The 72,089-nt window shown below is 42.7% G+C and overlaps 1 long non-coding RNA gene and 2 pseudogenes across 1 annotated transcript; all 3 read right to left on the reverse strand.

Annotated features, from left to right (window-relative positions):
• Nucleotides 1–6,749: 6,749 nt before the first annotated feature.
• LOC117749753 lies at nucleotides 6,750–44,287 on the reverse strand. The gene is made up of 3 exons (XR_004611735.1): nucleotides 44,014–44,287; nucleotides 9,371–9,446; nucleotides 6,750–7,574 (listed from the first exon to the last, which is right to left on the reverse strand). It is a non-coding gene; the product is annotated as an uncharacterized LOC117749753 (long non-coding RNA).
• A 22,786-nt stretch (nucleotides 44,288–67,073) lies between these two features.
• LOC117749928 lies at nucleotides 67,074–67,811 on the reverse strand (annotated as a pseudogene).
• Nucleotides 67,812–68,257: 446 nt separating this feature from the next.
• LOC117749929 lies at nucleotides 68,258–68,992 on the reverse strand (annotated as a pseudogene).
• Between the last annotated feature and the right edge of the window lie 3,097 nt (nucleotides 68,993–72,089).

Genomic DNA, 72,089 nt, shown 5'->3' on the forward strand with positions numbered 1-72,089 from the left:
GTCGGAAGGTAAAAATTAAACTAAACACCAGAACTTACAAATTAACTTTTTGAGTCAGTCTTAAAACTCTTTTTATGGATTTAACAAATCTAACATGTTAATTATTGTTGAGCTAAAGGAGCTGGGAGGCATTGAAAGCCAGACACATGCCACTTTTCTACTCCACATGCTGGGCTAAGCAAACCAGCTGCTGGCTGTAGCCTTTTATTTACTGCACAGATATAGGTGTCTTTATATCTAACTCTCAATTGGCCTCTAAAGCTTACCACAAAATTGCGCAGATTTTTTTGAACAGGTCATCCCGAGGTTAAAATGCATCTGGACTAACCTAACAATCCCTCACCTTTTTAAATGACATACTGAGATACATTCCGGAGTTTGCTTTCAATTGAAATGTAGAATATGCAGCTGAGATTAAAAAAAAGTAAACAAATTGAAATATATCTTCCAATTTTAAAGTTACTTTTAAGGCAAGATGTCCAAGATGATTGGGGTTGGGCAAAACTGGTTAAGTAATGGTGAAAGCATGATGCAACAGAAAAATAGTCCAGGCTCACACATAAGTAAAGCTTCTCATGTGTTCAGTCAGTGAAGTGGATGGGATGGGGTCAAACAGTTAATCCACATATCCCTGCGGACTAAGTATTGTTACAGGATGTAGCTGTACCCCTGTGCATAATCTAAATGTTTTAAACTGTCTTGAACTGCAATGACTAATAATCATGAGGGACATAAACATTCTGACCTCTGCTCTCACATGTCTGCTGGTCAATCACAGTCTGAATATACGTTTCAGCCTCCATTATGGCTACCATCTGGAAACACAAGTCGCATATTTGTGATTTATGTTTCCTACCGTCTTCGGCTTTAAACCTCATGCACAAATTGTTGTGGACTTGGCAACAGAAAAGGAACATCATCAGTGGACTATTAAACAGTGTTCTACCAACAAGAAGTGCTGCGAAAGAAACAAAGGCTTGTCTTAAGGCAAGCTAGTAGGAAATGTTTTCTTTTTCAAAGTGTGTTATACCCCCTGGTGATATAAAAAGGGGACCAGAAAGAAAGAGGGAGATTTGTTGAAAGGGATGAAAAAGGTTTACCGAGCCCCAGGTGCAGGGTGTCCCCCTGCTGATGTCTTTTCACAAACACTTTGTTCATTTGTCTGGTTGATGGGGTGGCTGGACAGCTTACTGGACGGCTGCCTGGTCACTGGGCCAGCTCCTGAGTGGAACGTCAAACTAACATGAACTACACACCCAGCCAGTTACTCTGTCCCTCTATTCCCACATGTAGTATATGGAGTCTATTCGTCACCGTCGTCTGCCATTGTCCTAGTAGGTGCCACAACTTCTTTGCCTCAATAAAAAGATGGACGCCTTCCTCCGCTGTGCTTCCCAAATGTCTGCTAACCAGTAAATGGATGCCACCTCTGGGCAATGTGTTTGTCTGGCCAAAGCCCCCAGGGCTCAGTGGGTTACTGCATCTCACCGCTGGCACAGACACACCATTCCCCGCTTGATCCTTCAGTTTCAAAGAGCTTTGTCGGGTGTAAGCCTTCTCCTCTCATTGTTTGGCGATGTTGCAGCGGGGTAGGGTGTTTGCGGAAGTGTGTTACCAGCCCGTCCCCATCATCCAGTCACGATTGCAGCTGACAACAGCTCCAGCAGTGAGGCTGCTGCCATCTTCATTTACATTTGGCTTTCGTGCATGTGAATGTTGCATAGTTAACAGCCCTGTTGACTGTTCTGTTCAGCGCAGATCAGCAGGGGTCAATTAATGAGCGCCCCCTGACCATCGGATCCCAATTATGGCTTTCAGAGCACTCCCCTGTGTGCCCCTCAAATACCCAGCTCCATTTGCCTCATAATTGTGTAATTAGAGTTTGAATCAATAATTGAAGCACCAAGGGGGCGTGTAGGCTATTATTCTACTGTTTGCCTCATTTGCTAAATCGCAGCAACAATGTTACTAATGATGGGCTGATGCATGCACCTATCTGCATTATTTATTAGAATAACAATTACATTTGTAATTACATTCTTCAGGTGGCCAGAAACACGACAAAATTAATGCTACTATGGCTCCCAGGCAGCAAACTCCGGGTCTGCAAAGGGAAGCCTATGCAGAAGTGCCTTAATGCATTATATCTAACTCCTGTGGTTCCAAAAAAATAATCAGATCGTATAGAAGTCTATGAGAAAATGACTCTACTTCTCTCTAAATGTATTACCTCAGTACACATTGTAAACATGAGTTTATGATTGCTAGTTTCAAATCTTTCTCAATACAGCGTGATGTTAATTTAGTGAATTCTGAGAATAAAATAGACCATAAAGCAGGGTATGCTACCTGGTGATTTACAGGTCATTATTGCAGCATTGTCTGGTCTGTTTTCATCTTACAATCCTTTTAATAGTCATATCAATAATATTCCAGCATTTGAAATTTGCCTGCAGGCAATGCATGAATGGGCGTCTATTTTTCTTTTTCCAAAATTAGGGAAATCTGGAATTGGCTTTAAGTTCCTGTGTTTCAGATTTTCCGGTAACAGATATGGGTTATAGCTTTCATACAAGCACAAATCAAAACACATAACCCCGTGAAACATAGCCTGTTTCTCTTCTGAAAAGGCCTCTGGGCAATTCACCGATAAGCACTTCCTCCAAACACAATCCCTGATTTTTTCTTTTTTGGTACTCTCCCTAACCTGTATCCTGTGACAGCCTTCCCCAATCATGATGTCAATAAACGTACACCTCTGCTCTTGTTTGCTGTCTGTCCCATAAATGTTTGACATGACAGCCTTATTAAGAAAGAGGAATGTTATTTTTCACTTTTCAGACTTCCTCAGGTACAATGTCTGTCACTGATCCTTCAATAAATAATGGGTTGTAGCACAGTTTCCCATACAGTGCAGCCTCATGACATAAATATGAATACCCCTTTGACTTGACATGGGGTAACGAGACAATTGACAGCTATGACAGTCATAAAGCTGATGGAGCTCCACTCTGCCTATATAGTTTGGTACAGTACGCTACGCAATCAAAATCTTGCCAGGAGAGTGAATTCTTTTGCCACAACTGTCCATAACAAATTGCATATAGCCCACTTACCTTATCTTGGACGTACATAGAAATCAAGCCAAATCCTGGTTAGAGAGAGATAATAATTTATTCTAATTGGGGAATGCATGAGTATATTCTACTCTGGAGCAGTGTTTTCAATGGCCAGAGCCCCATATGCTGTACTCGGGAGCACATCTGTGCCTGGTGCCCACAGAGAAATTCCCCGGTGGAAAACACTTCGATACTGCAAAGAGGCAAGGGAGAGAAAGTAAGACACAGCGTGCATTATTATGCCAGCCGGCAACAAATATCCATCCTAATTGCTCCACAATTGTATTAAAACTAGCTATTATGTAGGAATTTAATTTGTTTAAGCCTCGGCTCCAGTTACAGTTTTCAGTGTGACTAATTAAAAACAAGGGAGCAGGAGAACCCTAGGAAGAAGCTTCCCCTAAGCTGGAGCTCCAGCTCCCCCGCCATGACTGTATGTAGAGTGTCAATCACAGGCAGAGTCAGAGGCAAGTCATTCAGGCAGCCTTTTTGATTCAACCTATTCACTCCGAAAAGCCCTTTATCTAGACTGTCTCTGTATTGTTCCAACTACCCCAACATTCCATGCATTTGCGTTCAATGGAGAAAAAAAGAAAAAGAGGCCTGTCTTTCCCACTCCTAAGTTTTGTCTCCATATATATATATATATATATATATATATATATATACACACATATTCATACTATATTTACCCTGCTCAAAAAGTTCCAACTTCATACAACATTAAGAATCTAGCAATCTATATGTTTCCCATTGCACCATCTGCAGTAGTGCCCTTAGACTGTCCTTTAATGAATGTCCATTTAGTGGGCTTTGCTTTGGCCAAAGTCCAGCAACGCTGAGGCCGTTTCTGCCTTCCCGCTCAGGTCATTAGAGGTGGGATGCAAACTGATGAACACACAGAGTGCAATAATGAGCCGGGAAATGAAAGGGAAATTAATTGGAAGAAAAGATTAACAGAGATGGATGAACCAGTCTGTTTGACTGTTTTTAGCAGCTTTTAAATTGTTTTGGGGGTTTTTGCACTGAAATTAGCATTACTTATGGCAACAGCTGCTAAAACTGCCACAAAATCACACTATGCACAATGTTCTACGCACTCTAAACAATACTGTCGTGACAGTTCAAGTTACTTAGGTTACTTATTAGCCTACTTAACAGGCCACATAATTAGTCACATAACTTGGAACATTACTTTTGCAACTAACTTGACTGACTGTCCTGACTTTTAGCTCTGTGTTTGGACTCTAACAAACTCCTGAAGGAAATATTGGGCTTTAGAGCTTTTCCAGCAAAATCAGGTACATGCCGTGCTAAAAAATGATGCTATGGGAGCCCTGAGAGTCAACCAAAACAGAAAGGTTGTGGACGGAAAGCTGAACAATGAGCTGAAACTCACTATAGCTCTGTTAAGCTGAGGGGAACTGTTCTCTGCCAGTTCATGACTACAAGTGACCCCTTTCATTTTGCCTTCATTTTCATTGTCACAGTACTCATGATATCCCATCCTTGCATTAAAGACTATACATACCCTCCAACTCTGAACAAACCCCATAATTCCTGAATGTAGTGTAGATTAATGTGTTGCTGATGCTAGCCAGCCAGCTAAGAAAACACACAATATAAATAGCTTACGTACGGTGTATTTGGTCTCTTTTGTAACTGCTTCCTCAAACCTTTAGCTTCAAGCTAACGCATCCTGAACCATCCGGATTCCACAGACGCAACAGTAACCGTAATGTTACTCTCAAGTTTTTAATGAAAGTATGCAACCATACCGTACTGTGGCTCAGTCCTGTGGAGTGAGTTACCGTAGCCATGTGCAGGCTGTCAGGGCTCATCTCTCACGGACACACTCCTGGCCTTTGAGGCAAACTAGTGTGGGTGATCTCAGGCAGACCATGACACAGGCACAGAGGAACTCTAGTACATTCTTTCTCCAACGGATGTATTTGGACATGGTTGTACTGTACAGTGCAGCTTTAATGACAGTAAAAACACAACAATCCGCTTAAACTCAAACAGTTTTCAGCTCAATCATATCATACAAAAGGCTTCAGGGAACGTGTTTGCCCTGCCACCGCAGGTCACCAGTGGCATAATTCTAAGTAATTAAAGATTGGAAGCGTATAATGGTCATTCATGAAGGCCCTAAATATCTCAAATCTACTGTAGACAGCAGTTCCAGCTATCACACAATCAGCACAGTTTTCTGTTTACAAAGAAGGAATAATGAGTTAAAATCTGACTCATAAAACCTCCATTGTTTCAAGGGGCTTGGGCTGCTCCATGTGGGGTTAAGGAGTATGCGCAGAGTGTTTCGTTCCGTGTGGACTGCAGTCTGTCTGCCAGAACTAATAACACAAGTGATTATGTCTCATTACGCCAACCACAGACCCTTGTCTACTTTCTTCCCATTGTCCTTGAGTGGTTTGGCACCCAATTACTAGATTTATTTTGGGGGGATATGCTAGAAATTCCCCCTCAATCTTTAGAAAACCACACTCTGTCTGTAGCGTCGAGTGAGAGTGACAGTGAGGAAGTGCCAGAATGGAAAGGAATTTGTTAGGGAGAAGGAGACGTCAATCACAAATGTTAAACACAACAATCTCACGCTGCCCGAAAAAAAAAGGAAAAAGAATTTCAAGTGGATTTTGTAACATGCACTATTTGCAGGCCAGTTTGGAATCAAAACATCATGTTTAAAACATAATTGTAATCACTAAAATGGTAATTGAGCTGCATAATGTCTGTTCTGATTTTATTTCAGTCGATGCAGCCAGGAAGTACAACGCAGGCTCCCAGAATGTTAACTTTGGGAATGTGTTCCGTTAAAAACAAATTTTTATTACCATATTATTCATGCCCAGGAATCAGGTGTCGAAACACAGCGGTGGCAGGATGACAACATATTAGCTCCTAAAGATCGATGATGCTCTGCATGGATTTAACTCCTCAAAGGGATGATTGAGCTTTGCCAAAGTTTCATGTCGAGACGAGAAACTCACACCAGGATTAGAAGTGAATACTTGATTGACTGCTGCTGACGGACATAGCCGGGGAAGTTTAGATGCCTTCCCCTCTCTCTTCCTCTCCCCGTCTCCGTCTCTCTCGGTCTCTCTCTCCCTCTCTCTCCCTCCCATTTCATTTCTGTGTTTGGTATTGATTGCCTGCTGTTTCTTGAATTATGCATTCCGTGGCTCGGTTTGGAGGGCTCCCAGGTGGGTTTGTCAAAGGCAGAAGACACATGTAGTCGGGCAGTGTGCCTGGGAGCATCAGAAATCCATACAGGTCACAATCATGTCACCCCATCAGTTTTAATCAGCCAAAGCTGAATACAAGCTGGTGACAGGGCTTAGCGGTACAGGGGGATGTGCCTCTGCCTCGGCTGCTCCCCCGACACACAGGATCTAGTTCAATACTGCTGGATGCCACTGACAGAGACTCATTATCATCTGTGTGTGGCTTGCGGATGGGCTGGATGATGAGATGTGTGCTGGTCTGGGCCTGTGTTCGACAGCGTGTTCCCATGCCACAGTGCAATTTGGGCTTGATTGCTTTATCAGAGTGTTCATCACCTTCTGCAGGTTTTATGCTGGATGTAGTGATGTAGTGTGTTATTGCACCGTGGCTTACTCGCATGAGCAAGATTGTTTCAAAGCTTCCCGAAACGTGTGCGTGAATAGATTGTTGATTAAATCATCTATCTGGACAAGTCATGTACTGCACTCTTTAGGGTGTGGAGCAGTTAAAGCTTGACATTTTACCTTGATGAAATCACCAGTGATATTGTGATGAGTGTACTTGATTCATGAACATACCAGGAAATCATAACTTCGATTCTACAGCTACGCTAGTGGCTGTACTCAAATGCTAACGTGCTGATGTTTAGCGGTGTCATGTGGTGTAATGTTCACCATTTTAGGTTAGCATGTGAACATTTGCTCATTGGCACTAAACACAAAGTACATTAAAGAGTAAACCTTTTTGACCTGATGATAGCACTAGATGAAAAGTTAATCGATTCAATTTTAATTTTAATGGAATCCAATTGAGACAAAACTGCCAATGTCAACCTCATGGTGGCGCTGTAGGGAAAGTCGGGATCGCCTAAACCAATCGGACACATCAATGAATATGTGAACAAAATTCCATGGCAATCCATCTTGTGAATTAGAAAAGCAAATACCTGGCCCAAATTTATTTTCAAAGATAAATACATTTGAAGTATTATAATTTTCCTTATCAGATGTATTGCGCCAACAAGACAAATTCCTTGCACACGTGCAAACGCTATGATACTTGTGTACATGTGACATTGAAATCGATGGATGCGCAGCGGATCGTGTTGCGGTTGTGTCTCGCCGCGGATCTTCCCACGGAAGGGCGAGTCTCCAAAGGAGGGAAGTGTTCCTCTTTGATGAAAACAGTCACGGAGCTCGGAGTGTTGCAAACCTAAAGAGTGAAAACACAACAGGGTCAAAAGAGAAAATCCGGCCTTCTGTTCTCGCTGCCTTCATTGTGAGGTTTGCACAAGGCACGGTGTGATTTCCTTAACACTGCCAATGAAAAGAGGCTTGATTTTCACAGGCCAGCTGACCTGCTAAGAGCAGGTGTGTCCCAGATACTGTTTCAGACTTCTTTTCTTTCTCTCTTTCCAGTACACCTCCCAGCTGACAATACTGCCGCTTGATCCAAGTGCTTATCAGGATTTATATAAAGGCTAATCAAGAGTTCGGCTGAATTCTTTTATAAAGGATCTCACCGTCTTTCAAGGAAGAAATAGTTATGGGAACATCACCTGAAAACTGACATCAATCACTCAGCTGTGCTTTTTCTGAGTGATCAGCAAAAAGCCTTCTCATGTTTTCCCCCTTGGGCTTTTGAAGGGAAATACCCAATCTCTTCCTGTAAAGGGATATCAGGCGAGGAAAGAACCATTTAAAGTGTTTTGTCAAGCAAAATGAGGGTCTGTTTTCAGGCCTAAAGGATTATTGTACGTAAAGAAAGGGTCTCTAAACACGTGAATTTGTTTTATGGCGCATCCAAATGCAGGAAGGGAATAAGTGCTCCTGCTGGGAAGGCAGCATGTTGCGGTTTAAGTGGGATCGCTGGTTACATCCACATCACTTTGTCATCGTTTCCTGCCTGTTGTGACACTTTATGTAAGCAGAAACAAGCCTGGGAAGGAGCCAGAGACACAACATCCTCTGCCATGGGGCGGCTCTCTCTCTCTGACCCGACACACCAAGTGCTCGGAATAAACCGACACACGAGCAAAGAAAAACTGGAATGTTTGTTCAGACTCTTATCTCGAGCTGTACATTTCCTTTGTGGTTGTGCAATGTGCGCCGGGCGGTGTTTGGGCCTGCAGGATGCATTATGGAGGCTTCAGGAGGACGTGCACAGCTCACTTCCCTCGACAGACTGCCAAGACGGCTCAGGCGATAAAGTATAACCAGACTGTTACTTTAACCTGATTGTAAAATAATGGCTCAGAACCGCAGTGTTTTGGAGTGTGAATAGCTCCACTGAAACTATTGCTCACCTTGACAACTTATTTAACGTGGTCTAGTTGCCAATTATTCTTTAAAAATGAAAACACTCATTTGATTTATTTCCTGTGCGAATTAACCTCTTTCACAGCTTTTAGTACATTGTGTCTTTTTCCAGAGAATCAGATTTTAAAAAATGCACTCTGGAAAATACATTTGTCAGCAGGAATATGATCCATGCTAGACACTGCAGAGTAATAACAGTTTTATGGAAATTAAGATGCATAATCACATAATAATATGTCTGTGCAACAATCTTTTCAAAGCATAGTAGTTTATGCTTTTTTCTCACCTTCTATGCAGCCATATATTTATTGAAACAGGTAGGGGACTCAAAAGTACTTTTTGTCATGCACTGCTTCTGATTTTGGTAAGAGCATCTTTCCAGCACGATCATTTGTTAATTTGTTATCTGCTAAAATGTCATTTAAAGTTGTTTTGTTCAGTATAATTTGTGTGAAATAATAATATTTTCAGTGTGAAAATAACAACAATTAAATATTCTTAAAATATATGAAGTTGGGAATACAAAATGTGAAATAAGATGAGCTAGAACACACACCCCATTTACAAGTGCTGACAATAAAGATGCATGGAAAGTGATTGCAAACACGTATGAATATCACCCATTAATTCAACATTGATTCTGGACACAATTTGTTGTGAAAAAGGGGAAGTATGAGTGTTTTTCTGTACCCGAGTAGTGCTCCTCGCCTTCTTCAATGGTGGAGGGGGTCGAATAGGCAGCATCATGTGCCCATACAGATCCACACTAGAAAGGATTATGTAAATTAAACAAGGTTATAGTCGAGTCTGTGAGGGGATTATTTTAAGGAAGGAAGTGTTCTGGGAATAAGTAAGTACACGACTAAATGCCACTATTTTACATACAGACATTACACATTGGCGACATGGAAAAATAAGTGATAATGGGATATGTAACCTTTTGAAGAGATTAGGACAGAAATAAATTGGGATATTTCTGGTACTACATGATTATTACACAGGCCTCAGGCTGTCTGACAATGCTGGTGAACTGGATGGTAAAGGTTAACATCTGCCATAAACACTAATTCTCCTCCTACTATTCAATCACTGCAAACTGCGTACGTCGGTTAACTTTGTGAATAAGAGTAAAAGCGCAGCACTTACCGGTAAGTACAAAGCTTGTAACAGTTTGATAAATACAGGCCAGGTCCTTAATGTCTTTAGCAGACATTACGGCATGTGCGCGCACACACACACACACACACAAGTCCACAAAGAGAAGCAGCCAAGGGACAATAACCTGTGGAGCCGCTCCGTGTCCCAGTCCCCATCTACCCACGTCTCGCATGACTGCTATGACCTCATTCCACCTGAGCCGAGCTCCCAGCTGCGTCTCAGAGAGCCTCCGGGCCAGGGGCGAGAGGTGCCAACCATAATCTTCCACGTCGTCAACCTCGTCTGCTGTGCCCATTGACATCACGTCGCCTCCTTTACCAAACCAAACACGGCAAGCTGAGGCTGAGAATGCTAAACAACCTAAAACCTACATGAAAGAGTTCCTCGGGTGCAGTTCTACAGCACCGACTCGCTGACAGCTAATGTAGGAACAGAAAAGGGTTAGTTTGAAATCAAACTCCATGCCGGAGAATATTCATGATCAGGAACCGTCGGCGCCAGCTGTTATTGAGTTCAAACTGAGTAAACACTTACGTTACTGCTTTGGAGACCTTCAGGCTTCTGGGATCGACAATCTCCCAGGACCAGGACTAATTGTACAGCACTACAAATGTTTCCCAGCATTTAGAAAACAGAGTTCTACTTGTGCAACCGATATTAGTTTGAAACTGTTAACAGGAAGAATACACGGAAATGTGGGTGTTTTTTTAACTTTGTCAGTATACAACCTAGCTTTGCCTGCCCCCAATTATTCTTTATCGAAGAGTAGAACTTTTAATGGCTGTACAAGACAAGAATGCTCAGTTAGATTAACTTCAGCGTTCCCAGTTAATGTTTTCTAAGTAAACATTTCCAGTTTGCAACAGCAGTAACGTCATTGTTAGCTTTTAGCTGAAATTAGCCATGAATTACACATAACTGTCAAATTAGAGGATTCATAAATATTTACAGTCAGGGCAAAACGCCTGGTTGGAAAGACTTGGAAAGGAGCGCGGCCATTCTTCTGTCCACATCATGTTTCAGGTAGTGAGTAATCCTTCTGTCTCACCACTCGGTCTGGTGCAGCCACTTCAGTGAAATCACCCTTACTTGGCGAGTCTACCTGCTGTAGAACAAGCCTCTCTCCTATTACAAAAGGCTGGTCTTAATAAGCGTCCAGGCTATATCAGCGCTGTGTTCAGTTTCCTCAGATCTTGAAAACACCACCGTAAAAGTAGTTGAAATTTACTGCGTTGCCCCCTCAGGTTTTCTTAAAGGGAGATTCCCTAGTGTTGGTTATTTTACTCCTGCCAGAAATATTGCCTTGCACTCTTCATTGGGCCTGTGGGAGAATTATGGAAATTGTACAGTAAGAAGTTTAGAAGCAGTGTAATTGGAGTTGGGCCAGGGTGAGACGCCCCCACCTCCCCCGTGTCCTGCAGCATTAGAGGCCCCCGAGCCACTTTCAGATCTGCGTGCTGCTGTACATGCAAGCTCTCTTAATTGGAGCAGGCTTCAGTCCAAAACCTTTTTTAACTCCATAAGAGTGAAAATGCATGTGCTATTGTGCAGTGCAGGCACATTCCAGAGGTCTCATACTAAATTGTACATTTCTAAATTTAATTTAGTCTACCGTTTTCACTTTCAGTGGTGGTGAACAATCGCACCTCCTAATCTATTTAGGAAGTGTTCTGATGCGTTCCATCATATCACATCAAATGTTATTTTTTTCCTGAGCTCTTCGGACTTTTTTGCTTAAGATCTATCCATTCAATATGAAGCCACAACCAGCAGCGAGTTCGCAAGCGAACTACCGGATGTATAAATAGAACTGGAAACAGCGTTGAAGGCGGGGTCCTGTTCATTCTCATGTTGCTCAGTGGCACAAGAAGCCAAAATGGTTCGACTGCCTAGTGCACTAGCGTTTCCTTTAACCCCGCCCCTCCCAATTGCTTATTCTCGCGGTCCTTAACACAAGATTGGAAGCATTTCTATTGTCTCCAGACGGCTCTAACAGACGGCACTCTAACTGAGCTAAAGCTCCCGTTCTTTATGCTAACCTAACTGGGTTCTGGCTGGAGCTTCATATATAAGTCATGTTTTAAAAATGTATTTCTGATCTTTGAAACAGTCGTAATAGTTAGTCAGGTCAAGGTCCTAAGTAGCTGTTCTGGAGCTTTTGAGTGTATCAAATGTATCACATCTATATATATATTTATATATATTAGGTTTTTAAATCTTGTGCTGCAGTTAAAACTTATTAGGAAGCTTAGCCCAATCACTGCATCATATATTTGTAAAAGCCTAATAACCAAGCTCCTCATATTTGCATCACATCATTGTTCAGCACATTGCACTGAAATAGAAGATAAATGTTTCACTGATGTGTAATGAGTTTCGAGGTCATGACAGCTGTGTGTTCGCCTTTCTACATTCGTGGCTGGAGCCTTTCCGCGATAAAGCAAAATGACATGAAGCTGAGAATGCAGGAGCTAAATGCCCCTCTGGCTGTCTGTCATGATTCATGCTATCGCTGATCATGATGCAATAGCCTGCAAAGTGAACTCCTGCAGCAGATCATTACAGCGGTAGAGTACAGTGGAGTACATTCTCATGTCCTGCAGGATTCTGTCCATGTGAGTTTGGCTCTACAGAAGATGATAGCTGCTTCATTTCCCACCCATCGCTGTGACTGGAGCTACAGTTTGACATTGAAAAGCTCTCACTCTACTCTACGGCTTCACTCAACTCACTCAAAGAATTAGCTCGGCCAGCCAATAAGCCACAGCAAAGGTGGAATGAAGGTTGATGATTGTCGGAGGGGCGTGTCGTGCGCGTAAAGATAACATCAAGGCCATTTTGGCCAAGGAAATGGGAACATTAGACGAGTGTCATCACAGCCTGTCAGTCAGGGACTGTTTCTCAGGTGAGTCTAGTGAAGTGGTGATGGTGTCTCTGGGAGTGCTGTGTTACAGGACAGTGCTCGGTGTAGACACACATCAGTACCGATGATGATGATGATGATGATGATGATGATGATGATGGTGACCATGTCCATATACACACTTAAATTGGGTTAAACTGGCCATAAAAAGCGATACAAGTCTCATAGACACATCAGTTCTCCCAAAAACGTGCATTGGCTCTTGTTACCTTCGCAAAATACTTTTGCGGAGGTTATGTTTTGATCGCTGTGTATTTATTTGTAAATATGTCTGTTTGTTATTCGCATAACTCAAAAAGTATTAAACCGAATCGCATGAAATTTGGTGGGATGATTGGCTGTTATCCGGGGACCATTTGATTAGATTTTGGGAGCGATCGGGTCAAAGGTCAAGGTCAAGGTCATGAAAAGGTCAAAATCGTATTTTTATCATAACGCGGTAAATTTTTATCCAATTGGCATGCAACTAATGCCAAAATGTTCAGAATTCAATGCCCGATCTTGTGATATACGACATGATACAATGACGTCATAACCCTTCTTAGCGGTTGAGGGTCGAAGGTCAGGGGGGGTCACGACCTTGCAAAATGTGCAGGGTTTGTCATAACACAGTCAATTCTTATCCGATTTGCATGAAAACAGCACCAAAATGTTCACTGTTCTGTTCCCCACCCTCTCATGCAACATCAATTTACTGTTCCCCACACTCTCATGCCAAGTACCAAAAAGTGGCTGCGGCGAAGGTATGCGCTCTACCGAGTGCCCGTTCTAGTTGATTATGATATTATAGTCAGAATCAAGCAAACCAGAGTGCCAAGAATATATATACCCGATGATATCTCCTAGAGAGTCGTGGTTGGGTTTAGGTCACAAAAGCATTTTGAGTCAGGCTGCGGGGAAGAGTTTGAGTTAAATATAAAAACCCTGTCTGTTGCTTCACGTACTGCAATATTAAACCAAGACCACAACCTTTCCCTGACCTTGAAGGAGCTGTTGGTAACTAAATGAGTCGTCGACATAGGCCAGAAAGATCTCTTTTCAAGCTTCCCTTTTGTCCTTGGTTTCTTCCGTTTACTCGTTTTTGGTGTCATTCTTAGTGGCTGATTTTCTTCTATAACGACCTAACACTGACATCAGGACAGGGCAAAGTTTCTACAGCTTCCGCCGCAAACTAAAAACACATCTTTTCCGACTATATCTTGATTTAAATTTTTTTTAGAAATAAATAAAAAATAGCACTTTAGTAGCACCTAAATGGCATTTACTTATAGCACTTTGTAGTTTGGCGTTCTTGAAGATATTGTTCTTTCTTGATTCTTTGTATTCTTTGAGTTTGTACTCATGGATGAATGCACACATTTTGGATAAAAGCGTCAGCTAAATGACATGTATTGCAGCACTAGAAGAAGCCACCTAGACAGAGTATTGACTTGTGGATACTGGTCAGGATATGATACACATTTTAAATTATATAAATGTATTTAAAAGGCATTGTGAGTATCCAAACATCTTACAGAACAAGGTTTATCGTGCGGATATTGTTGTTGGGTATGAATGATTTTTCAGCCCAGGTCGGTGCTAACCATCTTCACTGTAGCCTGTGAAGGCAATCTGCTCCTTGCCATTCACTGTTACTTAGCGAGCAATCCCAAAACATTTCTTTGTCTACACCCAGTAACATTTCCATCTCCAGAGAAACGTTTGTATAACTGAAGCTACAAATATTTAATTACAGGACTTTGGCACAAACAATTAGTGATGCAAACATTACGGATGTTACTGCGGAAAAAGAATTCAAAGCTGAGTTTCGGGAAGTGACTCAGGTAGTGAGGTCACTTATTCTGACGTTTACTTTTAGAATTAAAATAAGTGAATACAATAGAAAACAAATCCATTGTAACAAATCTGTTTCACTCTCATATGCTTATAAAATAATTTTGAAAATCCTACCGAGGGGAGTGAAAGCAAAATAAAGCACCATCAGTCGTGTTAACTGCCCCTGTACAGCATTCAAACCCCCGGACTTAATGTGAAAGGATGAATAGATGTCAGAGCTTCTTTTTTTAACCAGCTGAACTTTTGCTTCTGGAGAAACGGGATATTGGAGCCAGGGCGAGGGCCCCCCCGTCCATGATGGATCCACAGTTGTATAGAAACCCCTCACTACCAATCACACACGCGCGCCACTGGGCGCTCGGTAAAGGATGTCGGTGCTCTTTGTTCCTCGCAGCACGGGCAAACAACCGACCTGTGTCTCTTTTACGACAGCCTCCCTTCCAGGGAGCAGTTACTCCAGCAAGTGACTTTTCTTTCCGGTCGTTTGCGGGAATAACGGCACACAGAGGCCAAAACTCGGCAGTGACCGGAGGGGGGTGGGGGGTGGGGCTGTTATTCCTAGCAACCGCCTGAGCTGCTCAGGGCATTAGTCAGAGATTTGGATGCTGGTGAAGCCCAGAGTGGGATAGCTCAGCCTTTGCTTCGAGGCATTCAATACATATTACGGTGATTTATTCCCTCAATACCACTTGATTTGTAATGAGCGACATTTCAAGGCCATGATTAAAACAAACCAAGCCCTATTGATTGGTTGCGAAAGCTTTTTTACTGCCGTCAATACGTTCTTATATATAATGTACACGGGCAGCGATCAGGTATTATCAGACATAGCGCTTTCATTACATCCAAAAAAACTGATATTTCTCTCAGCACACCTTCTTTTTCGACGGAGTATTGACTTTCGCGAAAAGCACAATCATTTGCAGGCTGCTGGTAAAACATGCGGAGCCGTCGTTAGCCTTTCAACAGCACTTCAAGTCAGCGGACTAGCACAATGCCGAGCGTCTAACGTTATAACTTATTAACGCACGCTGTCTACGGTAGCAAGTGCTACTGACAATAAGAATCAGCCCTTTTTTTTAAACGATGGTTGTTGAACGTATTTTAGGAAACGTATGTCCGCCATAGTAATGAATCACAATCTTATGGATTTTTGAGATTAGATTTGTCGTGGTTGTGTGGCTTTATTGGCTACATAATGAATAAATGAATAAAACAATGTTTCTAAAGCATCAAAATACAAATGGTTCATCCCCAACAGAATTTGGACCAGAGGACATGAGTATGTGTAAAATGTTGAGGAAACTACCGTGAGTTATGAAAGAGGCCATGAACGCCATCCATCATACTCGTCCTGAGCACTGATAAGCAGTGCGACGGCGCACCCTCTGCGACATTCATCATCATAGAGTCCGTAACATTTGTACTTTAAAATTCCTCCACAGCAATTTCAGTGACAGCGTAACTTGATACACATGTTATATGCTGTAGCTGCTGGTGTGCAGGGAAGTGGCGGAGCCTGTCCTTCGGCAGTAAGCTCTGGAGAGAAGGCTTTACCATTGATTTACAGTCTGTTTGACCCCATTAGGCCCATGGGCACCTTTGTATTCACAGCTCTGGGGAACGTGTGTGTGTGTGTGTGTGTGTCAGGGTATATATGTGTGTTTATGTATTGCAGAAAGATGGAAAGAATGAAAGAAAGAGTGGGGGGGGGGTGGATGTGGTGATACGGGAGGCTTCCAAGGCCACTGCAGAGCAGGGTTCTGAGCATTGCATCAGGCCCATGTTTATTTCATAAACATTCTCCCCAGCTGTCAGTCTGAGAGACATAGAGTGCGCTCCCCCCCCCCCCGCCCCCCCACCTCAGCTACCCATCGGGGTAAATGAGCAGCAACACACCTGCACAACTGGTGTCCTTGCATGAGATGGGAAAGCCTGCCTAATATTAAACAGCCGCTTTGAGCTGAAGCTGGTGTTAGAATTTGGTTTCAGATAAAGATTTCCCGTCTTCTCTCAATTTCTAGGGCATAGCCGTGAAATCACAATTTTCCATATTTGAAATGCAGCCGAAGATGTATTATTAGAGGCAAAGAGGTGAGCGCTCATGTCCAGGTCAAAGGGGCGCGTTAGCCCTAATATAACAGCTAAACATCAATCAACAGGGCTATACTTCACTCCGCTCTCCTTGGTATCTAGTGATGAAAGACGTATGACTGGGGCGGATGTAGAGGTCTAGGAGTCCCCACCCACTCCTCCGTCCCCCCGTCCCCTGGGTCCCACCACCCTCTGCACTCGTGTGGAAAAACTCAAAAAAACTAATGCTTGGATCTTCGCCCCGGGGCCATAAGGCCTATTGACTGTGCATCCAATGTATTTATTCGGAGCGAGGCGTACGTTTGTGCCCCCGCCACAAGTGTTATTATGACATATCTGCCTTCTGCACAGTGTGTGTTTGTGTGTGTGTAACTTAGACTGCGCTGGTTCCTCTGCGCTGCCTGCTGGTCTTATGTAAATAGAGCTGTCAGCCACTTGTTATGGACGGGCTGGGAGTCATCAGGAGGCCCTGGCATCCACTGAGTCCCTGGCCTCCATGTGATTTATAGCTGGTTGGGGGACAGAGGAGGGGAAGTTCAAGTCTGCCCAAATCCAAACGGTGAAGGAGGGAGGGGGAGGGGGTTATGGAGAAGAGGAAGGTCGGGGGGGGGAAAGGAAAATATTGTGGTGGTTAGCGTGCGAGGGAGGGGCGGTCTAGAGTGATGAAGGATGATGGAGCGAGGCGGATTGGACGGTTTGTAAGGAGACAAGTGCTGCCGAGGAGTTTGGGTACGTTCTGCTTCAAGATGAACTCAACATGGTTTGGGTTTCCCCCGGCTGTCTCGCCCTCCTCCTCCACTCAGTCACTGTCACTCCGGTTTATCCCTCCTGCACTATTGGCCTCATTATTTTCTCTTCCTGCATCTCTCCCTTCCCCCCGCTCACCACATTGATTGGCATGAACCAATTTCTAAAACTTTAATTTCCACTAAACCCCAAGGAGCACACCGCCTCCAACTATTCTTATGTTTGACTCAAGTAGTGCAGCGAAGACTCGTAATGATACAGAGGAACGGAATCCGTGGCGTTATTTGAATATTATAAACATCAGCTGGAGGTGAATTTGGGCTCTATTGCTCAACATCCCCTTAATTGCTCCGTAGCTGGATTTTCACTTTTTGGGACCTAAATTATGAACTACCATACCCAGCAAATTAATAAATAATGAACCTCTGGATTAAAATAATTGAGTATCAAGAATTCTATACCAGCAGTACCCCCTGGCAGCGGTGGTATTGTTGTTAACTTCCATAAATTTGCTGGGTAAGAAATGGATCCTACTGAGTGTTATTATGCATGACCACACATGATTTTCACAGGAACTGTGAAGTTTTTCACACTCAGGTATCGACGCCGCTGCATATTGTATTATCATACTTTAATAAATAGTTTATGTCTTGCATTGCCAAATAGTTTTTTTGAGGAAATTATTTTTTGCACAGAAATTATAGAAAGGACATTTAGTCAAAGAGTCGGGTGTGTGTTAGTTCTCCCATGTGTTGATCCGTAGGCTAAAAACACATATTTTTATATTAAAAAAGGTTCAGAAAAATAAATGCATTTATGAGCCCAGTGTATGTCACTTGTCTTACATCTTAGTTAGCAGTTAGCTGGTGAACATGGTGGTTGGAGGAGACCCAAACAGAGCTAAAGGGGGAGTGAATCTTTTATTTACCTGTCTTCTGTTGACAGAACCATGACTCAAAATCAATGTTATTGTTACTCTGCAGTGTACTAGGCGTGTAAATAGGCAACAATTAAAAAGTGTTCATTATGGTTTTGCTTGTTGGGGTGCTCCCCTCATGGCAAAAACAACAACACAATGTATTAATGCAATTTTATTTTGTGGAAATGTTGATTAAAATGCTTGCGTACCTTAATACCTGAATGGACAGAATAATGTTATGTAATGTATTGTTCTTTTATTTAATACAATTTTACTTTTTAAATAATAGTATGGCAACACCGCACTCATCAATCTTATGCTTATCGTTTACCACTGGCTTGTGAACACAGTGATGTATTTATAAGTTAAGGAGACAGATATTTCCGTCATGTGATGTTAAAGTGGGGACTATGGTTGGGCAATATGTTGACATTTTAAACCAGCAATTGCAATATATTACCGCAGGTGTGTGCGACAAAAATGCCTTCATAAAAACAACAACCGGGAATGTACTCAGACAGTCGTCAATATATTCGCCCAATCTGCCAATGTTCAATATTGGACTGTCTTGCTAATGTTGCTCCATAACTGTACATGTTCAATAAAATATTGCAAAATAAAACACCACCAATATTGAAATACCAACACACATAGACCATTCCTTCATTCATTTGGGTTTACCTCTCAAACTGCAAATCCAGATATGAATAATTAGTGAAAATTGTTCAGCATTTTGAATACGACCTGGCGTTTCAAGCAAGAGAAAATGTATGCGTCTGCCTTGACCTTGAATCATTATCATTTCCTCTGATGGCTATCAGCATTTCAATTATATCTTTGTGAATATTCAATTTGGCATGATGGTCAAAATAACCCCCTTTATCTCGCCTCAGATAGAATTAAGTCTCCAAACCAGCTCAGAAACTCCACTGCTGCTGATTATTCCCCATGATGATGAAAATAAAACTTCATGCCACAATGTGTGTGTGTGTGCGTGTGCGTGCGTGCGTGTGTGTGCGTGTGTGTGCGTGTGTGTGCGTGTGTGTGTGTGGGTGGAGATACCGCTCAAATTGATTCTTCTGCCAATTGATTCATCTCATGCTGAAATGAAGACGGCGATAATCTCTCAGTCTCTCCAATTGAGCTTTTCTTTTTTGATGGCGTGTGACTGAGCGCTGAAGTACAACGCCGCTGCTCATTGATTGGAATGCATCGGCGCTCAAAAGTGCGATGATTGAGCAAAAGAAGGGGTTTATCTGGCTCGTGTCGAAGTGTTTGTTGGGCTGATAACTGCGTCAGATTCTCTGTTGTCATCCCACCTCTGTGGAGCCTCGGATTCTGAAGCGGAAAATAAGGGCGAAGATGTCAGATGTGGCCTTGAAGAAGTTTGCTGACGTGATGGAAAAACAAGGCCTTGGGGGGAAATTCACAACATTAATAATCACATTAGAATGTGAGTGGTACATGTCAGCAAAGTGTCTGGAGATGGCTGTTTTCTTTTTTTTAAAAGGTGTATTTATTTGTTTCCCTCGCTTTCTCTTTGGGATACTCACCACCTTGACTACTTCCACTGTCTCCTTCACATCAGTCTTATACAGTAGCGGAATAAATTTGGATTAATTGCAGCCCCGGTGCCAGCGAGCTCCGCTCGGCTCGGCGACTGCTGGGATGTGAGCGGAGAAATCATCTGCCACCTCTTCCCTGCACCGTATATCCCTCGTCATTGCAGTCTTGCCCGCTAAAACAGAGGTAATTAAATCTCCCCGCTCTCATTAAAAATACAGCTGTCTACCACCGAGCAAATGTAAATTCTAATTTCATGGTGCTGAGAGAGAGAGAGAGAGAGAGAGAGAGACTGCCCCTGCCAGCGCTGTGCAGAATAACTGCTCCCCTTTAAATAACTGTACTTTTGTTTCCTGCCAAATTACATAGGGAAATGGCCCGTGTGTTATATAATTTGTGGATTAGGTGCAGTCATGGGTCTCTGGCTTACTGCTAGGAACAGTGTGTGTATTGAGGTGTCTCTCTTTTCTTTTCTTTTCTTTTTAAAAGGGAAAAGGTATATAGTGAGATTGGGAGATGTTAAATGATTTTTAATTGTCTTTTTCCTATTAAAAAGCTCAGATGCTACTCCAAGATAAGCAGTGTGGAAACTTTCGGCGAGGTTAACCACTAGTTGACACTCCATGCACATTTCCTCTCCATTAAGAAGAAGAATGGTTTTGCTGATTTATAAAGATTGGACGCAATTAAATACTGTACGCCCTGCAGGAAGTGTGATGCGCTGAGTGAGGGAGGGAGTCAGGCACTTGGATTGACTGAACTTTAATGATGAATACTCCTTATGAGGTTCCACACAGCTGTTGTAGACTGAATACTAAGCATAAGAAACTTAAGAGCGTGGAAGCCAAGACAGAGGATTCATATTACGAATAAGACATAATGACATTAATGACATATTTACACTGAAAATGTACTGTTTCTGCATCATGGTTTTCATTGCGTACGTCAAGTCTAACAAGAATACTTTTCCTGAAGCAAAAATGTTCAGGAAAAAAATATTTCATATTGATGAAATTGGAATTAACTTGGAGGAAATACAGAAAACCAAAAAGTCCCAAATAAACGTTATCCTATTTGCATCGTCAGTGTGGAGTCCACCATACCCACGCTGGATTCAACTTGCCACAAGAAGTAAATACATGCATGTGTGTAGTGCAGTGTTATTGTTTTTTATTTGACTCTTATTAACATCAGTCTTATTGTTTACTGTTTGTGCCAATACCAAAGCTGGCTTTTATTGTGAAGGGGTCACGTCAAACAAAGTGTTCTATTTGCGTAACATTAAGTGTAGTCGATTTGCCATAACATGTACCGAACTGGAGTTGCCATATGCATAAAGATGTGAATAATCAACTGTAAAAATGTTGGAACATTAAAACACAATGTCACTGATTGGAATCCAATTCTTTACCTAACATGACCAAGCTGTCCGCCATTAGGGTTGGTCATGGTGCCATTTCATGAAACGCTCACATTTATTATGTTTAGACCAAAAATAGGTTTTCCTCATTTCAACTCTGCCTGTTTATCATTATGTCTGACAAGGGGATTGATAAGAATATGCACCAGCTTAAAAAAAAAAACAACCTAAAAAACATCTCCAAGTCTGTCGCATCATGACGAGTCTGTGAATGTATTTACTTGGCCTCGGGTAGATTTAAGAGTGTGTGACAAAATAAAGAAACACTATGGCACAGGAAAACATGCGCGCACAAAAAAAAGTGAATGACAGTCGTGCAAAGGCAAGGAGTACATTCAGGACCTTTTCCCACGAGGGCTGCGATTCACAAGGGAATACGATTCTTACTGCACGAAGCCACTCTGGTCAAATAAGGAGATTTCATTGCCTATCGCTGGCATTGAGTCAGAAACAGAGATGCTGAGAGTTGCAGAGCTCTTGCGGTACATTTTGAGATTTCATTTCACTTTCATGGCAGGGGCATGGGGTCTGAAGATGTGCCTCCCCCTACTGTCAATCATCCAGGCAAACACACCGAGGCAGATCTATAATTCAACTACAGGGGAGCTCATACAATTCATAGGGGCCGGTGTTTTCTTTTCTTCCCCCTCCCCCCCCTTCTTTTTTGGGAGCTTGGCCTGTTGCATTTACAGCCAAAGCTCGCACCTGACATCTTGACCACCCAGCTGTACCCTCCCTTAGATAGTAGAGCAGCATAGGTTGCAGCACCTATATGCCACAATTCAATTCTCTCACATATTTACAGAGAAAAGAAAATAAACAAAGGACAAGATGGAGGAAGTGTTCATTCAGCTGTCCTCAATTTGTCGCTCCAAAAAATGAAAAGACCCTTAAACAGATTTCCCCATTTGAAGCTGTCGCCGAACTCCCGTGATAAATCATCATGTGTTCATGGCGGTGCCCTGTGTGTTGGACGTGCTGAAAGACATTTCAACTTAAAAGAGTGAGGCACGCGGTGTTAACAAAGTCAAATGTAGAAAGGAGGATCAGCAAGAGACAATGTGTAGATTCTCTCAAGTGCAAAAGCAGACACTCAGGTGAAACTGTAGAGCGTCAGCATTTCTTTTTAGGTTGCACTGCAAAACAGGAAATGAAGTAGAACATTATGTCAGCGGTTTATAGGTGTCAGCATTTGGATAAGTATCAATTGAAATTGGGGAGTATTAACTGGAGGACGACTTTTCTCTCACCGTTTTTTTTTTCCCTAGCTGCTCTTTATTTTCTCCCCTTCCACTGAGTAGAGAGTATGAAGAGTTTTTTTTGCCCTGCTAGGGTATCATCAGGGTAGTGCTGGTGAGGTGAGACGCGGCCACACACTTTGCTTTCTAAACAGCACTGCAGAGCGCATGACATGAAGAGCTCCCAGCTAAATTACAGGAACATGTCCCCAAGAACCTACCACAGACCAAGTTATTTTTAAGGCCCGAAACCAATGTTCTAGTGTCATTGTACTCAAGCATGACACCAAAACAGCCACCAGCAATGGCTCTCTCCGCCTTCAGGGAGGAGACGGACACACTGCAGGGCACGTCTGAAATGTCTTCATCGTCAAATGAGTGCTAACAAAACAAGTTACTGATGTGGACGATGAAGGCCGGGTAGCTAACGCTAACGCCAGCTAGGCAGCAGTCTGCAGATATCAGGCTGACGTCAGGAGACAAACACAAGGAGCAGATACACGAGTGTGCTGATTGTTCTGCTCTATTTGGGCTGAATAATTATTAAACTGGATATCTGTGCTCCCCCTAGTTGGAGCATCTGGTGCTGACAGTCCATAAGTATGTGGGATGAACAGTATTTTCTTTTAAATGCATAACAATGACGGTCACGTTTAAGTTTCACTGCTTTTCGAAGATAAAGAAGATTTGACTATAATTGTGACTCAAGTTTATGAATTAGAATTGCCACCTTGCTGTGATGATGAGTTACTTGTCCCAGTTGAGAGTGACATTACAACAACAGAGTTGTTGACTTTAAACAGTTCAAACTACAGCTGGGTGGCCATCAATCAGAGCTGCATTACATACAAAACTGGTGTGTAAATCAAAATGTAGGATCAGATTTGATGTTTTGGTTCACTTATTTTATGAACACTTCCATTTATACCCACTAAACCAGTGTCAATTTAGGAGCAATTTAAGGATATTCTCGTGACGGCGTGTCAATATACAATATATATAGTAGTGTCTTTTCAAAATAAAATTCCATCTTCAAAGGAAGTTAGGATGAGGTAACAAAACCACTTAGTTAAATAATTTTTTTTTAAAGACTAAAGACGTGACTAGCGTAAATGTCGACATTTACTTAGTTTCACACATGAACAGCAGCCTCCTTGGTGAAAGACCTGTGTTTGTCTCACCCATCCTTCATCCTCCCATGTTGACTATCTCACCCTTTATTCTACATCAGTTGCTCTGATGCATTTGTAATAAGGACGCAGGTGGTTTTACATTGGAGTTAGAGGAAAGCCTGTTGTGTCACATACAGACGCTAAAGACTGCGTCCGTGCGCCGGTATCAAGATGCCGAGGAGCACCCACCAAGCTGCAGTATGCGACGCATTGGGAATGAGAACGGGTCGAATCCATGACACAGGAAGGGGAACATCTTAACTGGGGCCCTTGCAGCACTATCCAATATTCTCGCTAATCAAAGGAGTTGAAGTCCTGTACTGAACAAGCAGGAGGGTCTCGTGCAGGTACATACACGCGTGTTCAATATGCATTTCATCACATCCCTTCCTTCAGATGTGGGTCTTGGAGGCTTTTTTTTCCACAAGGCCGTACATAGAGATCTGGAACATAAGCGGCAAGTTGGTTTATGTTTTGCACATTGGTTGCCGTAGAACCCGCATTTTTACTTGGCATGTGCAATTGCCCTTCAATTACCATTATGAGGGCACGATGATATCTAGGCATTATACACTGTGCTTAGGTACCGGCGAATCGTGTGAGCATCAGTGTTTGATGATGGAGCACTTTGATTAATCAGATGGGGCTAGTGGGGAGACTCCCCGGCGGGAAAGAGTATCCAGGGAGGCATCTTGAAAGGCAAGTGGTTTCACTTCAATGCCCCTGACTTCCGTCGAAAAAAGGAGGCAGGAAAACGACAATCAGCACTTTATCTCCCTTTCAGACCTGGCTTCCGCTCGCAGAGGAGAAAAGCAGGTGCCAGGTGTTCAGAGAGCCAGAGCGATATGGACGAGACGCTCTGGAGCTGACCCCGCTGAACTCTGTCTTCATGAAAAGCCCCAGAAAGTCTCCTTTATGATCACAGCGCTCAGAGAGAGGCGATGGGGGTGAGTCCTTTGAAGGCCCCTTCAGTCTGCTGCCGTCGGAAGCTTGCAGGTACGTTTTCATAATAACTCCCGAATTCAAAAGGCAGACCATATTGAAGGGTTGTCGCCACAAATCGTTTAGCTGAGGTATGCACTAAACTTGTGTCGCCTGTTTATTTCGTGCACATGCTCCATAAAGCTGCCACAAGTTGTACATCTTAAAAGGAAAGTGTCACGACTCGGCGGCTTCAAGTTTATTCTATTTCTCTGCTGGCCTTAGTTCCTTTTTGTTTGTTTTTAACTCTCACATGTAAAATGCCACGACTGAAGGCAACATATAACTCTCCAAGGTTGAAGGTTGTTTTTTTTAATACGTGGAAGCCGTGTTTCGTATTTTCTCCCTTTTTTTTCCCCGTTCCTGTGCAGTTTCAAAGAAAAGCAGCTCCAGTGTTTGAACGAGCGGAAAACAAGCGGCTGTACTTTGGCGAACCAAGTAATCTCGGAACGTATTTATCCAAACAAAGCCTGGTCCAATAGCATCCCGCTGTGGCTTCCCAATGGTTTCTGCATCATCCACCTCGAGACCTACAATAACACTGGGAGCCTAGGGGCTATTTTCAGATTTCCTTGCAGGGATACAACACTTAGTGGTTGAGAGCGGTCTCTCTCACTCAGCTGTGTTTGTTTGTGCAGGTAACATCTGCACTGAGTTTGGTGTCTGATCGCCTAAGATTAGATACAGAACATATAGTACATTTGTAGCTTCCTCCCGCTGCAGATTTCTGTTTATGGACAAAAGAAACAAACTAGACCAAACTGTGCAAGAGGCAGGCTCCTTTGGTGTCCTTTTAGAATTGTAAAGTACTTCACTATTTTTCAGTAATTATTGGGATTTTTTGTTTACTAGAAATATAATCCACATGCAATGCCATACAATTAGGCAACACACATATGCTCAGTTGGTAAAAGAGTCATAGCAAGGATTCAGGGGGAATGTGTACCAGCTGACCAAAGGAGATGGACCGTGTTAGTAGAGGATCAAGGCCCACCACCGGAGGAATAAACAATCAGCGCCACAATATACAACCAAGGGTTAAAATGCTAACAAAATGCCTGTAGCTTGCTAAAAACGTCAGATTTGTTGTATAATCAAGAATTATTCTCGCATTCTATGTGTACCAGGGTTTCAGTTGATAACTAAAATAATAAAAGGAAAAGTAAGAGAGCTGTGAGCAAGCTAATGTTAGCTATTGTAGTTAGCTAAGACACTTACAAACATAGTACTGCACGGCTTTCTGATTTATTCACATTCCTTCTCATGCTCCTGCTCAGGCTGCTTGTCTTGTGTTTTGTCTTAGTTCCGGGTTATTTACCCTGTTGGCAGTGCAACAATTTTCTGTTGTTTGCAAGCAGACAAAATTGACAAAAAAGCACATAATGCAAAGTCAATAGAGAGCGATAAAATGTTTTCCCCTCTGTTGCGGGCGGGACTTAAATATGCTCCGTCTCTGTTAGTGATAGTTAGAAGTGCTGGAAGGTGAATTGTGTTACCATTGAAAAGAGCGAGGCTAGTTGTTTCACTTTGCTTCCAGTCTTTATGCTAAGCTAAGCTAACTGCCTGGTGGCTCGGGCTTCATGTGCAGCGTACATACATGAGTGGTCGGTCTTTTCATTGAACTCACTGCAGGACAAAGTAAACATATTTGCCATATTGTCGAACTATCCCTATAACATGAATCTCAAACTCATAACACCAGCCATAGTTTGTTTTTTTCTTACTTGTTCTAAATGGAACAAATATTAGTGTGTACACTGAAAGTTTCACTAAGTAAATAAGTCCCGACCTTGCACTATTGTATCTAGCTGTTTATTTTAGCACATTTCATTATTCTGTTTGAAGGTTTCATTCATTAATTTTTAACCAAACTCCCCCAAAAAGAGTTCAGTTGTCTATTAGTCCAGCAAATATACTAACGCAAAAACAACCAGGGTGTCATGAATAAGTAAATCATGCTAACACTTCCTACCAATCTTTTTCTAACTGCTGTCAGCCAGCTATTAAAAGTAACAGGTATTGTTACTGATCTCTTACAATTCTCCATCAAAAGCACTCTGTGCTCTCTGCTCTTGTTGGCGGCAGCTTCCGAGTGCTGTGGGCTTATTGGGTTGCCATGCAGGGATGAAGTAAGAGGACAAAATGGCAACTTTTGTCAGCAAATGGTAATTAAGTTACATCACTTGTAGCTGTAAATTACATTTTTGACAGTACTTTTCCAAGTAAAAGCCATGTAGCCTATTACTCAAAGACAAAAGCAGATGTGAGCAAAAGCTGATTTCACGCACAAGCTTTCATCTTGTACTTGGATTAATCAAACGCTAGTTATCACGGTTTAATTAAATCAGATTTTGTTTCTTTGATATCAATTTTGTGTTTTTGCTTAAATTACTGTATTATTCTTGAGAGGTCTGATACAATCGCCTGGCAAAGCTCCAAGACTTTGCTATTCTTCCCATTCTCAACCCTGTATTGGGCGGGGGGGGAGCCTCTATCGAACCCCTCACAAAACCTGAAATGAGAGCTTGTAGTTCTGTCAAGGCGTCATCACCCAGGTGTGCCAACAAAAGCTCCAGCCGATCCAACCGCTGACCCCTGGGAAAGGTCATGTAAGACTCCAATCTAAATTCCTGTCTGACAAAACCCTTAAAAAGCTTCCTGAAAAGGCTGTCCATCCACAATGTGGCACCCCCAAAAAGGCTATTCAGCCAGCAAGGCTTCAATTGAGACATTCGGAATGTGTCGTTCCTTTTAGGAAAAAATGAAAGAAAGGAGCTATGGGTTAAAGTTTTTAAATTAACTGCGGTTCATAACTACTGTGGGTAGCTGACTGGCTTTGCTAACTGGCTTTGCATGGCACTACCGCCAGGGCCTCAGCACCGGGCTGCCAGAGAAAGCCCCGAGGAGGGGTATTATTCTGGCCTACATTCTGGCTCAGAGGTGCCCACGGCCTGTCCCTCACAATTATTTAGAGTGTGACTGTGTGGTAGGGTTTGGTATCAGTGAAATGCAGACTCCCTTCTTGTTGCCCTTGTCCCTCACACTTCCACCCAGCCGCTCTCTCTCACTCTGTCTCTTTTGCCTTCAGCAGTTTCACCGCATGCAGAAGGGGGGAGCTAGCCAGAAGGTGTTTTCAAGGGCTTGAGCCCTTTCAGCCTTTGACAACCATGGCTGTGCAAATCCGGAGCTGTGACCTTGGCAACGGCTCTTATCTCGCTCCATTTTAAACCCACAGGAGGAGGGGGTGCTGTTCCTGATCTACGCGCTCGCTTACTGTGTGTTCGCGTCTCACTCGCACTTTAATATCATTATAAGAGGACTAAAGATAACAACATCCCATCAGACATCGTTGGGAAAATAAGGGCCAGAGCAGCGAGTCTTCACAGGATTGTGGGGAACCTGTCGTGTGTTTCTGCAGACCAGGACTGGCGAATCCCTGACGGATTTGAAATGCACTTGCACATTGGACCTCTAATCACAGATCTTTGGTATGAATGGTTTTATGAATGTTGAGAAACATGGAGCTGCTTAGTTAACTACCAGGTCTGCAATAAAAAAATAATACAGAGCTGACAGTGTCTCTCTGTTGCCCCAGTAGAATTGAGTTGCTCTGGCATACGTCCACAAGACTTTGCCTTTCTCCCTCCCTCACTCTATTGACTCTGTGGATAATCTTGACTCCCCAGAAAAATCCTTAAGCAGCTGGCCACAAACCTTGTGCTTGAGTGCACATGCATACAATATCGTCCTCCAGCCCCGGGGCTGTTTTTCATCCCTTCTTCTTCTTCTTCTTCCTCCCCAGTTCTCCAGTGAGTTCCTGAGCCAACATGTTTGTGAAAAAAAGAAAAGGCAGGATTTGTTGGTAGGGACTGGCAGCGACTGCCAAAATCAACACCGCTCCTCTCCTCGGGGGGGACCTGCAGCAAATTGGACTCGAGCTTGGTTTGTGCCTCACGGACATGCGTGAGGCTGCCGGCTTCCACCGGCTGGGCCCCCGCGGTGTAACCGGAGAGGCTTGTGTCCATTTTTGTTTAAAAAAATAACAGCAGCCCACAAAGTAAAGTGGTGTAGCAAATTGTACATAGTTCAAATGGATTGATTTCCTGTGTAAACAGGTAGGCCATTAGAGAGTTGGTTTTGATTTGCGACCATGCAAGAGCTGTATTAGTGGTTTCCTTCACTCTGGCCTACAGGAACGGCAGCCACATAGCAAGTGTGGCTATATCTGTGAATGCTAAAATAGCAATCTAAAGTATTGATTCCTAACTATAGCACTGGCAGGCAATTCATTGCAGCTTTTGATTGGAATAGAAACACAAGGTAGTCACAAAAGACAAGAGCAGGGCAGGGTACACTGTCAGTTTTCATTTGGTTTTCCAATAGATGTATACTGAGATATCAGAGGAGGTGGCGAGCACGCGGGTTCAAGCTTGTATAGCTTCAGCACATCCTTTGTATCATTACACCACCTCACATCAAACTGGACTGGACAGCTGCAGATGACACCTTGTTTGAAGAGTTTGACGTTTGATCGAGGATGTGTTTGATGCAGAAGGAATAAAAAGTAACACCTTTTCAAACCGGGGTGCTGCTGTTTGAAGTGTCAGGGCAATGCGGGGAAGCCCAGGTATGTTCTGATCAATTGCTCTTGAGTTTACCTGGAAATCAAGTCTGAAAGCCTACTGGCAAAAATGATTTCAGGCATAACATTAACACACTATGAAGATAAAACGGGTGCATGATGATTTAAAAAATACATATATTATTTGACAATAGCTTGTAACTGCATTGTTTTGTAAAAATTGTGACCGACAAAAAAAGCCATGAATATGAATTTTTAATGTACTACAGGCTAACAATCTGTTATTGTTTTCTCTGGAAACGGAATATCAACATTTTTGATGGTGTAATTCATCATTCGTTAACATTGACTTCATGTTTTCAATTATTGCATTGAACACAAATGGTGGAAGATTTAAATTCTAGTCTAAACATGCGAGCTAGCAAAAGTTCTCGCGAGCACATGTCATCAGCTAATTGTAGTTAAGCTAGCATTAGCTCCATAAGTACCAACTCACTTTTGTGTGTGTTCAAATTCCACCTAATTTCTTCATACAAGATATCACTTGAAGAATAAGGCTCAAGCTACACATCCTTAGTAAAAAAAGAAGTCAGCATCCTCAGCAATAAAGAGCAAGGCCGACCTGCTAACATCACCCTAAAGTCTGATAGCGCCTGGGGCCGCTTTCAGGCAGTGGGGAACATACTCGTGCTAATGCAACCATTTTTCCACAAATTATGTGGTTGATATGCTCCTTGGCTTTGGAAGTAACAGTGTAGATAGAGAACCTCACCGAACATGCTAATGATTGAGTCTTCAGTTTATTCCATTCCTTACATTGGAAAAGATAAGACAACATTCTCCAAGGTGCAAAAAGTTTGCACCCTTTTAACAAAAGTAACTGGAGGAGATATTTAAGTCCCACTAGGAGTCACAGACACTTAACCTTTTGCTCTCTTTTGCCCTGTACCGCTAGAGCAGAATACAAGAATACAGAATACAAGAACTCTGCACTACATCCCCAATTCATTGTCACTGTTGTTGTTTTTATATTGTACATAAATGTTGCTACTCTGTTGTCTTTAATATCTTTTTATATTTATCCTGTCATTTGTAATTGAAATATGTATGTACGACAAGAGCGTACGTGTGAGTCAATAAAGCTGATTCAGATTCTGAAGAACGATGAAATCAACTGAAGACTTCCTGGTTTAACGTCAACAGTGAGGATGGAGAAATATGTATACCAAAAGGGCAAAATCATAAGTGACCACCTTTCTCTTTCTGCTGCGTGTGAGATGAACAGATGTCATGTCTTTGAGGTCCCTTTAAGATTACATGCAGGCCTTGTCTCAGCATGTAAGGACTGTTAGATATGTTAACTCTGACATTACCTTGCTCTGTTTCCCACAGGATGTGCTTTCTGTGGTCTACTGAAGAGGGACAGGAAAGAGAACCAAAACCATCTCAAACAACTGACTCCCTGAATTAAATAATAATTTGAACATGCTGGAGCCATTTTGTAAATTACTTGCATTGTTCTGGTTTAAATACCTAATTTAAAGTAAAAAATGAATAAATGTTTTTTTGACATTTTTATTTTTTTCTCAGAATATATCTAATTAAACAGGTCCGGATAGTTCCTTCAACAAAAATGATGACGGAAACATCAGCAAGCCTACAATAGTTGCAGGTGTAGGGAGTTAAAATATATTTATTTCCGTCGTCAGTGTGGAAGCGGTTTTCTTTGGACGCTGTTTACTTTGTAATATTCCTTCACTTGAAGCGCTGTACATTTGTAATTAGTGCAGCAGATGAAGAGGCAATGTTTCATCTTGTGAAGGGGCATGCAGAGAGCAACATCTGAGCGTGTGTGTGCATTGTGCATGCACAGAGATGCATGTACGAAGTGTGTATGAAGGCGTATGAACGGGGAAGAGGTGGGTGTAACGTGATGAAAAAAACGTATTCAGTTACATCTAGAGCCACCTGTGGGTGGGGTGAGGTGCTGAAGCAACCTGGGGAACTCCGCCTCCCCCCAGCTATGTCTGGGAGCCACAGGTCTTTGGAATCTCCTCAGGACCTGCTATGCCTACATGCATGGTGCATCAATCAGTGAAATACTCACAGTGGGACCTTAATGCAAAATCCACTTGTACGGACAGATTAGTTCCTAATTTGCTTTCATGAGTGATGTTCTCACATTTTTCAAATGTTTTAAATGTTCTTATTTACAGACGTTCTCTTAGGTACGATTAGTAATTACGAGTGGTCCGCCCTGTTGAAGGAGTCCATTTCATTTGTCAGTAATGGATTGTTTATTTCATTAGAAGCGAGTTTGACTCATTGCATTTCCAATTATGTTCTAACTCTATTCATATAGCATACCACTCATTCATTTCAATTGACTATTGATGCTGTTGTGTAACACTACAATATAATTCTGAACATCATAAATGATTTGACCTACTCCTGTTGCAGTCAACAATTGCCTTGCTTGTTCGAAATGTCTTTCATATGGACACATTTCTTAATTTCAGTGACAGTACGACTCATAAACACAGATCATGAACAGCATTTGTATATTTCGCCATTGCTTGTATTAAGCAGGTCTTTACGGGTCTCTGAAGAGAGACTCAGGGCAGGACGCATAGCATTTAATGGTGTTAATGGGGCGTTAATTACGCAAATTTACAATTCTCATTAACACACGCTCATTAATAAACATGTTTACGCTAGTCATTTAGACAGTTATCTGAAAATAGGAGTGTTTGCTTAATCTGATGTAGTGCACAACCTAAGAAAAAAAGTAATAGTAAGTTAAGATGAGAAGAAAGTGGGGAAGTGGTGGAGCGGTGACTTCCTTGTCACTTGTTAATATAATTTCATAATTTGATGCTGTCTCCAGGCAATAGAACGCACTTTGGGCTCTTTGATGTAAAAGTACTATACCAATTAAACCATTATTCTAAATCCCTGATTAATGCAGTGCCAATATTGTGAATGAATGCGTTCATTTCAAGGAAAGAGTTTGACAAGCCCGTACATTATTGTCCATTTGACGCATTATCAGTTGCTGTAGGGTAGCGTGAGTTTTCCTGCTGGTGGTGGAATGTGATCTGGAGGGAGAGGGGACTGCTGGCCCCGGCAGACTGGAGGCGGCTGCTTATCTCCTGTCCCGAAGCTGCCTGATCCCACCGAGAGGAAGGCAGGCTCCAGGACTCGGGAATATCACCTCTGAGCACATTCCTTCTCCTGATGCAAGACATTCCACTGTTTCCATCTGAGACATCTTGTCCAAATATCGGACTTGCTTTAAATTCTGTCTGTGGGATCTTTTACATAATGCACCTCTTTCAATCCTTGGTCACCTGTTTTTACGAGGGCACACACTGTGTTTGGAGGCAGATTTTTCCCAACATCGTGACACTTCTCTGCTCCCCCCCCCCCCCCCCCCCCCCCCCCGAGTGCTTCAAAGAGCAGGTATCCACAACCCCAGGGGCTCAGTGATCGAAAGCTCAGAAGGAAGGACCAAGTGCCAAAGTCTTATAAAGAATGCAACAGAGAATACATATATTATTCAGATTACATTCTAATGCCGCTGCTCTGTCGACACAAACATGAACCAAAAATAAGTTATTTAAGGATTTCACAGGTAATGTCACTGAATTAAACCATGTTTCAAATTCATCAGGCGAGATGAAAATCGGAGGGACTGATCTGGCCGAGGCCTGGCGTCTTCTCTTTGACCAAAGCTGGCATGACACACTTCTGACAAGCTCGCCGTGTCCTGGCAGCAGAGAGAAATCCGCCCTCCTCCGCTTTAATGGTTTTCATCTCTATAGATTAGGCGTGACCACTTCAAATATTCCGGAAATCTTGGCGTGGAAAACTCACACGATTTTTGCCTTCCACTAGGAGGCTTCCAGATGTCAGAGCACCAAGCGATTAGCATGGCCCCAACATTAAGAGGAGGGGAAAACTCCGATACAAACATATTAATAAAACCCACTCCCCGAAGGCCTCGGGCCACCCTGCTGCTGCTGCTATTGCAATCCTCTCTTCGCATGGCTGTAAAAATCGGTTTCCTCTGCCATCGCAGCGACTGTCTCTCCACATCTCATCTCAAAATGCCTCTCCAGCTAGACGGACTCCCACAGCGCCACAGGCCACCTACTCGAGCGGCGGCTCGGTGACACGGCAGAATAAAAAAAATTAAACCCTTCTGGCAAAACAGTATAAGCAGAGGAATATATTTACTGTTTATCTAATGAGGGAGAAAAAAGCCAAAGCACACCGAAGTTTTCTACAGTTCTGACTCTAGTCAAAGTAAATAACATACCCCAGAACTCCCCTCCTTGAAACGTCTGCATAATTATTTCTAAAATTTGTTTGCAGAGGTATCATTTACCCCCGTTTCCGCGGTGGACTGGTGGGGGGAGGGGGGGGCTCGGGCAGCGCAAAATGAATTTGTCATCAGGTTTAAAGCCTTTTTTGGCAGGCTATCCCGGAGCCAGCCGGGGTCCTTGAAGTAGGAAAGGCTTTCCCACCGCTCGGCTCCTCCGCATCCCAGCAGGTCCGAGGATTAAATTTACGGCTGCCGTCAAAGCCTCTGACAGGCCTTAAAGGGAGAGCAGCGCTTCTCCAGCCTCCCCCCAGATATCAGTCCCAGAGGACTGGGAGACGAGGCCTTTTCATTGGCAGTCGTCGGAGCAAGTGGTGCCCCAGTGAGCTGGCATAATGTGACTCCGGGCTTAGACGCCACGCATGCCACTACTCACTATGTCTCCCCGCATCTCGCCTTTTCTTTCTCCCCCAGCCGTGTCATCCGCCCATGTCGCCACCCTCATGCTTATTCTGCTTGGTTTGTCTGCTGCCGTCAGTCTCCCGTCCCCCCGATGTCTGATGTCTGTATCTCACTCCGCCGCTCCTCATTCTGCATCCTCATTCTGCATCCTCATTCTGCCTCAGTTCAGTTGCAAAAGTCACCCAGAGCCACAAGTTCCCTCACTTTTTTTTTTATGCATGGCACTATGTTTTGACTCGGGACATTATACAGCTGCTTCGTGGGGAGAACATGTTTGAACCATATGATGTGCATGGTAAACTTTAAGGACATACAGGAGGATTGTGTGCAAGCTGTTTGAATGTATAGCTAACTAAGCTGGTGACATCTAAAGTCTGTGTGCAGAGTTTGTATATCCTCAGATCATTTTCCATTTTTCAAAAGAGGATTGAAACCGTTTGTTCGAGATGCCTTGGGCCGATCTGGGAATATTTCAAAGAATCGGTGTGGGCTGAAATTAAGCCCTCTCTTTCCTGCACTCCACTGAGTTGTGTCCATCTTAACCTGCTAGTGTTGCAACGCAGCTCACCTTTAGTCCAAGTACTTTGCAAAGAGAAATATGCCTAACATTCACGCTAGCGGCTTCTCGTCGTTGGCCGGCCAACCGCCCGTCACTTTCACCAATCAAACTTCAACAGAGTGATACCTCTTCTCTAGCTGATCGCCTCAGTCTCAGGAGCTGCATTTGCAATGTGTCAGCTACATAGTTATTCAACGTTTAAGTAAATATACATATCAGAAAGAACTCAAAGAAGAGAATGGTATAAAAATACAAATTCAAGACATCTCTAATATCTGTGGAAACAATGTTTTTAAGCTCCTGGCCTCATGGTGGGCAATTTCATAGCCGGATGACTGATATTTGATGGCGGGCATTGCTCTCTTTGGTGCGCTGAAGCACGTCATAGCCCTGCCGACCAGCGTTGAGACCAAAGTTTTTTTTGGGAGTGTTAAAATCACAAACGGATCCAAGCAACATCTAAGAGCGCTGAACCACAGCTGGTTAACAGCCTGTATGCTGCTGCACAACAAACACGGATATGTACTGATTTCATGGCAAAAAATGATATGATGATGAATGATTGTGTGTTTGCTAATGAAGATCTGCTGGAACACAGGAAAGGTCAAAGGCTCACCTCGGATTCAAGCGACTCTCAGCTGTGCTTTTTAAAGCTATTGATTTTCCCACTCTCCTTCTCCAATTACGTCCAACCACAAGGATTTCCATGGTCTGCTGCGAGACCACTTGTCTAGCGCTCCTTCAGATGCCGCACCGGGCCAAGGAACAAACCTTGGGAAAGTGTTTGTGGGAGGGTTAATGAATTTAGATCAGTGTTTGCGGCAAACACAGCCTCGCCATCCGTTGCAGCGGCCTTGAAGTCGGCGGCCCGAGGTCGGAGTCGGGTCGTCTTCGAGACAATGCAGCTGATTAGGATGGCAAACAGCGGAGACTGTGGAACACTGTCTCGCAGCCAGAGACTGGCTAAATGCTAAGCCCCGGTCCACAATCACAAAGCCATGCGGCATTGGTGAAGCAGATAAAGACATGAAGGCATATGGTATATTTAGCTATTGAATTAGAATAGATTCAACATTAGCGTAGTATACTAATGTAGAGCAGGTGACAATTAAAAAACTTTCAAAATTCAAAAATGCCTCTTAACAGAAAGGGAGTGCTCCAGAGAAGTTGTGCTTAAAGATGCCGCATTACCTCCTCCACCGCAAACACGTGGTAAATAAATCAAAACTTTGAATGGCAATAAACAGAAAAAAGAACCTGGAAATGGCCTTTGTTTCAAGTCAAGTCAGAACTTTTCCCCCTATCTTTGGTCACACTTTTCCTCCCAGGGTTTATAAGAGACTAGTGAGGGCGATCTTTTCAAATTGAGAAATAAAAAAAGGGAGATGGATGTTTCAAATGCAGTTTGAATGGTTTTATAATCCAATCAGCCACTTTGCCGATATCAATGTTGAAAGCCAGGAAAACTGAGTATAACATCAGTAGGTGGGAGATTTCAACATCGCTGACGCATCATGAGAACATACATGGAACATTTGACCGAGAGAAAGAAACCTTGCCGAGAACATAAGGTCACTTTACTGCGTCACGTTAAGAGGATTTTGCTGGGGAACATTGAACCCTGGGGACCTAGAAACGCTCCCCGTATCTATCACGTGGCTATAGAAAAGTTCAACAAATAATACCAATTTAGCCAAAGCAGACACATTCATGGATTCAATCTTCATGGCTAAGTGGATTCACAGTCACAGTGCAGATGCAGATCTGTTACTAATATTTGGATATGATTTTAATATATTTAATCCCTGGAGCCAACATTCAAAACAACGCAATCAGTTTGCATTCTTTACTACACTTCAGGGTATTGATTATTAGATTATACAAACCCATTTGGGTGGAACACAGACCAATATATTCCCACTAGTTGTATGAAAAGGTCATGGTCGAGTTGTAACATTTTAGATTTTGGCAGTGATCTGAGTCATGAATACAGTATTTTAAAATATCCACATGTTTACATAGATATGGGCATCTTTTACCAAGTTAACGTATCCACATGGAAAGAATAAATGAAAATGGGTACTTCCAGGAACACAGTTCATTTCACACACTCGCAGACGTAGCGGAGTATTGATGCAAGATATGAGCAAGATAGTGACTGACGTCTGGATACCGTGAACTCAGCCAGTTATTCGAAACACATTGCGTTTACAAGTCATCGGAGGGCTAAAACCCATCGCTGAGAGCTCACATTTCACAGCTGGGAGCCCAGACGGAGATTTTAAAGAGTATCCTGGCTGAGATGGAGGATTTAAACAAATGCATCAGTTTATAAAGAACACCAAAGGTGATGAATCATAACTGCGTACACAACCGTTTTGGGACCAACACTCCACTCTCGGATTTCTCCCTGCAACTCCGAGGGACTTACTTGTCATGCACAGGTCGGTCCCTGTTGAGAGCAGATTCACTGCACATTTACACTGGGATAAATAGCGTTTCCTGGGGAATAAGCCAGCACTTATTGGAGATGCAAGTTTGAGTCAGGATGGCAATTTGTGCCCATCATGCAACACTAATTTATAATGACACCCCTGGAAACGGCGCTTCTCGTTTCATTTGCAATGCTAACTTGCCTCCAGACCACGCTAACATGGCTCAACAGGCGCACGCGGAGGGGGCTAATTGTGCAGAGGTGGCCGGTAGCAACATGAGAGCCTATAATTGGAGGACACGCTCAGTGTGTGTGAAGAAGCATTAGCATATCACTTCTGCTGTCTCTGTGAGGCGATGAGACATTATTAGCTGGAACACTCGCGGTGTCCACGGTCGGCCCTCCCTGCATTCATTATTTTTTTGCCTAACATTTTTTCCGGTGTCGGTCTGCCTGTCCAGATCACTCCGTGAAACTCCTCTTTGTACGCTTTGCCTGCAAACTTTGCATTGATTAACATGCCAATTAATTGTCTCCTTCCAAAAAGCCGTGCGGGAAAAACAGAGTCGGATGACGATCCCAATGCTGCTGCTTTGCAAGAAACCTTTGGCAGAAGAAGGATATATAAAAGGGACTGTTAATGGGTAACAACACCCTCAAATTCCGCTGGGACCCTATTTCATGCGCAATGTTCATTTGGTAAATTATGGTCCCATTTAGAGTAAAATAGAACATAAAGCAGGGTATGTTTTAGGGCGGGGCTACCGTGAGATTGACAGGTCGCCACCACAACGTTGTCCGGGCTGGGAGTTATCCATGTTTTTGTCTGACAACTTTGACCTTTTCAGAGTGTGTTTTCAGCTCATGGAAGTGAATTGACTCCAATGGGACAGGTGGATGTGAACACGGTTTATGATAGATTCTTTCGCTCCATTTTATTCAACACCTTTTTCTGACTCAGCATCAGAGTCTCATGAGATCCGACAACTATCTCGCCCATATCCAAGCTTAATTAATTTTGTAACGCTAAATGGGGTGGCATTCGCATCGTGGCCACGCCCACTTAGGAGACAGGAAGTGGATTTCAAACCAGGTTGTAATGGGTCATCTTCATTATAGAGCATCAATAGTTGTACTTAGCTCCACCCTCTCATGTTACATCAGGTGACAAGCTCGAGGGTTCAAAACGTCAATCTACAAACAATAGCTGGCGTCGTTGGCCTTATAAACAGTCTGTGGCCCTGCATCATGCAGATTGTGGGATGTCCGAACATGCTGTTTATAGCGGTTAAAGTTAACGTTCGTCATCCCTAAATATCTTATTAGGAAGTTATCTTATTAGTGTTCAGAGGAATAAATCTCTTTCCTGTTCGACGTCGTCTCTCCGCCAACGCTGTATTCGGACGACAACATGTCAACATGTGTTGAGACTTTAAGTGCATCGTTATTAACTAAATGTGGAGCTCGTCTTTAAACACTGATAGTGTGTTGCACTATACGCAGACCAAAAGGAGCAGCCTGATTATTTGGCTTATAAAAGCAGAGGACTAACTTTCCCCACACGGTTGGAGCACTCCCCTTTTAGACCTTATGGGGCTTGTTAGAGGAGACAATACACCTAGGAGCAGCAGAGTTGTCCAAGCCTCCTCTCTGCAGAACAATGAGCCTGTTGTGCTTTCCTCAGTAGTGAGAAGAAGTCCTGGGAGACTGGAGAGGCAGCTGTGGTGGGATCCCAGGACAAGGGCTTGGACTCGGGGGAGGAGGAGGTTTTTTTTTTTTCAGGGAGGGGTGTGAGGTTTTGGAGTGTAGAGGGGCCTCTGTGTTGTGGGAACCCCTGAATCCCCTCCACCCATCTTGTCTGACTCCAAAAAAGGCCAATGCGACAGAACTGCCATTTGCAATGCAGATCATGTCCAGGAGGAAGGGAAAAAAAGAAGCCGGGAATCAATGGTCCTGTATCAATCTGCTGACTGCTAATGTCCTCCACATTCTGATTCTTGACCCCCTTCCCTGCCATCCCCCAGACAAACCACCATTGTCCTCCGGGGGCCCCACCTTTCAACCCACCCCACTCTATTGCGCGCCCAAAGATGCCACATTAGGCAAGGAAAATCCACAACTCGAGGTTTCTTTGAAGGGAGACGCAGTAACTGTCATTTAGAAATGTGTTTAGCAGGTTTGGGGCCACGACATAATGGGCTGAAAAGAGAAAAGAGTGAGAAGGGGGTTGGGGGGGGTGGAAAAGTAGGGGGAACCAGTCAGTGTTTGGCGAACACAACATTTAACCCTTGTGGTCATTGTCATAATATCCCAATTTGTGTCACAAATCTGGTTAGAGTGATACGGTAAATCAGGAAAAGAAAGGGAGCGACGTCGCCCAGTAACAAAAGGGAGGACGTTTGAAAGTCCAGCCTCAAGACTCAAGACTCTGCGGCGGACTGAGACATCATAATTTTCACACGAAGCTTGTAATGAACTAAAAGCTTCATCAACCTGTTAGATAAACGCGGCAATTAGCAAATCAGAACATCCCCCTCTCTCTTTCATCTCCAACCAGCGATAACGCCACAAAAGAGGATGATTTCCTTTTTGATGAAATACCTCAGAAATATTCACCCGAGCGCTGCTCTCATTATTCCCTTGGTATGATATATTTCAATTTGCAGAGTTGATTGCATATCATTCAAGCGTGATAAGCAAGAGACTATTTCTATTTTTGATTGCTTCACAGTGTGATGCATTTCATTTCATCTTGCTCAATGTCATTTATTATTGCTTTGACTCCTCCAGAAAAAGAAATGTAGAGACAATCAGCACTGCTTATTCCTTTATGCATCCAGATACTAACAAGCCCACATGAAATGTGGCGCATGGTCACTCTCAGCCGCTCCGTCCAAACAGTCGGGAATGCATACAATTAGCCGACCTGCAACTCTTATGGAAAACATCCCGGCTATTTCTAGCCATTAGTGATTTGGTTTGAAGTGGCAAACTGCTTCCAAGCTCTTGACCTCGGGGGAGGAACGGAGTACCAGCGGGGGAGTAAATTGGCCGAGATGTGATTATGAAGCCAAAAGTTCAGCCTGTGTAGGGCGGTTGGCCTCAGACTACTCATTATACTGCTAGATTGAGATGGAGGGTCGTCTTGTGGCACCTCTCATTTGGAGGGAGAACAGCGTAAAAAGAAATGACCACATATGGATGCACTGACCCCTCAACCCGCTCAGGGACTGACTGAAGACTTAAAATCATAATATAGCCCTGAGGTAATGAAAGAACCCGGGGCATTTTGTTGTTGTGGTTCTGGTTTTCTGTCAACTGCACATGCGGATGACATTTTATTTATTGGGAAAAGGTTGAATGGCATGGTTTTAACCACATAGTCTCATTTATATTCCCTCCATGTTCACAGTTTGGGCAAAAATAAGAGCAGGAAGTTGGCTGTGTGTATTACAAGGGCATGCTCCACTCATCATGAGGGCTTTTTCATCTGCTTTTACACATCCTCTCTACCCCATAGTGCATATGCATGATTTCTGACCAGGCTGCTCCTGCATAAAAAATGCCGTACAGTGGATTAGTTTACACTGAATGGTATGATTTGGAAGCCAATCTGTCAGTTCTTCCTGTCCATGAGAAGCCTGTTCAGTCCTGTTGCCTGCTGTTTATTTATGAGCAGGTCTAAGCCTTTTAATCATTTATGAAACTTCGAAGGGCCGCAAAAGAAGTCAACATCATGCTGGATCCTTATCCCAACCAATGGAAGGGGTAAAAAAAACATTCAATTTTCTCTAAGATTATAGAATGACAATAGATGGGAGGAATAGGAAGAAAATCCATAAGGGATCCACAGCCAGCCGTGTCATTGTGTCTCGGTTTGCTTGGATTCATTACTTTGCTCTTACAAACAAATGAGGGTGGCTAATGATTGGGGAGCCCATGTGATCTCCTATGTCTGATAATTCAACCTCCAATTATTTATCCATTCAGCTTGAACTGGTGTTTTCCCCTCGAGATAACCCATCAAATAACACAACCCATTACATGCAGAGCTGGCATTCAACAATCTCCTGCCGCCGGCTCCAACAGCAATACAGTTCCCAAACTCCATTCTCATTAATAAGTGAAAAATAAATTACAGGGGAAGGCCAAATAAATTGAAATGTTCCTAAGGAGGTCAGTGGCAGTACTCTCGACTGGGCAAACATCGGCGTTTTAAATCAGGGAGTTGAAAAGTTCAAATTAAAATTGTTGACATGTTCACCACGGGGCCCAAAGCAGCCGATATTAAAAGGGGAAGGGAGAAAATAATAACTTGATTAACAGGAAATAATGTGGTTGTTTTATAAACTAATGTGCTTGACCTCAGTGCAAGCATCTGGAGTTTGGAAATGTTCTTCGGAAAGAGGAAAAGACTAAACAGGTCACTGTTGGAAAACCTTTTTGGGTAAAGGGAGGTTTGTGGAAGGGTGGGGGGGGGTTGAAGACTGTGCACATTTATGTGAGTGTGAGAGAGAGAGAGTAGATGGTGGGGTCAGCTAAGCTCTCCTGGGTCAGTTTGAACAGTGTGAAGATCATAAAGCCATAAACCCACACAATTAGCCTCTATTAAGTCACTAGCAAACACTTAACAAATCAGCTCCTTTACCGACAGCTCATGTCCGTGTTGAGAGGAGTCGTACCTCCATAGTTCCTTAGTCCGACTTGTGTTGGAGAAGCTTAGCTTGTCGCTTTTTCTTCTTTGGTTCATTTAGGTTACAAGTGCCAAAATACAAGTGCATTAATTAAGTAGTTTTGCAGGTATTTGGTCATAAACCAAAGTATTGAAAATATGTATTATTATTATTTGACCTAATGGTGGTACCCAATACATAGTGAGGGAATCACACAGTTGTTGCAATGTATCCAGTGGGGAACATGAACACTATTTGATCCAATGAATGGAGTAAATATCGGGAAAGTGCGCTTTACACGTTAAACCAAAGTCATTAAGATTCATCCTCTGGGCACCATGAAAGTCTGTACGAAATATAGCGATCAATAGTTGCTGAGACATTTCAACCTTGAGCAAAATGGTGGACTTACCTATGGATGACATTGCAATCCCCAAAACAACCCTGCTAGTGTGGCAAAAAAAAACAACCAATACAAGCTTCCACATGCCTTGCATGTAAGGGCTGCTTCCTGTAGACGCTTGTAAATGGACACACCGCATGTTAGATCCCTCAGGTCCCTCATCTTGGCTGTAGTTATCTGCTCAAGAAAATCATACAAAAATCCTTTGGCAACAGCCAGGTATTTAGAGTAAGCCAAATCTGTAGTTTTGTCCTGTTTTACTTGTTCAAATGGCACTGCGCTCACCTGCCGAAGCAAAGCCAACAGAAAGAAAAGTGATTAATGAACTAAAGTTCTGCTCTTTGCGTGAACATGTCTTAAAATATGTGAGACGGGCCATCAATTCCAGTTTGAGCGCTCATTAGAATATTGAAGCTTTCCGTCCACAGATCCATCATGCCGTTTGTATCCGTCTGTCTGCTGGTGTTGCTTCGCGTGCACGGATCCCTGCTGGTGTGCAATGTAATCACAGGCAAATTCTTCAGCCTGGTTTCTGTCACTCGATGACAAGATTTGACAAATGTTGAGGCACAGCTGCACACAGAAGTGCTGCAGCTCCGTTTTGAAATATGTGAGCCGCGGCGGTGCCAGCATCCAGGGATTGGGCCCAAGGAAGGCTGCATTACCCAGGAGACGGAACATCTGGGTTTCTGAAGGGCAATCCACGGGATACCCCACGGTCTTGGAGGAGAGATGAGGTCCAGCACTAGCCATTTCAAAAGGTTAGCCAATTTGCCTTTAACCAAATGGAGCTACAGGCTCATGCTGCACTGTGTATTCACCAAACACTGTAGTGATTGGTAGTGCAAACAAATTCCACTGACTAGAATAGAATAGAGAAGAATAGTTACAAGGAGGCTAAAAAAAAGTGCATGTAAATTAGCCTGGAACTCTACCTAATCGGGTTGTGTAGCAGTGACAAAGATTGATGAGCAGCAATAAATTCCTGTACATTAAAGCTTTGGGAAACCCAGATGGTAAAAGCCCCGAAAATCTACACAAGTATGAAGTCAAAACAAAAGCTGGATGAAATATAACATTTTGAAAAAGTTTACATTTACATTTCAAGAGTTGCCTCTGAAATGAGCGTGCATGGCAGCATGAAATCATCAGTTCAGCTGAGAACGCCTTGATCTTACTGGGACAAACAAGTGCCCAACAGGAGAAAAGATGGATTGGGGACTCGGAGGGTCACCACTGTTTGTGTGTTTGCTTTCGCTGTTTGCAGAGAAGGCCTCTTTTTTTCCCCTTCTTTTTACGATGCCATCTGCGCCACAGCAAGAAAGGCCCGCATTGTCCGTACGTGCAAGCCCCTTGTGAATGATCACTGTGTTGAGGCGTTAATGACAATACCATTTGAACTTCCCACACTGCTTTTCTTTCATGGTTTAAAGTTCTACTCTGTGCGCCAAGGAAAACAAGAGCGTAATGGACATTTTCTCGCTGAGCAATTATGTGAAACGAGACTGCCCTCGTGTTTTTGTTTGTGATGGTTTGTGGCGGGGCAAAAAAATAAATAAGCGCTGTCCGGCCTGGGGAATGTGCAAAAGTTCAGGGTATTGGTACGGTCAATTTAGCTGGACCGCGGCCCATTGACTTTGACATACTGTAAAGCATTTTGAGATTTTGGCATTGCTCGTGTTCCACGAGAGGGACTCAATCGACTGTTTAATTGTCTTTGCAATGACCCTCGCCTCCATTCGTCACAAACGTGAATTCCTTGAGGGAAGACATTGAATGTAGAGCTATTTTAGCTCAGAGATAACTTTCTGAGGTGAAGTTAAATAGAGTTTTAGTCAACTTTACCTGTGGAATTAAAGAATGTTGCCATTTTCTTCCCCATCTCACAATGTCTTCAGGACACGGTATAATCCATATAGTATTTTCCTGGCAGATGAACAATCAACAGAGGCCATTAGACCCTGAAATGGATCATTATTCTCACAGAGATTGATTTACAGTACAGGATGCCAGCCAATCTCCCGGGTGCACGAGCCAACAAGCCATACTGTCATTTCTTCTGCAGCTTTATGAAGCACCGGCTGAGTCGCACAGCACAGGAAAAATGAGAAACCAACTGACGAGGAGGAGGGAAAGAGAGAAGTAGAGAGAGAAAAACTTTGTGTCACTCAGAGGTCAAGCACATCTCGTCAACAGCTGACGTCTCACCGTGTAAACTTTTCCACATCGCAAGTCATCTGCAGCTGCACGCTCTCTGCCTGCGCGCAGTCTCACGCGCTCCAAAATCTGCTTGCTCTGCACCCAGCCCCTCGCACAATAACTGTCATTCCCGCTGGTTAATCAAATCAATTTGTGTTGCCGTGGCTGTATAGTTGTTGTTGTTGTTTTTTTGCCGTTTCTGAGCATGCCCAGAGGAGGTTTTCTCCTGAGCTACGGAGAGGGGTCTTTCTTTTTCTGCAGGCTTGATGCAGGCAGCTCATTAGCCGCCTCTCTCCTCATCCCTAAACAGCTTGGTTTGCATATTGAAGCAAATGGAAAGTGAAGGTGTTCTAGGCAGGAAAGGGATGATGGGATACAGACTTACCTCCTGATTGGCATTTTTCTGCCAGGGCCTCTTCGTTGTAGATGGGGAGAATAACAAGTCCCCCCCCCCCCAAAAATAAATAGATGTGTGTCTACAATCCTTAGGCCCAGGTTTCAACTAAAAACACACTTGCCACACTCTCTGCCGCTGTTCCTGCTGTGGTTGCGATTGCTGTATGGATCTGTTCACTGCATTTACACACACCTTTCTCTGAGTTAAAATCAGCAAGCAAGCTGTGTTTCTTGGCATCATTTACCAACATATTGCAGAGCTGTAGTTAGCAAAGTGTTATGCAATTCTAGTGGGGCTAATGAGACGGTGATGTAAGTTGGAGGCCACACGAAAGAAAACACAAAGGTGGGTAAGGTGTGAAAACAAGCAGCAGATGCTTCTTAGTAAAAAAGGTATAAAGTGAAGAAAAATGGATGCAATGCAACAAAACTAAAAAAGATGGGGTTACGTAAACTCATTGGAAAGAACAGGATTAAGGGCAGCACGAAAAGGGAAGTAGCTAAGATACTAGAAATAATTTATTGCGAAAGTTGCCGAAAAACCCCAAATCTCAAGAAAACGACCATGACCCAAAGACACTACATCCTGCCAGCGGTTGATCCTGACCTCTGACCTTCCCGTGGAGTATAAAGAACAGCTCAACATCAGATAAAATCATTGCTAACATATGTTTTGAAAATCAAGGGCTCATTTTTACCCTGTGCATTTTTTGTGTGGTTTTCAAAGAAATATCTTCACATGTTCAGTAAAATACAGTATTTATCACACATAAACATTAATAAAATGCAATTTCTAGGAAATGTTACTTTTTAGTATTTTGGAAGGAAAGAAGCAAATACACATACTTTGAATATTTTATCATGTCTGCTTTATGTATTCATTAAATGAACTCCTAGGGCCAAGTAAGTAGTGACTATGTAATCAGACCCTATAAAACTATCAAAAAGTTCAACATTTCAACATTATACTCCATAATCACACAAACAGTTTGATTATTTTTATATATATGATATAAAGTTGCACTTCGCCTTCAGCAACTTCACTTTCAGATCTTCCTCTGAACATGAGACATTTCACTTCCAAAAATAAAATGTACCTCTTACTCATTTTCAGGACTTTGGAGCTGCTCATTGACAATTTCATGAGGTGGAGGGTGGTGGGTGGGGGCGGTAGCAGTAAATTACCATGAGGCTCCGTCAGAGGCAGGAAGAGAGCATGGTATGGCTTTCTGACAGAGAGGAAATGAGCTGAGAGGATCTCCTGGGCCGCGGCGGGCTTTTGGTTGGCAAACGTAAAGGGAGATGGAATTCCAGGCCTGGATAGTCATAACTCCAGAAACACTGAATGTATGGATCATGTAGAGCCCTGGCAGACCTTTCCAAAGTAAACATGGTCACTATGGCGGCTTTGTCCAATTTTCCAGGGGCTTTCCCACATGAGAAGTGTTGATTTTACTAGAAAGTCCTCTTAACTCGTGTGAGCATGAGTTTAACTGAGGTTTGAACTAAAGGCAATATTTGCATTAGGAAAGGGGCTTGGGATTACATGCTGACCATTTCGTCACCAAAGCCTTTTTCTTATTTGTACTCTGGACATTGTCCGTTAAGCGTCCGATCCAACTGATTCTACAAAATCAGTACTTTCTTAGTTTCTGATTATTTTATCTCTCTAGCACCTCAATATCAATGCTTAAAGAAAGCATATAGAAAAAGACTTTTGAAGTTAATCATGCAAGAGGGTTGTCAAAGATGTGTTGCAGCAAGACCCCAGGCGACACCAGCAACATCTTTTAATCTGCACTGGGGACATGTAAACAGTCATTAAGACGGTGGGAACGCTATTCATGCTTTTCAGCTGCCTGATAGATGCAGGACGCCTTGCCAATGTCTACACAAGCAAGCGCACCAATGCAAAGCCAACACTTTCAAGAAAAAAAAAGATGGGGAGCTCGTGTGAAGAACTTTGTGCGCACCTTTGCGATTGACGCCCATACACATAACACAACACACACACACACACACACACACATCTATTCAGGCTGTGTGCAAAGTGAAGGGATCCACTCAGGCTGACGATAATGTAGTTTTTCTTCTCCGGAGTTTCTATGGCAGATGTGCTAGCACTGTAAAAGCGGAAGGGATGCATTGGGGGCTTGTTAATTAGCAGAGTGTTGTGAAAGGCCTCGCGTCCCGCCTTGGCTGGCAGGTTGGCAGCACCTGATTAGTGGGGAATAGCGAAGCGCTGAGACGACGCTCTAGTTCCCCAAAATAAAGAGAGGGGGAAAAACTCACTCGCTCTCATACTCGCACACATACACACTCAGGGGGGGGGGGGGCCATATGCTGGCCTCATTTTTTCCCCGTCTTCACCTGACAAATTGCATTCATGCTGAAAAAAAGGCCCAGACGCTTGAAGAGAAAATACATATGTCTAAAGCATCTCTTTGAACTGGGAATGCTAAGAAGATCATTAGACATACAACATTGTTTTCCCGACGTGAAACATGTTCCACGGAAGGAGTTGCAAATTACCTCATGGATTGAGGATGATGGTGGTGGTATAAGCGGATGTAAAGTTTACAAAAGTTTCAGGAGTTGTCAGTCTGGGTGAATTACAATGTAGTTTGATGTTTTGGTTGTTTTCTGGCATGCAGTGGCCGTTATTTCCACACTTCTTAGACACACATCATTTCCTGAATAACTTATCTTTGCATATTCCTTTGAAATAGACATATCAGTAGACAGCCAAACTGGCAGTGGGTGAACCCTTCAATCTCTGCATTTGAATGGAAGCGTTTCGACTGATGCTGAATTAATAGTTCCGCAAAGGCACACATTAACGTCTCTGTGGATCCACGAGCAGAAGGATGGAATGGGTAATCACAAGTTGCAGAGGCTCATGGGGAAGACTTAGCGCACACCTCCAAAATCTCAACAAACAGGCTGATTGGTTGGTCCAATTTTCCGTCTGGAGTCGCAGGGTTCGAAACAGGAATAACAAAAACTATGTACATCTCGGAGGGATCCATACAGTCACACAGACCTGTATTGTACCAGGGTGAGAAAAAACAGAAAGTTTAAAATGCTGCACATTTGACAGTTCTTGTGTTTGGCAGATGGTAAACACAGCGTGGTAGCGGAGCAGTGGAGTCCTCGTGCAGACATTATGAGGTCCCTTAGGGGTCTATGATTTCAGTATATTTGTGTTTGCGGGCCATGTTGTTATCCGCTTGTTGCCCTCAGTGTCAGGACCACCAAGGGAAGTCCTTCCCCAAAGGGAATACCGCCGATAAGGGCCTCATTTCGTGATTCCATTTCTTCAGGTCAAACAGGATCAAGTGAACTTAAACCTTTGTGGTTTCTTTGCGTTTCTTTTTGGGCTTGCTTTAGGTCTGCGTCTTCCTTGGTTCGACCAAACATCGTCTCCTAGTCTATTGTTTGAAATAAATCCCTTCATCCAAATTTATTGAGATCCCCTAACCCTGTAGACCAGTCCAGAGAAGTCGAAGCTGCAGCCGACCGCTCTGCTCGGGAGGTACCAGAAAAGGAGGAAGGGTAAACATAGAGAGAAAGTAAATAGACTTATTAAGGCCATGCAGGCAGCTGCAACAAAAAGAATTGGCGTTTCTTAGTCAGGCTTGACATCCTGGACAGGAAGCCTAATCTGGAAGAAGTAGCCAGACAGATGGGGACACCAGATCTGGGGTGGTACAGGTTACCAGGACCTCCCTTCCACTGGTCCAACTAATGGACATCTGTCACCGTCCCACGACAGCGGACCCAGCCACTGTCAGAGCTGTAATGAAATATGTATGAAACAAGGATGTTTAGCAGCGGCGGGCCCAGTGCTAATCAATGATTCGATCCACCGGCGCCCAACCAGGAATACATTTATTATACATTATCTTTTCATGCAGTCAATTTTATGCACTCAGTTTCCACCTCCAGCCGCACTGCATTGAAATGAGGCAAAGCTGAAATTGTGTTTGAAATTTCAAGTGGTCCCATTGCCCCGAGCTACATGCCCCCCTCACTGTCACGCACACAAGGTGGTAGAAAAGTGAAAAATGTTCTTCTCTCTCTCGCACTTTCTCCCCCTCCGAGCATCCGGCCAGACAATTGCACAGCAAGTGCCTCCTCGAAAACAGCAGCAAACATATTTGTGGCAAGTAATGTCAATTAAGCTAAAGTCTAATTATGCTGGCAAAAAAGAAAGACAAAATAAGGAAAAAAAGGTGCGTGGTGAGTCAGAGCTAAGTGACCTGAACAGGAGTTAGCAGTGGCAGCCAAGGGCAAAGCTGGCTAATGTAAACCAAATCCAGTACCTGGGGAGCACAGCCTATTCAGGCTAATCCGCTGGCCTGGAGGCTGCTGCTTTAATAGGGGCACTGTGGACCTAGTCATTGTCCTCTCTACTCAAGGAGCCCAATGCAACATGTTAGCCCCACTCCTGCCTGAATATTTATCTGAGACATGTGGGAGAGGGGGGTTGGCAGCGAAAAGGGAGGCGAAAGGAAGTGGGATTTATGTTTTTGTGCACGTCTGCCTGTTTGAAAAGTGCCAAAATTCGACGCTATTTTTAAGACAATAACTTGCAGCCCGCAAAAGGAAACAAATGCGAGCTTGTAAAACAGCCCAAGATGCTTTTGACTCGAGGTTAGGAAAAACGGAATATAAATAGACTGAAGGGAATGAAGATCTGGCGGATTGTCGTGGTTGTACTATCAAACGCACCTTTCTCTGCAGGCCTGTCATTTGGCACCAGCCACCGAGGGAGCAATAGCAGCTGTCAGCCGCAGCCCTTTACATATCCATCCTCCCAATACATCTCATTGGATTCAATTCATTTTACCCGGGGCATTTTTGTCAGTCCTCTCAAATTCTTCGTTGTGTGTGTGTATATATGTGAGCTGCGTGCACATGCCTACAGTTTGTATCCTGTCCTTCGCGTGTGTTTGTGCGTGTGTGAAGTAAAAAAAAAAAAAGTAGTATTTACACACATGTTTACCCCTGCTGCCATGGGAGCCTGGAGTACGCCAGGGGCTGCTGGGGTTACACAGCAGGGGAGGGAGCCAGTGAAGCGGCTGCCTCAGTAAACCCACTGATTATCTGTACCATTAATTCACACCTTCATGACCTTGCTGCTCGATCCATACTCCGGTGCTCGTCTCAAGTGGCGCGGTGGAGGAGGCCAGGCTCATACATCCTAATTCAGGGCTGACACAAGCCAGAGGAACCAGCGCTACAGATTGTTTTGTTTTTTTTGTTTTTTTTGGTGTTCTGACCTCGTCTCATGTTTCCACCCGCCGGCCTGGTCGACTTCAGGCATCATGAAAAAAAAAGAAGTATCTTCTATACTTTTCAACGGCATCCTGATGACTTGACTTGAAGTCTTGATGACTTCCAGTGTACCTTAAAATGGCGGCTTCCCCGCGGTTTGGATTCAATTTTGGTTACATTTTGAACTAGCGTTTCTCGAAGGGGCAAGTGAAGGAGACTCCTTACAACCGCTTTGAGGGGAGGTAATCACTCTAAATGTAAATTAAGATTTGCTAAATGTAAGCGATGTTCCGTTTCCGTGTTCCTTTTGTGAGGTAAAAACTCCCCAGGATCTGCGTGTCTGTCCGCAGCTATGGCTGGAACGGAGGGGTCAGATTCATAATTAACCCCTTATGTAATGTAAGTGACAAGATAGTCAACTACTAATGCATTTCATTGCAGACGGGCTATTTTTCTCATTACTTTATTTCTTACTTGAGCAGCGTCCAAATTCCACACGACCACTTTTCTCATCCTAATCTCTTTTAGTGCATTTGCTTTTTTCTCCGTGATACAGTCACGGCGCATGTCTAGTGTGTACTCACTGTCAGCGAGCGCCGATTCCTGTCCCAACGTTTTGCCTCCGTTGTTACCACTCATCAGCATCAGAGCCTTGTCACCCTTTGATGGCTCAGTTGTGGTGAAGGGGACGGGGGGAGGGGGGGGACGGGGGCTGCAGGAGTGGGGTACGGGCAGCGTCGAGCTGGGTTCAGAGGTTAATTGTCAGTATTTTGGGTTTGTTACTCCACGTGTAGCTTGATCCCACACACAGACACACACACACACACACTATTTATGAGCCTCATAAATAGTTGTAATCTGCAGGCTGATGCTGCATCGACAGCCGTGTGTGTGTGTGTGTGTGTGTGTCGCTCACCACTGCCCCCCCCCCCTCTCATCCTGCAGCTCCGTGCCCCGGCGTGGTGGACGGTGGATACGCAGGCTGGCGGGCTGGTGGGCGAGGCCGGGAGCTCTCGGCGGGTGATGAAAACGCATTCTGCGGGCTTAATTGAAGGTAGAGCTGTCATGCTCCACGCAGACAGCCACATGTAATTATTCCAGTCTGCCAGGCTTCAGTTTGCCTGTCAGCTACCTGCCTGGGCTGCCTGCTGCTGCTAGAGGGTGTATAGAGACAGAGAGCGAGGGAGGGGTAGAGAAGGGGATGGATAGAGGGAGAGGGAGGAAGGAAGGAAAAAAAACAAAAAGAAGTGTGCGTCTGTGTGTGTGCGCGTGCTCGGCCTGGCTGGGAAGTTTCACTGGAGGGGTGCATAAAAAGCAGTGATCTTCCAATTTGTCTCTTGCTGCTCGTCCTTTCTCTCTCCCTCTATCTTCAACTCTCTTTCTACCTACTTTTCTCTGGTGCTGGCACCCTCCAGTCAACCTTCTCTCTCTTTTTCTGTCTCCATATTTCCTCCTTGAGGAGGAGACACGAGATGAAGAAGAAAAAAAGAATACAGAAACAGAAGCATAGAGAGGAAGAGTGAGCGACAGTAAATGTAGGCCCTCCACAGATAGCCCAGGCCGCTAAACATAGCCCGCTTGGTTCAACATCGACTTCAATTTGGGGAACCTCAGAGTATTTTGTTCCTCCATGTGGCAATTAGGATGTCAAATCAAACTTGGGAAGGCAAACAGCAGAGCAAGCCTCCGCGCTGCTATTTCCAGACACCACGTCTCTGTCTCAAGCACACACACACACACACGCACACACACATACCTCTTTCTCTCTCTCACACACAGATCTCCTAAGGATTACACAAACTCTAGCTTTTCTGAGAGCTTCTTTCTCCCTCACAGGGACACACACACACACACACACACACACTGTTATGGAAATGATCACATCCCAAAACAATGCCCTGTTCCTGACCCAGTAGTCCGAGGAACCATAAATCGGGGTGTTTCAGCGCAGGCCCGACCCTTGACCCTTCCAACACCAGGCCTGTCCTTACTGTCAGTCAGGCCTTTATCTCCCTCTGACCTCTCAGCATTAGCCAGACAACAACGGGGCAAAGTCAGAGCCCTCATCCCCAATCACACGCCTATTTTTTCCCCCTCTAGCATTTCACACCATGACATCAGTGTGTGCTCTCTGCTCCGATCGAATGGCGTCCATTCAACTTTGGTACAACGTATGGTGTTATTGTATAAAGCAGGACTGTTTGATTCTGTCTGAAATACTCAGCCGTAAAACACACACACACACACACACACACACACACACATGTACTGTAGATCAGGATTCTCTCTGTTGGTTTTAATACCAAATTCCCTTACTTCAACATTACATTAGATATTAGCTCAGCTTTCAATACAGTGGGTGAAATGATCCTCCCTGACATGCTAGAACAGCAGCTTGCTCTATCTGGTTCTGATGCTCTGTTGGTTCATATTGTTTTTATCAAATTTGCTGTGATGGTTATCGCCAACCCATTGTCATTATTTGACGCTCGTAATAACTGAGTTTATGGAGCGAGAGAGTCTGTGTAGGACAGGAAGGAAGAGAGGTTGGACGGGGAAAACAAACAAGACTTTCCACCAGGAGACCTCATTAACTCTGCTTCCTCCCCGGAGTCGTTGTGACTTCACGTCTCATAGGGTCCATTGGACCTGGAGGTGTCTGATGCCTGGTGAGCCGGCCTCCCGCGTTGGCCCTGCTGATGCGCCGCCCCCCCTCCTCTCTACCTCCTTCTGTTTCATGGATTGGAGTTCCATTCATACATTGTCATATTCATGTATTGTGTTTATGTAACTCTGTAACGCTGTTCATTCTGTACACATGACATCTATTGCATCTGTCCATCCGGGGAGAGGGATCCTCCTCTGTTGCTCTCCTGAAGGTTTCTTCCCTTTTTTTCCCTGTCAAAGGTTATTTTTGGGGAGTTTTTCCTGATTCGATGTGAGGTCCTGGGACAGGGATGTCGTATGTGTACAGATTGTAAAGCCCTCTGAGGCAAATTTGTAATTTGTGATATTGGGCTATACAAAATAAACTGAATTGAATTGAATTAAATTGAGACCACTGTTTGTGTCCCGTGTGAAAAACACGTTGACTTATTTTACTGTTGTTTTGTGACGTATCTTCCAGAGTTACGCATCTGTAAGTCTGATCAAGAGTCTGGATTTGAGGAGTTGGGAGTGAGAAAGTGTTGCAATGACATGCCTGATGCCGTTTTGAGTGCCCCAAGGGTCCGTTCTTGGCCCCATTTGATTTGCTATTCATATGTTACATTTGGACCGGCTTTTGTTGTTTCAATAGATATTTTTTTATATAATGCACAGGACAAATAACTGTACTTGCACATCAAATTTGATGTCAACTAACTAACGAACAAACTAACTAAAAAAAAGAGAACTGCCTGGACTCTGAGAAGCTAGATGTTTCAAAACTTTCCCAATTTAAAAGAAGGATAAATAGTTATTTTGAGGGAGGTGTTCTTCATCCAAATCAAGTGTCTAATATGTACCATCCATATTAACCATGTCTAATTGATATTAAGTGTTGTTGTTTTTTTAAGTGCCATATGTCTTATCACACAGGATTTTCTCCACTGCAGTTGCAACGCCTCTGTGACCATAAATCATTTTATTCTTCTTGGTTCATCCCCAATAAACATTACATGTTTAAGATTCCCTTCTCTCTCCCACACAATTTGTCAAATGTAATCAAATTCTCTGACATCTCCGGTCCACACACGCCTCCCTAAATTCCAGACTATTCCAGAAATTCCATGACCATTAGGAAAACTGCATCCAAGATAGATATTGTATCCCCGGAGGTAATGCAGATTCAACTCGGCACAGAACAAGACACACACCCCTCTGGTTCACTGGGGCTTTCAAAAGCACAACCACATGAAGGCACTGTCTGCTTTATTCCACTCACTGCTTTCTTTTCTCGTCTTTTCCCATTTACCATCAAGCACTGTAAATTATAATTGCTCTGATCTCATTCAAGTGTATTTAATGACAGACCAATGGGGTAAACGAGAGCTTTAGAAAACACTTTGTGAATCAGTAACCTAAACCTCAATCGTGCGCGCACTCCCGCGTGCGCGTGTGACTGCATGAATGTGTTGGTCCTGTGCCAACATGGGGCAGTGTGCGCTAAACAAGATAAAAGACTTTTCTAAGAAGCTCACGAAATGGAACGTGGACCCTGCTGTTTGTCTGCAGAGGAGGCTGTCCGAAGGTTGCTTAGGAATTTGGGGCTGAGTGGGGAAGGGCCACCGGGGGGACATGGGACTCACTCTGGGTCACTGCTTCTGAGGTCACCCCCCACACCACCACCCCCCATTCCACCCTGTTGTGTACCCACTCAATCTACAATATGCCATGAGCGACCATATTCCTCAACAGCGAATATACCCCTGCTGCTCAACAAGTCATTTTGTCTGGTATTAAGCAGTGAAATCTGATTGTATCTGTAGAGAAATGAAGAATTTGCAACCAGGAGGATCACATCATTTCATTTGTTTCCATTGCATATCTTGATTTAACAAAAATATGAGGACATCATCTGTCATTTTCCTAATTCTTAATGGAGTGACCGTGTCTCAAGCTTTCTGCACATTGAAATAAAACGCCATTGGGATCAAAGTCAAACTGTCTAAACGTTTGAAATGAAAGGAAGGTCTTAAAATAGTGTCATGAACTATTTTAAGATCCTAATTTGTCGGACAAATTGGCATTATTTTGTGGCGGTCATGCGTTACGTACAGACATGACCCATTTGTCAGTGATCAAGCAATCCATCACACACAGTGGACAAGATTTTCTCAACATCATCCCCCACATATGGTCTTGTGCCTGGTGCTTTGCCTCCCCACACTGATACACATTTAATTCCATGGAACAAAACGTACCTGGTAAAGACCAGATTAACTGGAGGGATAATTATAAAAGGGACACCCCAAGTTTCCGGTTACTTGCTGTGAGAAATAAACGTGATACAAGTTTTATCTAAAGAACAACCTGGTAAATTACCACAACACTAGCCTAACAGTGGGTAATGAAAACAAATGAATATGTTAGTCATTGGTTGCAGTGCTTCATGTCAACTATTTTGTTCAAAGGGTTGAGTGACAACAGGCTACTAGTATTTAATTCGTATGACACGTCGTCAACTAGTAATCCACTCACTGCCCCCAGGAGGCAATAAGGCAACACACCTAAACAAGCAGAAGGCACGCCTCTATTTGATCCCTCTAAATGAGCACATGGCCCGAAACGAGGGTAGTCACAAACTAAATAGTATTTACATAAACATACATTTCTTCTTTTTTTTTGGTAAAATACAAATTGAGTAATAAAACAGCAAAATCACACTGGCCTAAAATAAATGAAGACATTCAAAGTGATGATCTTCAGGAACTGAGCAATACAAAGACAAGGAGATGTTTCACACATCCCATCGTATATACTTGCAGTGCCATTTATTTTCTGTATCTTCGCTGAACACAAACATAACGGAAGATATTTTAAACTGTGCATGGTCCACTTTCACTTGTAGAAACACAACTGAGCTAAGTTTCACAGAAAGGTTTTGTAACTATTTATTACAAAAACGTCCAGTTGCCGTTAGTTTCAAACAATCTTCTTCAGAGTTTGGTTTCGTTGGTCTGGTGTTATCTGGACAAGAGTTTGGTATCAAACACATTTTAATTTTTTCAAAATGTATTTATAGTGTTTAGAATTAGAGAGAGGGTTATAAATAAACAACTGAAGGAAGCTCACTCTCTCTCCACCTCCCTTGTTTTCTCTTCAGTGCGGTATAGTGTGTCTGCTGGTTACGGGGCGGTTGCTGTTGGAGGATATTAGCCGCCTGCGTGCAGCCTCCTCCCAAAGTGATGACAAGCTCCGGAGAAACCCTTCACACAGCTGGAGGCTCGTGGGGGCCCCAGTCTTCAGAGGCGTGCGCCTGGCCCCTCGACACAAACCACCCCGATGTACAATTTTGTCTCTTTGCTCCTGCCCCTCCCATTCCCTCCCCCTTCCACTCCTTATCTGCCTTTTTTCCCCCCTCCCTTCTCGCTGTGCCTCATCTTTCTTTCTTCCCCCCCCCCACTGCTCCACTTTGACACACCCTTGCTTTCAAAGTCTTTAACAGTTCATTTGAAGTCTGGTTTCACAGCAGGGCAAACACAGATGCGTTATGGCATTGTAAATAAGGCAGAAATGTGGTTGCACTCGTAAGCAGTTACATGTTGGGTGGCTAGTTGAACATCAAATGATGCACGATCATCTGATTAGCAAACGACACGTGATGTATGTGATCAAATATCTGAAACACGGATTTAATGGGTCTAAGTTTGTCTTGACCGCTCGTCCACCACGTCCAGTCTGAAATACGCTACTATTCAATGGATTAACATTTACATTTTATAAAGATATTCATATTACGCAGATGTTGAAGCCTATACTGACTTTGATGATCCCGCCGCTTCCTGTTGCGCCACCAGCGAGTCAACATTTGTCATCACTTGTCATCACTTTGGGTCTCTACACCTTCCGTCGCAAACTAAAAGCACATCTTTTTCAACTATACCTTGAATAGGGAAGGTAGCGCCGTAGTAGCACTCTAGTAGCACTTAAATGTCTCTTACTGATAGCACTTTGTAGTTTAATGTTATTGAAGAAATTGTACTTGCTTGATTCTTGTTGTTCTGAGTTTGGACTCATGGTGTAATGCATTTATTGTAAGTCGCTTTGGATAAAAGCGACATGTAATGTAATGTAATTTGTGGATTGTCACGCAATTTGATACAGAAGTGCAAAATGTTTGCTAGCATACAACTAACAGGAGGAGGTGATGCCCTCCGCGTGCATTTACAACTGCATGTACATATGGCTTCCTTTTTCCTCATCCAGACAACGGACATGGACTTTCAGTGCTGTAAATGGGATTTTCCCTGCAAGATGAGTTATAGCAACTTTGCTGATCCATTAACTTTCCATTTAGCACCTTTATCAGGGAATATATTTACATTTTTACATTACAGTTCAAATATCAACATGACATTGTCATGAGCCTTAGCAAATGTTAAGCATGCTAACAGACTAAACTAAGATGGTGAACGTGGTAAACGTTACACCTGCTTAACATAAGCATGCCAGCACTTTCATAGTGAGCATGTTAGCATGCTGCAGTTAGAATTGAGCTTAGTCCAGCCTTGCAGTGCTGCTCGCAATAAAACAAGATAGAAGTATCATTGATTGAAATAGCAGCAATCCCAAAATACATAGCTAATCTTTAAAACGATGCAATATAGAGTGACAGAGCCATCAAGTACAACCTAAAAAATGACTTCATAGCCTTCACAAGCAGAGTGTTTATTGCAGGCCTGCAATGGAAAAGGTGTTCCTGTTATTTAGTCCAACTGATGTTGACAAGTGTTGATTACTGCGACTGACCTCTGACAGAGCTGATGAAGCTCTTGGGTGGCTGTGCAGAACTACTAAATATCTGAACTAAACTCTGAAAACTAAACACTGGCCCAGTGTTGATTTTCTTCACATTCAAAACTGAGGTGGTTTCACATATCAGCTCTATCATTCTTAAACCACCAAAGGTCCAATCAAGCTTCTCATGTACCTGTCATCACCCTCCTGAGTTTCCTCCCATCTAGTTTCCTCTGCCACCTTGTTTTTCATTTTAATGAAATGAAACATTAGTCCGGTCCTGAATCCTTTTTATTCAGGGAAACTTGGAGTGTTGAAACAGGGTGTCTATAAGCAGAACAAAAGTCACTTCTTCCCTGTGAATAAGCTGCAAATCTGGGCCAGCCACTGCTGAGACCCACCATGGCCCTTGGGCTCACTTAAGGGAAGGCATGTAAAAACCATGACTGATTTACATCTCCGCTGCTGCCTGGGCTTCCGCAGAGCAGCGCCGCCCCCCGTCCCACTGCGGGTGCTTCAGAGGACCATGGAAGGGGTGGGTTGCGAGGGTGCAAGAACCACTGAGGGGGGAGCAGGGAGAGCGAGAGAGAGGCCAAGAGAGAATAGGAATGTAGAAAAGAAAGACGGAGAAGAGAGGGGGTGGAGGGGGGTGGGGGGTTGAGGTCACAAGGGCAGTGCGGGGCGCTCCCAATCAGCGCTGTGTAAACAGGCCTCCTGTCCAGCAGTGGACAGGTTGCAGGGGGGAGTCCTCCACGGGCCACTGGGGCTGTCAGCAAAGCAGATAACTGATGGCAGGAATGTGACATTTGTTCTTAAAAAGAGGGAGAGCGGGAGGAAGAGAGGGAGGGAGGGAAAGGGGGAGGAGTTCAACTAGTGGCAGAAAGCGGGCCGCCAATTAACATCTACTTGATGCATTCATACAGCCGGGCCTCTGGTTCCTTAAGCTCTGCAGCTGCATTTCTGCTGGCAGGCAGCTCCATGCGTCCCTGGCTATGTACGCTTCACACAGAGATCTACAGCGGGTCCACGGCTGCACAGCACCAACATTGTCAAACAGTCCAGTTATTACTCTGCAGACTGCTGGTCATTTGGTGAGCCGGGGCTAAAAGTGTTTAACTCATAAGTACACTGTAAGAAACGCACTGTGAAATTCACAGTTATTAACTGGAACTTACTGTGATTATAATCACAGTAAATAACTGGCAGCCATTGACAAGTAACTTACTGTGATTATAATCACAGTAAATAACTGGCAGCCATTGGCAAGTAACTTACTGTGATTATAATCACAGTAAATAACTGGCAGACATTGAAAAGTAACTTACTGTGATTATAATCACAGTAAATAACTGCACTGTAAAAAAGGATTTGAACAATAAGTTATGATAATGTATTTTTTGTCATTTACATCAACTTATCATGATAAGTTATACAATTACAACTCAATTGTATAAGTTGTCGGTAGTTCAACTCAGGTTTTTAAGCCAGTTCAATAAATTGTAAATTTCAAGAAGTCAATTGAACTTAATACTGTGAGTTATAATGATGGTTATGTCCAACAGTCAAAAACAAGTGCCAATAACTGCCGTTCCTCAAACGGCCACTTGAGAATTTAAAAGCGATTCAATTTCCATTAGACCCCCATGTTAAATACTCAAATTCTACCCAGAAATACAAATGCATACAGCCTACTCCAAAAAACAGTTTTATTCTCTTTAGCTAATTTGCCTCTTCAGGAACTGTTCAGGAGTGACTTTGTGTACAACTAATCCATTTACATTGTATTGAGGCTTATCCTGCGTTCACAACAAATGCGTTGCGAATATTCGCAACGCGTTTGTTGTGAACGCCTATTAAAGTTATGTATAATCGACCGTACCAGGTCGCAAACTGCGAGCTGCCTGTCAGCTCAGCTGCATCACTAACCAATGGAAAACCAGACGGCGAACTAACCTAAACCACGCGACGGATCAATACGTTTTTGACAGCCGGATCACAAACGTGACCTGGACACTACCACGCAGTACGTAGGTTCAGCGAACCAAGTGGCGGATGAATATCGTTAGCTAGCGAGACGATGTACGTGAGTCGACCCTGGACATGCGGCGTGACAGCTCGGAAAGAGAAAGCCCCAGTGAGGTGAGTGACTCCATCAGCAATATCATTCAACCCAATAAGTAAATGTAAAGAAAGTACCTGCTGTCATGTTAATATATTGTCTGTAAATGTATGACGCTTAAGCTTTGTTTAATGCGGGTGGTTCAGTATGGAAAATAGTCCAGTGTTGGCTAACATTAGTTTTTAATAGTCACATTTGAGCCGCGTAAACCCCGATAACCAGTTTAATTGGACCCGGAAACGACAGAAAGGTTGATTAACAATAGTTTCAATCAATTATAATATTTCAGAGGACATTTAGAAAAATGTAATTTAAAGCTAACGTAATGTTTTTAGCCAGCTTCTCAATGTAACTTAGCTTAGCAACAGGACTGTCTCCAGGACAGTTCGCTACGGTCAGTTTACGGACTATTTGTGGTGTGGCTAAAATATCAGTAGCTAATATAAGTACATTTAAAACCTAATTAAATTAAATTAAATTAATATTTTAATCTTTTTGGATTTGTGCTGGCAGGCTAATGCTTTTGTCAAAACATGCCTCGAAAACGGGACCTCGTTATCTAGCCAGTTAGCTAGCTAGCTTAAGTTAAGGTTTGCACTAACCTACTACTTATTTGAAGATGATTAGCTCGCTAGTAGCTTTGGCAAGCTATCTGAGTTCGCGCCACTTTCGCGTGCTTATGAATTGACGTCATGAATTCCAGTCTTGAGTCTCCGCCTCCTTCAACAATGCTGACGCTAAAATATTAGATTTGAATTATTTAAAAAGCATTAGTAGATATTCTAGGCCTAAAATATAGTGCAACAATATAAGATACTAATAACATGTTACTAAAATGAAGTTAATAAGAATAAATTCAAATGCTAAATATACAATGTAACAATGTTTGGACGGGTGGTTTAAAGTTAAAGTGTAACATTGGTTGTGTACATTGTAAAGTGATGAATAAAACGTGAATGCTTTTATCATTTTAAAACCTGTTATTCATCAAAATGATAATGTTAGGAAAATAGATTTGTAATCCAAATGACAAATTCACTTGGCTTATGATTTTGTTATTTTAAAAAACTCACCATAGGTTATGGAAACTACCTTTTGTTCCTAAGATCATAATTGTTTGTCCTATTACTGTGCAGTTTACTCTCTTAATCAAGTTTGCAGTTCATATGACTAATGGTTTTGCTATATTATGTTAATGATTGTGTTTCTGTGTTTCAGGTGCAGATGGTTTGGTCATTGAAGTTTGGTTGCTGTTGATGAAGTGGAGTTGTAAGTTCTGCAGTTTTGCCTCATACAATGAAAAAACAATTGTGAGTCATTACAAAGACAATTATGGACGTGGAAGACGGGGTTTCAGCTGTATATACCCAAACTGTCTAACATTTTTCCAATCTCATGTGGAATTTACGCAGCATCTAAAGGAGCACAAGAAAGCAACCAATCCAGTTGCTAAAATTCGCTGTGAACTTTGTACATTTTCAGCACCAAGCAACATCAAACAATACTTTCTTCATTTAAAGAGACATTTGGGAAAGAGAGAGACTGAATTGCCCATTTGTGGGATGCTCTTTTAAATCTAGGGTATTCTCAACCCAAACAAAGTTCTCAGCTACAACTTATTAAAAAAAAGGACTCATTGGCTAGATCCTGTCAGTTGTATTTAATGTTCTTTGTGAATAATTCTGTTTAACCACATTGTGGAAGTTGTTTTAATGTAAAATAAATTTGTTTTGATGCAAAAAAATAAATATGATTTTTGCCACAAGATTCTGTGTTTCTTATAACTATAAATTGTCATTTGAAACAATGCATACTTTTAGGTAATATTAACTAGGAAAGTTATGTCAAAACGTCCTTCTAACTTAAATAAGAGAGTTGAATTCATTAGTTGGATAAGTGAACAGAATGCATGATAATAAGTTAAATATCTTTTTAACTTGCATTGTTAAGTTGACACAACTTATTTGGACAAGTGAACAGAATGCATGATGATAAGTTATATATCTTTTGAACTTGCATTGTTAAGTTGAATAAACAAGTACTATACAGTCATGTGAACTTACATAAAGCAATCCAAAGCTAAAGTCAACTAAAAATCATAAGTTGTAGCAAATTGTAAATCCACTTTGACTCTACTTGAAAGTTTAAGGCAGCAATTGAACTTATGTTTTTAAGTTGAACCACATAGATTTTTATTACAGTGTGGCAGCCATTGACAAGTAACTTACTGTGAAACAGAACACAGTGTATAACTAACTAAGAACACAGTAGCAGTGTTTTGAATGTGAAATCAAAGTAGTGTTATAACAGTAATATTAAACACTGTAATCTCTAAGTAGTGTAATTTCATTGACAGTTATATTATTTAAACTGTAAAATAAAAACACAGTAATATCAAAGTACTGTTTTTATTAACAGTTGTACTTTTTTAGCTGTAAAATATCAAATTCTGTATTTTTCAGTTACAGTATCTTAATGTCGTGCTGGTAATTTACATTTTACCAGAATTCTGCTGTAAAAATAAAAGGTCTCTGCATTTTAAAATTGACACATTTTTAAGCTTCAGTAATAACTGCGAGAAGAATACAAACAATACATTTTAAACAATTTATTCTTAATTGTTCAACAGTAGCAAGGATAACACATTTCTTTGCTTAATACAAGTATACCATGGCTTCAACAAACAATGCACTAGGAATGTTGTCTTCTTTTGATAACCAAATGACAATTATCTTCCATGTCTTCTAAAATGTGCATAACCGACAAGCAGCTGTAATCACTAAACATTTAAAATATTAGTAGTTATAAAACATTGGCTATTAATATCCCAAAAGATGAATATTGCAACATTTGAAATGGTAACAAAAAACACACAAGGAACTGTTTGGTAAATATACAGTATTACACATTATTCTTACATAAAACATTTTGAATACACACAAATGCAAAAATGGTGCACTACCTAGTGAGCAAATTTAGATAACAAGTGAAAATATTCAAGCTCTTGCTGTTGCTCTGTTGCACGAGGATGAGGGAAAAATGAATTAGTTTGCCAATATTGATGTCCTTTCCGCCTACCGGCATAAAAACAGGAAGTGGTAAATCCTTGGTGCTGAAAAGATGACAATATTTAAACTTGTTTTTTACATTTATATAGTATTTGCTGGTGTAAGTTTAGTTAGTTTATTAAAAAGGATTTATAATATTTAGTTGATATAGTTTTTTTTGTGTTAGGGCCAGGTATAATGTCTCTCCATATTAAATATCTACAGGTTAAAAAAAAAAAAAAGTAGAAATGGCCATCAATTTTTTAATCTTTTGATTTAGGAATCTATTGGTAGATTTTGACAAGGACAAAAAACCACGACATCTACTTGTTATGTGCAGCTGCAGGTAACACTGGACCCAAACGTCGTCAACGTGGGAAAAGCAACTTTATTGCACAACAGGATACAAAAACAGGATTCAAAACAGTCTCACACACAAGATCTTCCACGATCTAGTCAAGACGAACCGACAAAGGGGAATGACATGAACAGGACTTAAATACAGAGGGCTGGTGCAGGTGATTGGATACAGGAGGAAACAATCAGGGACAGGGCAGACAATCACAGGGACAGGAAGTGCAGAGAAACAGAGGACACGAGAGACAAGGACTTCAAAATAAAACAGGAAACACGACAACACTACAGATCCTGACACTACTGTGCCTGCACAGAGTAAAAGAAATATAGGCTATGCAGTTTAAAATTGTTGTTTTAAATCTTTTTTTATCTAATTCATAAAAGGACTATTTCTTAAGTGGAAAGTAGCTCCATTGAAAACTGTCTCATATCTATATCATAATTATAAAATTATTATTATTAGTATTATATGTGTATCATGTATTATCCAAAGTATCATGGACACAATCAAAGCAGATTTAACTAATATTATTTAAGACTTCTAATATTGGAAACCTTTGACCAATAATAACCAAACCTAGCTTCATGGATAAATGCCACACGAGGGAACTCTTCTAAGGCCACGCTATTATAAGAACCGTACCTCCATCTAGTCATTTTGCCAGTCAAACGCAGTCAGTCTCAATGGCTCTTTTAAGAGTGGGCCTCATTTTGTCCCATGGCACCTGGAATGTGTCCAACCAAATGCTGTTCTCATATGGAATAGTTATTGGACTAGTAAAAGACACAGTGCTGGAGGAAGCAACACTTTCTGCCTCAGGTAAAGAGGTGGCCAACAGAATTCTTCGATCTGCAAATCAATTCAAGCACAAAACCAAAAGTAAGAACTATATTTGCCTTCATTGTGCAAGATTTATGGAATAATTTTCAAGATATAATCAACATATTCAACACTTATATACAGCTATTTTCACATTCTTACCATTTTTGTAGCAATGAATAATTGTTCGGCACTGAATGGGTGTTAGCAGATGTCTAACATCTTCCTCCCCAATGAACTGTAGATCATCTGGCATTTCCACACCAAACTTGTACAAACTCAGCAACCACTGTTTCCAGTTTCTCTCTATCTAGCTGTGGCAGCACAGTTCTTATCGCACTCGCAATATAGTCCATTCGTGGGGCTTTTACCTGTAACACACAGAATGATGCATAGCAATCAAGTGTAGACCAAACTGATTATAAGCATGCAATGGATACTAATCTGCAAGACTGTCCACGGTCACACAATCATAATGAGCATCATTAGCGCTTTGTAGACAGTACACACCAAGATCCACAACAGGCACTGACTGATACTGCTCAACAACAAAATGTAAACGTAACTGATTGATCAGTATGAGCACCATTTTTCCAAACATGTAACTAATGTCATTTTGGGACACGCCATGCCTCTTTTGTAAAGTGTCCCTTTAAATGTGACAGATGGTGTTTCAAAAGTGTTCTCTGGGTGAAGACCTTTGAGACCGACAACCCTCTGAATGCCAATCTGGTAAAGTTGGTCATCAAACTTTGTTGCTTCCCCTACTTGAAGCATTGGCAAAAATAATCTGCCAGCATGTAAATATGCTTGTAGCAACTGATGTCTTTCAGCTAAGGTATTGCAGAGGTTTTTAAAGTTATGCAATTTCCTTGCACACTGCTTAAAATAGCTGTGCTTGCTTTCAAAGCGCAATGTCCACAATCGAATAAGGGGACCAAAATGGAGGATGAGCTTTTAGCGGCTTTCCTAGAAACAAAGTGCTTCTTAGTTGGAGGTATTCCTCAATAAGAATCGTGAGATATGCTACTTGGTTGGTGTGGATCTTGGGTGCACATATCAGATCAACAACCTCCCTTAGCTTGAGACATAACTGCCAAACATCGTCATCGATTGCAGTTTTAATCCTGTCCCCAATCATTATAGGAAGGAGACGCAAGAGGCACCAGTTTTGAGCAGCATATGCCCACCAAGTTTTCCCCATTAGGTCTTACCACACGTGGTTTGTTGTTAGCATCACTGTATGGAAAATTTAATATGATCCTGTTTAGCTGGCAATAAGTGAAGTGTTTCTTGACCGTCACCAAGTGCTTAATGTACATGGCAAGATCAACAGAAACAATTCCTTCAAATAGGTCATGACCTAAACAGGGAGGGAGGCCTGGCTGGCTGGCACACATGATAATACTTCAGCTGATTAAAAACATTTAACTTTGTTAAGTCGTCATGCAATTTAGACAAAAGATGGGCTGTGCTTAAACTGTGTACCGCTTGGAACTCTTCAATTAGTTTCTGAATCACACTGGCTGGTAGCAGCATTTTAGCCTGCATTTTGAGATAAAATAAGGCCAGACTGTTCATAAAATCATTCTCATCTTTACTTGCATTATCATTTTCGTCATTCAACTTCTCAACATCCAAACATGTATGATATGTTTGGGTCATTTCACCATTTAATAAGCTAACATTAGCTGGCCCGACAGTGGCAGTACTAAAAGCGCTGGGAGATGTTTTATTTTTACGGCTCAAGTGTGAGGAGAAGGATGAACGGACATGAAATTTCTTCAAACAGTTATCATAGGGGCAAACATTTGTTTCCCATCTTTGATATGCAATGCAAGATGCTCACACAAGGTTGAAACATGCACTGACACAAAGCTACAACCCTCTATTTGGCATGTGTGTGGCGCTAGTTTAGCATTGACCGTGTGCCGATGAAATCGGTACATGTGCTTTTGAATTGCACTCACTGTCCAAAAGCAGTCAGGCATTCTGCATGTCCACACTAAAATCTTATGTTTGCCAAATTTATGTGAATTTTAATATGCAAAATGAATGCCGAAATCAACACTGCACTGAATTTACAAACTGTTTGTTAACTGTACAACTTGAAATAAAGTTTTTAATTTAGTCAGTCAACAGCAATAAATACATTTTAATATAAATGTATAAATGAGTCAAAATAGTTTAAGAAATAATTGAATAGTTGTTTAAAAAAATTAGGTTTTATAGGCCTATTACGTGTACCCCTAAAAGGCTACATGGTTGACTCCTGAATTCTCCACTCGGAGGTCACTAAAGTTAATGTGGAATCGGTGTGTACATCGGCCAAATCAATGTCAGACTCCGTAATGTATCAAGTTTATTCCTTAAAACTGATAAGGTGATTATTGGAGGAGATTTTAATATTCATGTGGATGTTGATAATGAGTGCCTTAGTACTGCATTTATCTCATTATTAGATTTGATTGGCTTCTGTCAGAGTACAGAAACCCACTCACTGCTTTAACCCTCAACCTTGTTCTTGCATATGGCATTAACATAGAACATGTAATAGTCTTTCCACAGACCCCTCTTTTACCGCTACCTCATAACTTTTTAGTTCATACAACCAGAGTGTACGCCGCTAGACAAAGGTTCCTACACCAGATGTCTAACTGACAGTGCTGTAGCTAAATTTAAAGAACCTATTCATTCTGCATTAAATTCAATACCACGTCTTAATATAAAAGAGGACTCCTGTGCTAACTTTAGTCCATCCCAAATTGATCATCTTGTCGATAGTGCTACAGGCATCTTGTCGATAGTGCTACAGGCTCACTAAGGCTTCATCAGCACCGCCGTGGCCATCCTCATGAAGTCTCTCTTGGTGTAGATGCCCATCGGTGGGTTGGTCGTCTTCACGGGAACCGCTGGTTTCTTCACGGTGCAGGTGTGACAGACGTCTTTGGGACACGGTGTTTCTGAAAGCGCACGCGGAACGTGAAGTTAAGACGACAGAATTGCTGCTCGCGGACGAACACCACGCAGGGTTCAAACATTTCCTACCTATTTAGAGTTAAAAAAACATCTTACAATTTAAACATTTTGAAAATTATTTTAATTTTGAATTTTACATGTCCACTGTAGTGGACCTCCGGACACTTTTTGTCTGAAAAGATCGGGTAGTTTATCCTCTTTGGAATGCTTCTTGAGGTACCTCTCGTCCTCATCGCATCCTTGGTTGACTTGTTCTCAAGAATAACTATCAGAACTTGGGCTTGTACACTGAAAGAAATGTTGTGTTGAATTTTCGCCGCTCCTCCTCCGACAGGTGTTTCATGGCTCCCTGCTCCCGCTGTTGTGTCACACAGTTGTGATACCTCTCCTGAGCTCTCCGCTCTTCTTCATTGCGCTGCTACAGGTACTTGGGTACCTCTCCGTATTGCTGCAAACAGATAGATGATGTAATAAAATGAAAAAAAGGGGGACTATTCTTTAGGTTTTTCTATGAGCTACTTGAAAATATTCTGTATTTAGCTTTCTTTTTCTTTGTGTGTAGTGATGCGGAAAGGAAAAAAACCTTCTTCTTAATGTATTCGGGGACAAGTCCTGAGTTGTCAAGGAGCTGCTTGTGTCCGCTCCTGGTGTCCACACAAGCGGGCCGGGGCTTCATCAGCACCGCCGTGGCCATCCTCATGAAGTCTCTCTTGGTGTAGATGCCCATCAGTGGGTTGGCCGTCTTTACGGGAACCGCTGGTTTCTTCACGTGGCAGGTGTGACAGACATCTTTGGGACACGGTGTTTCTGAAAGCGCACGCGGAACGTGAAGTTAAGACGACAGAATCGCTGCTTGCGGACGAACACCACGCGGGGTTCAAACAGCCGACAGGAGGACTACTTTCGGGTAGTTTATCCTCTTTGGAATGCTTCTTACCTTCGCCGGCCTCATCGCATCCTTGGTTGACTTGTTCTCAAGAACAACTATCGGACGATACTTGGACATGTACCTTCAGACAACGGAGAAATAAAAAAATATATTTAAATGACGTGTACATTTTATTTATCCTGTGCCAAATCACCACAAAAGTGATATCAGGGCACTTATTCATACAGATATCCACCTATTCCTTTTATTTACTTACTTTATTTACATGCCATATAAAATATGTATATATATATATCCTCCTGGGAACTGAGGGGAAATAGTGTCTTCCAACTTCTTATTTTTGTGATTTCCTACCTATTTAGAGTTAAAAAAACATCTTACAATTTAAACATTTTGAAAATTATTTTAATTTTAATTTTACATGTCCACTGTAGTGGACCTCCGGACACTTTTTGTCTGAAAAGATCGGGTAGTTTATCCTCTTTGGAATGCTTCTTGAGGTACCTCTCTGGTACCTCTCGTCCTCATCGCATCCTTGGTTGACTTGTTCTCAAGAATAACTATCAGAACTTGGGCTTGTACACTGAAAGAAATGTTGTGTTGAATTTTCGCCGCTCCTCCTCCGACAGGTGTTTCATGGCTCCCTGCTCCCGCTGTTGTGTCACACAGTCGTGATACCTCTCCTGAGCTCTCCGCTCTTCTTCATTGCGCTGCTACAGGTACTTGGGTACCTCTCCGTATTGCTGCAAACAGATAGATGATGTAATAAAATGAAAAAAAGGGAGACTATTCTTTAGGTTTTTCTATGAGCTACTTGAAAATATTCTGTATTTAGCTTTCTTTTTCTTTGTGTGTAGTGATGCGGAAAGGAAAAAAACCTTCTTAATGTATTCGGGGACGAGTCCTGAGTTGTCAAGGAGCTGCTTGTGTCCGCTCCTGGTGTCCACACAAGCGGGCCGGGGCTTCATCAGCACCGCCGTGGCCATCCTCATGAAGTCTCTCTTGGTGTAGATGCCCATCGGTGGGTTGGCCGTCTTCACAGGAACCGCTGGTTTCTTCACGGTGCAGGTGTGACAGACGTCTTTGGGACACGGTGTTTCTGAAAGTGCACGCGGAACGTGAAGTTAAGACGACAGAATCGCTGCTTGCGGACGAACACCACGCGGGGTTCAAACAGCCGACAAGGGGACTACTTTCGGGTAGTTTATCCTCTTTGGAATGCTTCTTACCTTCGCCGGCCTCATCGCATCCTTGGTTGACTTGTTCTCAAGAACAACTATCGGACGATACTTGGACATGTACCTTCAGACAACGGAGAAATAAAAATATATATTTAAATGACGTGTACATTTTATTTATCCTGTGCCAAATCACCACAAAAGTGATATCAGGGCACTTATTCATACAGATATCCACCTATTCCTTTTATTTACTTACTTTATTTACATGCCATATAAATTCAATTCAATTCAGTTTATTTTGTATAGCCCAATATCACAAATTACAAATTTGCCTCAGAGGGCTTTACAATCTGTACACATACGACATCCCTGTCCCAGGACCTCACATCGAATCAGGAAAAACTCCCCAAAAATAACCTTTGACAGGGAAAAAAGGGAAGAAACCTTCAGGAGAGCAACAGAGGAGGATCCCTCTCCCCGGATGGACAGACGCAATAGATGTCATGTGTACAGAATAAACAGCATTTACAAAGTTACATAAACACATTACATGAATATGACAATGTATGAATGGAACTCCAATCCATGAAACAGAAGGAGGTAGAGAGGAGGGGGTGGGGCATCAGCAGGGCCAACGCGGGAGGCCGGCTCACCAGGCATCAGACACCTCCAGGTCCAATGGACCCTATGAGACGTGAAGTCACAACGACTCCGGGGAGGAAGCAGAGTTAATAAGGTGCAATGGAGATGTAAATTCATCCATAAGGAGAGAGAGAAGATGAGATAGGTGCTCAGTGTATCCTAAAACATCCCCCAGCAGCCTATAAGCCTATAGCAGCATATCAAGGGGCTCGACCAGGGCAAACCTGATTCAGCCCTAACTATAAGCACTATCAAACAGGAAAGTCTTAAGTCTATTTTTGAATGACGTGACTGTGTCTGCCTCCCGGACTGAAAGTGGAAGCTGGTTCCATAAAAGAGGAGCTTGATAACTGAAGGCTCTTGTTCCCATCCTACTTTTTAGGACTCTAGGAACCACAAGTAGCCCCGCATTTAGTGAGCGCAGCTCTCTAGTGGGGCAATAAGGTACTACAAGCTCCTTAAGATATGATGGTGCATCACCAATCAAGGTTTTGTAGGTGAGGAGAAGAATTTTAAATGTGATTCTTGATTTTACAGGGAGCCAGTGCAGAGCAGCTAATACAGGAGTAATGTGATCTATTTTCTTAGTTGTTGTGAGTACACGAGCTGCAGCATTCTGGATCAACTGGAGGGATTTAAGAGACTTATTAGAGCAGCCTGATAAGGAGTTGCAGTAATCTAGTCTGAAAGTAACAAACGCGTGAACCAGCTTTTCTGCATCTTTTTGAGACAAGATGTGCCTGATTTTTTAAATGTTACGTAGATGAAAAAATGCAATCCTTGAGATTTGCTTAACGTGGGAGTTAAAGGACAAGTCTCGGTCAAAGATAACGCCTAGATTTTTTACAGTGGTGTTGGATGCCAGGGAAATGCCATCTACAGAAACCACATCACCAGATAATTGATCTCTGATGTGTTCAGGGCCCAGTAAAATAACTTCAGTTTTGTCTGAGTTTAACATCAGGAAGTTGCAGGTCATCCATGTTTTTATGTCTTTAAGACATTCTTGAATTTTAGCGAGCTGGTTGGTCTCCTCTGGTTTGATCGATAGATATAATTGAGTATCGTCTGCATAGCAATGAAAGTTTATGCAGTGTTTCCTGATAATATTGCCCAAAGGAAGCATATATAAGGTAAATAAAATTGGTCCAAGCACAGAACCTTGTGGAACTCCGTGATTAACGTTGGTGGTCATTGAGGCTTCATCGTTTACAAATACAAATTGAGATCAATCTGATAAATAGGATTTAAACCAACTTAGTGCGGTACCTGAAATGCCAATCGACTGATCCAGTCTCTGTAATAGGATGTCATGATCAATGGTGTCGAACGCAGCACTAAGGTCTAATAATACCAGTACGGAGATGAGTCCTTTATCTGATGCAATTAGGAGGTCATTTGTAATTTTCACCAGTGCTGTCTCTGTGCTGTGGTGTTTTCTAAATCCTGACTGAAACTCCTCAAATAAACTATTCTGATGTAGGAAGTCGCACAACTGATTTGCGACTACTTTCTCAAGGATCTTAGAGAGGAAGGGAAGGTTAGAGATTGGTCTGTAGTTAGCCAACACCTCTGGATTAAGAGTGGGCTTTTTCAGGAGAGGTTTAATTACAGCTACTTTGAAGGAATGTGGTACATGGCCTGTTATCAAAGACACATTAACAATATCCAGCAGAGAGGTGCCAATTAAAGGCAACACGTCTTTAAGCAGCCTCGTTGGGATGGGGTCTAAGACAGTGGTCCCCAACCCCCGGGCCGCGGACCGGTACCGGTCCGTGGATCAATTGGTACCGGGCCGCACAAGAAATAATTAATAATTTCCGTTTTATTTATTATCAGAGTATGAACAATCTTTTATTTTGAAAAACCTTTTATTTTGAAAAATGACCAGATTCGCTCGTTTGCGCACTTGTGCGCCCAATTTTAACCCACAAGCTAGCAAAATGAGTAAGAAACAGACGTCTTTGGATATTTTTTTTGCGAAAGGGAAAAGGTCTAGTGAAGAGACAGAAGAAGAGCCTACGAGTTCAAAGAAAAAGAAAACTTTTACCAGACAATACCAGGAGACCTACTTAAAATATGGGTTTATCGCGGCAGGTGATTCCCATATTCCAAGCCCGCTCTGCATAATATGCGGCGACCGGCTTGCTAATGAGGCAATGAAGCCTTCAAAACTGCTTCGCCACTTGGAGACCAGGCACCCTGGATTAAAAGACAAGCCCCTGGAGTATTTTGAAAGAAAAAAGCAGGAACACGAAGGACAGAAGAAATTACTGAGGGCCACCACATCAGTAAATGCGAATGCACTTAGAGCGTCATACTTAGTGGCTAACCGTATTGCTAAGGCTAAAAAGCCATTCACTATTGGTGAAGAATTGATCTTGCCCTCCACTAAAGACATTTGCCGTGAACTTCTAGGGGAGGCCGCTGTTAAAAAGATAGCACAGGTGCCTCTGTCGGCTAGTACCGTGACTCGGCGCATTGAGTAAATAGCCGAAGACATTGAGACACAATTGTTAGAGAGGATTAATACATCACCGTGGTACGCCCTCCAGGCTGATGAATCTACAGA

The sequence above is a fragment of the Cyclopterus lumpus genome, chromosome 20 (genome assembly GCF_009769545.1).
Source record: "Cyclopterus lumpus isolate fCycLum1 chromosome 20, fCycLum1.pri, whole genome shotgun sequence".
Lineage (NCBI taxonomy): Eukaryota > Metazoa > Chordata > Actinopteri > Perciformes > Cyclopteridae > Cyclopterus > Cyclopterus lumpus.